The sequence below is a fragment of the Delphinapterus leucas genome, chromosome 2 (genome assembly GCF_059928025.1).
Source record: "Delphinapterus leucas isolate spDelLeu-1000000601 "Yukka" chromosome 2, BTC_Dleu_Yukka2, whole genome shotgun sequence".
Classification (NCBI taxonomy): domain Eukaryota; kingdom Metazoa; phylum Chordata; class Mammalia; order Artiodactyla; family Monodontidae; genus Delphinapterus; species Delphinapterus leucas.
The window spans coordinates 155,617,555-155,680,849 of record NC_143130.1 but is presented as its reverse complement, the minus strand read 5'-3'; the positions used below and the strand labels follow the sequence as shown (position 1 = coordinate 155,680,849).

The window sequence follows — 63,295 nt, the reverse complement described above, 5'->3', positions numbered from 1 at the left end:
TCATTGTGATCCACGTGGGCGGACCTGGCAACAGCAAGCCTCCCACCCTCCTGGTGGCTCTGGTAGTCATCTTTTCTCTTATATCCGCTGGGGCCAAGCCCAGGCTTGGCTGTGAGTGTGCAGGTGCTGCGCGGGGGCCTCTAGGTGGAGTTGTATTTCCCTCTGAGTCAGGACCAAACCCAAGCCCCTTAAGCAGGTGACTGCTTTGAGCTGCCACCATGTTCTTCCCTCAAGGTGCTTCAGGTACAAAATATTTCAGTGATGGGTGAGGTCAGTTTTCTTCTTCCCAGTTCATCTTGCTTTTTTCTTTACCCCTTGGGAGAGTATCCTCAACCTTGGAGCAGAAGATCAAAAGCAAAGCACGACAAACATATGTTCTATCACTATAATTTGTTGCAGCCAAAGCATTGTTCAAACTACCAGGCTGCCTAACTTGAAACCACTCAACCATCATTCCCACCCTTGGCTGTTTTCACGTGTCTTGGAGTTGAAGTTCACTTGCAGTTTACTGTCAAGAGAGGCTGGAGGCCTGTTTGTTCCTTCTTGATAAACTACCAGCACATCAACGGGCAGGTCAGTGACTGGAGGGCTTGGGGACATGAAAATCCCTCTTTGCCACTCAGAAGAATGACGAAGATCTGGGAATTTGTGTAGGAAAAACATAGTTAGAACCTTGGACCAAAAGAAATATGTAAATCTGAGATATTACTCATTCCTCCAGGCATTCATTCTGAAAAATATTTATGGAGCATCTATTACATACAAGGCACTAAGATAGGCACCATCGTGGGGAGGGGAATGCAGATATGGTTAAGACTTGGACCTTTCAACACATGTATAAAACAAGATAGAAACTGACAGGGCCACTCCTAGGTTGTGAGGGTCCTGGGCAAATAAATACTTTTGGCAGAGCTCCTGTTCAAATAAACAATTTGAGCCATCCTAAATCAGCATGACAGCATCATTCTAGTGGTCCAATCTCATGTGGTTCTGTGAAAGAAATACCGAACAAGCCAGAGAGAGTGATCAACTCCTAGGATAACTTGGTAGGCACAAGTCCTGGAGACCCTTGGGATATCTGGTCAACCCCATGCTGGTGCAGAGGATAAGAAAGTGTACTTAAAGGAGAAAAATGGTGACTGGAGAGTATGTAGATCCTGGTCTAAGTTTGGGGTGCTCTGCCTGGTGCTCTGTGGTCTCAGGTACCAAGGGCAAATTAGAAAATTTGGAGGAAGGCACTCCAAATAGCCACTGGGCAGTGACACTGCTTGCCTGGGTCTAAGGGCAGTACTGGAAATTGATAAGGGTCATGCTGGGGAGCATTCATGGGCTCACAAAGAGTGATGCTGGATTGGAGTCAGAGCTTTCCGTGTAGATTCATGGGTTTGGGTTTTGCTTAATATACATACACAGATAGATGGGTATAGAAATAAATATATACGGGTTATGGGTTATATATGGGTTATGCATGGGTTGTTATACATACATATATTTCCTAGCTTTATCCACTGAAAGGGACCAGAAGCAGTGACAACCCAGTGGTGATGAGCATGCCAGTGCCCAGGTCTAGGTTTCCATTTTCCTTGGAAAGGTGGTTAATTCCTGTGGTGCCAGAAAAGAAGGAAGGGATCAAGAACAAAAATAAAAAAGAGGGGGCATGTTGAAAAGGCCCAGGAGCCAACCTGAATGAGCTCCCATAGCCAGGGTTGGAACTTGAACAGCAAAATAAACAGTGGTATCTTACTGTAACCCAAAGAATAAAATAGATATCTAGGAGTCCCTATTATTCGTGGGCTCTGGACAAGTAAGGTGTGGGGAAAAGGCATTTCTGGGAATGTGCCAAGTTGTTATTCAAAGCAGCTGTACCATTCTGAATTCCCACTAGGAATAAATGAGAGCATCAGTGCTTCACATTCTCACCAATCCTTGATATTGACAGTTTCGTTCTGGTTTTGCCAGTCTAATAAGTGTGTAGTGGTATTTCATGGTGGTTTTAATTTGAATTTCCCTAATGACTAATGATGTTGAGCATCCTTTCATATGTTTATTGGCCATTCCTATATCTTCTTTGTTGTTTGTTCAGATCTTCTGCCCATTTAAAAATTGGATTGTTTATTTTCCTGCTGAGCTTTGAGAGTTCTTAATGTGTTCTGGATATAAGTCCTTTGTTAGAAATGTGATTTGCAAATATGTTCTCTCAGTCTATGGTTTAGCTTCTTACTCTTAACAATGTCTTTCACAGAGTACAACTTTTAATTTTGATGAAGTCAAATTTTATCAATTTTTTTCTTTTATGGATCATGTTTTTGTGTCGTATCTAAACTGTCTGCCTAACCCAAGGTCATGTAGATTTTCTCCTGTTTTATGCTAGAAGTTTTACCATTTTAGCTTTTATATTTAGGTCTATGATCTTTTTTGTCATAATAAAATATGCTAACATAAAATTGATCATTTTAACCCTTTTAAGTGTGCAATCCAATGGCATTAATTATATTCACAATGTTGCACAGCCATCACCACTATCCATTTCCAGAACTTTTTCTACGATCCATTTGGAGTTAATTTTTGGATAAGGTGTGAAGTATACAATATACCTATATATGCACGTGGATGTTCACATGACCCAGCACCATTTGTTGAAAAGACTGTCCTTTCTCCATGTATTATCTTTTCACCACTGTCAAAAATATGCATCTTTTTGCAGGGTTAGTATTTCCAAAACCACATAACCAGCATGCGATGGACCACCTAATCAAAATGTACTTTAAACCACTAGTTTGTGAGATAAGCCCCTGTGGTGCTGGGAGGTGGGCCTAAGGCATTTAGAGGTGGGAGGTGGACTGACTACAGGCTATCCACAGAGCAGGGCAAAAGAGACAGTCTCAGGGGAGGAGGGAGCTGTGATTTTGACTGGAAATGAGTCCAAGGGAATGTCACCCAGAGCAAGGTATGGCCAAATACTAAGAGAATGACCGTGTTCTTCTTTATTGCCAATATTCTTGTTACAATCTATCTTTTAGTGGGGATCATGGCAGAGGGACCCTTTACTATCCTATAACCTTTTATAGAGCGCTTATAAGTGCAGGCATTGTTCGATGGTCATTACATGTATTAACACATTTAAATTGTCTAACAACTATTATGAGACGCTATTTTTATTCCCATTTTATAGAGGAGAAAACTGAGCACAGAGAGGTTAAGTTACTGGCCCAAGGTCAAACAGTGAGAAAGTGGTAGATCTGCGATATAAGTGAAGTCGGTCTGGCTGCAGCTTTTCTACATTGACCCCCTTGCTATTCCTTGAACATGACAAGGTTGTTACCCACTCAGGGCAACTGTTGTTCATGGTTCAAAAGGGTCTGTGCTCAGGTTATGTATTTCGGGAGTTGGCAAACTACAGCCTGAGGACCAAGTCGGGTCCATTGCTTGTTTCTGTAATAAAGTTTTGTTGAAACACAGCCAGGATCACTCATTTAGGTATTTCTGTGGCTGCTTTCATGCTACAATGGCAAAGTCAAGCAGCTGCTCCAGAGACCCATGGCCTGCAAAGCCAAAAACATTTTCTATCTGGTCCTTTGGGAGAAAATTTGCTGTTGTATTTGACGGCCATTAGCATGGGATAATTACGCAAGGCTCTAGTACTCCAAGGGAAGGAATGGAGAGAAAAGAATCAAAGACAGAAGGCTGGCAGGAGCCACGTGAGGAGGCAGGGTGAGGGAGCACAGCCACAGAAGGAAACAGATGCCTCATTATTAGGTGTAATAATATCCAGTTTTATGCAAGGGCTGTTTTTCTTTAAATGATAACTGTAAATCAAGTCAGATTTCAAATATGCGGGGGACTTTGAAAGAAAAGCACTTTCAGAATTATTCTGTAAAGCAAAAAAATCTTTGGAAAATACAGAGAAGTTCCCATTGTGTGTCTGCCTTTGCAAGTCTGGATGTTATTATGCTTGGTTTCCTTATGAAACCAAAGCTCTTCAGAAAGAAGGATTTTTCATTAATTAATTACTAATGAATGAATGAATGTGTTGAATGCCCTGGCACCGGGCTGGGTGATGGCGTTAGAGTGGAACCTCACGAAGTATACAACTTACTGAGATACTGATGAGCAAACAGACAGTGACAGTGTTGAGCCCAAAGTAGCGAAGATGTTTCAGAAGCAAATAGGAGGAGGCTTCTGGCCCAGACCGGGGGTGTGGGCGGTGGTGTGTCTGTGGGTGGGTGGGTGTAGGAGATCTGGGAAAGCTTCCTTGAGGAAGGAATGTCTAGGCTGAGACTTGAAAGCCTGTTAGGCAGTAATTGGGTGAAGGCAGAGGGATGGGGTAGACCTGGTGGGGAAGGAGAGGTATTTGAGGCTGAGAAAAAAGCATATAAAAGTCCTGACAGCATGTTAGAGTCTCAGGCAGTTTAGCAGTGTGATTCTCGCCTCCAGGGAGAGCTGTGATAGGAAGGAAGAGCTAACAGATGAGATGGGAGGTGAGCAGAGGGCAATAATGAAGGGCCTTCAATGCTATGCTATGGAGTTTGACTGAATTTTGAAGATAGTGAGGGTTTGCAGAGAGGTTTTTAACCAGCAGTATGACCTGACGTGATTTGCATGGTAGAAAGATTGTTCCAGCCGCGGTGTGGAAAGTGGATGGACGGTAGGAGGACGATCAACACCAGTTAGGAGTGGCTGCGGGGAGGAAGTGGACTGACTAAATAAATATAAAGAAGGCCAAACCACCTGGGCTTGGGGATAGATCAGATATGAAAGTAAAAGATGGGGAAAAAGCAGGAAGCCAGGATAACTTGATAGATGATTGTGCCACTCACAAAGAAGAGGACTGAGAAGCTGGGGTAGTGGATTTTTAGAGGATGGTGGGGGAAGGAAATGAGCGCAACTTTGTGTGTTGGGTCTTTGAGGTGCTTCTGAGACATCTACTGGAGAAATCTATAGGCAGAAGGATTTATGAGTCTATGGCGCAAGAAAAGGGTTAAAAATGTAGATGTGTGAGTTATCTGTATATGGGTGCTATTTGAAGCCATTGGAGAGGTGAAAGTTTCACAAAGAGGCACTTTAAAGAAGAGGAGACAGGCCAAGGATGAAATCCTAGAAATACCATCATTGAAAGGATGGAACAGAAATAAAAGGTACTAGGACAAAATGTCCACAGAGTTGGAAGGAAAACGAGAATGTCACAGAACTTGAGGGAAGAGAATCTTCTAAGAAGGGAGAGTTATGCAAATTTACAGAATATTCAAGAAATAATAAAGCTTGGAGAGTGTCTATTGAATTTATCCACAAGGAAGGCATTGGGAACTTTGGTGGGGAGTCAGTGGAGTGATGAGGGTGGAAGCTGTACCTCAGTGGAATGAAGATGAATGAGGGGTGAGGAAGGAGACAGAGGAGCAGACAAGTCTTTCAAGAAGCTTGGCTCTGAAGATGTGGGGAGATGGAGGAAGGGCTGGAGGGGGATGTCGCCTGACTCTCATAGTATAGGAGTGATTTGAGCATGATTAAATGTTGATGGGAAGGAGTCAGGGAAGAAAAGGAGAGGGGTGAGCAGAAGGGGCACAGTTCCTGAGGAAGAAAGAGTGGGAGATCCCAAGCTTGGCGGAGTGGTCAGCCACTGTGTTGGGAGGGAAAGAGGAAAAGGTGGTTACTGATGCTGGCCATCGTGTTGGTGTGGCAACGGGGAGCAGAGAGTTTGCACTGGGTGGTTCTATTTTTTCTCTAAAGTTGATCTTCAGAGCAGGAAGGGAGGCAACAGAGCAGCAAGTTTGAAAAGAATGGTCATTGTGGAAATAGGAGAGAGAGCTAAGAACACAGGATGGCTGGGGAAGGTTGAGGGCTAAAGTGAGGTTGCAGACCAGCAAACTAATAGCTCCAATCTGTGCGGCTAGTAATTGTTTCACTGGTGCTCGGCAGCCCAGATGTAAGAGCCAAGAAGAAGAATGGCTTTTACTAACCTAGGCAGGTGTCATCAAAGAACAGTGGGCAAGAGAGTCGATATTAGGAAGAGAGTGATTTAAAAAATGGCTCATGGGTTCAATGGAGTTAAAGAACAGATGATGCAGGAGTGAAAGTGAGAGAGGCAGAAAGCCATGAGGGGATCCATTAGAGTGGGGGTGTGACTTTATGATTCTAGAGGTGGAGCAGTACCCTGTAATGACACATCAAGGGTGTCTGAAGTACTGTGGGAATTAGGTCATGAGGAGGTGGTGACAATGAGCTTCTAGGATTTGGGATGTCTTATCCACAATAATGATGCGAGGACTTGAGGTAGGGAAGACTGGGAGTCCAGGGTTAGAGTCTTCAGTGAAAGGGGAGGAGCGGACCTGAGGTCAAGATAAGACCAGGGTGAAGCTGGGGTAAATACTGATGAGTGGTTGATAAATCTCTAATGAATACATGAATGCATGAATCGGAAAGAGTGAAAGAATAAATGCATCAACTCATACCAATCTGTCACATTCTTCCCAGAAGAATGTTACTAGGAGTGTATGGTTACTAGGAGTTCCTAGTAACCAATTACTAGGAGTGTATAGGTCTCAGATTATCATAATAGTTGAGCATAGGCAATTCTTTTCAGCCTGTCCTATCTGACAGGCTGTTTGAGGCCTTTACACCTGCATGGATTCAGTACAGTAGCCACTACCATCTTATAGCTACTGAGCCCTTGAAATGTGGCTAGTATGAATTGAGATGGGCTGTCCACATGAAACACACACTGGACTTCAAAGACTTAGTAGAAAAAAAAGGAAAAAACCCACAAAATATCTCATTTTAAAATATTGATGATGTGAAAATGCTAAATGTTTTAAGTGTGATTAAATAAAACGTTATTAAAATTAATTTCACCTGCTTTTTTTCCAACCTTTTATATGAGGTTATTGGAAAATGTTAAAGCACATATGTGGTTGACATGATAATTGTCTTGGGCAGCACTGCTCTAGGCTTTGGTCAGTAGCCTCTGCAATCCTGAAGGAAGCGTTATGCCATCCTGTATATTGCACAGTTCAACCAATAAATTAATAAAAGCAGCCACCATGTTGAACTTCCATACATGTCTGTTAGCATAAGCAAAATATGAATAGTTGAGGGCTTATCCTATATACAGGAAATTTCCCTCTAAAAGAACATTTTAAACCCCTGAAAGTATTGAAAAACCTCCCACCTGCCCCATTAGGTAGGTTCTGGCTCCTTGAAAACACTCAGTGGTGGAGGCAGATGTTTATCATTGCCTGCGCTGTGGTCACAGTTGGGATGAATTGAGGGGCTCATGTGGTCCCTCTTCTCAGAATATTTCTGACATGATGAGGCTGCAGATGGTGCAGGTTACACTTGTAATTTTCCTTTGACTGGGGATTCATGAGGCTGCACTTCTCCTGAACAAGTTTCCTTGGCTCTGCTGTTATGGCTTGCTTAGCAGTGCCACATTACAGTTTGGAAGGCCCTTATTTCTGCCCAGAATTGTGGAAGATGACCCTACATTAGCAGTAGCCAGAGTTGTTTTGGGCCTAAATTTAAAAAATGTCATAGTAAACACTGAGAGCTTACCCTGTGTTGGGCAAGGTGAGGAAGCTCCAAGAGGTTAGGTAATTCCTAAGCTAGGAAGTGGCAGCGTCAGGATCTGAACCCAGGTGGTCTAACTCCAAAGCTTGTGATCCTTTCCAGCATAGCTGATAATGAATCAGGAAACAAAAAGAAGCCAGCCTTGCTTAATTGGCCTCAGGAAAAGGCTCTGAAAGAACATGGCATCAGTTGGCCTGACACATTTTGCCCATATGTTCATTGAACAGCCCAGCTGAGGGTAGGTCCTTTAGTAGAGGACTGTATATCAGGATAACTTGGTGAGTGTTTAAGGGCCCCATCCCTGACCTGTTAAATCAGAACCCTGGGACAATGCCTAGGAAGTTGTATTTTAAAAACATTGGCAGCAGAGGGCAGACAGCAGAAGCAAGAAGAACTACAGTCCTGCAGCCTGTGGAACAAAATCCACATTCACAGAAAGATAGACAAGATGAAAAGGCAGAGGGCTATGAACCAGATGAAGGAACAAGGTAAAACCCCAGAAAAATGGGCTTCCGTGGTGGCACAGTGGTTAAGAATCCACCTGCCAATGCAGGGAACATGGGTCCGGGCCCTGGTCCGGGAAGATCCCACATGCCGCGGAGCAACTAAGCCCGTGTGCCCCAACTACTGAGCCTGCGCTCTAGAGCTCAAGAGCCACAACTCCTGAACCTGCATGTTACAGCTACTGAAACCCACGCTCCTAGAGCCCATGCTCTGCAACAAGAGAAGCCCCCGCAGTGAGAAGCCCTCACACTGCAATGAAGAGTAGCCCCTGCTCGCCACAACTAGAGAAAGCCCACACACAGCAACGAAGACCTAATATAGCCAAACAAACAAACACACAAAAACAAAAGAGAAAAACAACTAAATGAAGTGGAGATAGGCAAACTTCCAGAAAAAGAATTCAGAATAATGATAGTGAAGATGATCCAGGACCTCAGAAAAAGAATGGAGGCAAAGATTGAGAAGATGCAAGAAATGTTTAACAAAGACCTAGAAGAATTAAAGAACAAACAAACAGAGATGAACAATACAATAACTGAAATGAAAAATACACTAGGAGGAATCAATAGCAGAATAACTGAGGCAGAAGAACAGATAAGTGACCTGGAAGACAGAATGGTGGAATTCACTGCTGCAGAACAGAATAAAGAAAAAAGAATGAAAAGAAATGAAGACGGCCTAAGAGACCTCTGGGACAACATTAAATGCAACAACATTTGCATTATAGGGGTGCCAGAAGGAGAAGAGAGAGAGAAAGGACCCGAGAAAATATTTGAAGAGATTATAGTCAAAAACTTCCCTAACATGGGAAGGGAAATAGCCACCCAAGTCCAGGAAGCACAGAGAGTCCCATACAGAATAAACCCAAGGAGAAACATGCTGAGACACATAGTAATCAAATTGGCAAAAATTAAAGACAAATTATTGAAAGCAGCAAGGGAAAAATGACAAATAACATACAAGGAAACTCCCATAAGGTTAACAGCTGATTTCTCAGCAGAAACTCTACAAACCAGAAGAGAGTGGCATGATATACTTAAAGTGATGAAAGGGAAGAACATACAACCAAGATTACTCTACCCAGCAAGGATCTCATTCAGATTCGATGGAGAAATCAAAAGCTTTACAGACAAGCAAAAGCTAAGAGAATTCAGCACCACCAAACCAGCTCTACAACAAATGCTAAAGGAACTTCTCTAAGTGGGAAACACAAGAGAAGAAAAGGACCTACAAAAACAAACCCAGAACAATTAACAAAATGGTAATAGGAACATACATATCGATAATTACCTTAAATGTAAATGGATTAAATGCTCCAACCAAAAGACATAGATTGGCTGAATGGATACAAAAACAAGACCCATCTATATGCTGTCTACAAGAGACCCACTTCAGACCTAGGGACGCATAAGAACTGAAAGTGAGGGGATGGAAAAAGATGTTCCATGCAAATGCAAATCAAAAGAAAGCTGGAGTAGCAATTCTCATATCAGACAAAATAAACTTTAAAACAAAGACTATTACAAGAGACAAAGAAGGACACTACATAATGATCAAGGGATCAATCCAAGAAGAAGATATAAAAATTATAAATATATATGCACCCAACACAGGACCACCTCAATACATAAGGCAACTGCTAACAGCTATAAAAGAGGAAATCGACAGTAACACAATAATAGTGGGGGAATTTAACACCTCACTTACACCAATGGACAGATCATCCAAACAGAAAATTAATAAGGAAACACAAGCTTTAAATGACACAATAGACCAGATAGATTTAATTGATATTTATAGGACATTCCATCCAAAAACAACAGATTACACTTCCTTCTCAAGTGTGCACGGAACATTCTCCAGGATAGATCACATCTTGGGTCATAAATCAAGCCTCGGTAAATTTAAGAAAATTGAAATCATATCAAGCATCTTTTCTGACCACAACACTATGAGATTAGAAATCAATTACAGGGAAAAAACACAAACACATGGTGGCTAAACAATATGATACTAAATAACCAAGAGATCACTGAAGAAATCAAAGGGGAAATCAAAAATTACCTAGAGACAAATGACAAAGAAAACACGACGATCCAAAACCTATGGGATGCAGCAAAAGCAGTTCTAAGAGGGAAGTTTATAGCTATACAAGCCTACCTCAAGAAACAAGAAAAATCTCAAATAAACAATCTAAACTTACACCTAAAGAAACTAGACAAAGAAGAACAAACAAAACCCAAAGTTAGCAGAAGGAAAGAAATCATAAAGATCAGAGCAGAAATAAATGAAATAGAAACAAAGAAAACAATAGCAAAGATCAATAAAACTAAAAGCTGGTTCTTTGAGAAGATAAACAAAATTGATAAACCATTAGCCAGACTCATCAAGAAAAAGAGGGAGAGGATTCAAATCAATAAAATTAGAAATGAAAAGTTACAACAGACACCACAGAAATACATAGCATCCTAAGAGACTACTACAAGCAACTCTATGCAAATAAAATGGACAATCTGGAAGAAATGGACAAATTCTTAGAAAGGTATAACCTTCCAAGACTGAACCAGGAAGAAATAGAAAATATGAAAGGACCAGTCACAAGTAATGAAATTGAAACTGTGATTAAAAATCTTCCAACAGGGCTTCCCTGGTGGCGCAGTGGTTGAGAATCTGCCTGCTAATGCAGGGGACACAGGTTTGGGCCCTGGTCTGGGAGGATCCCACATGCCGTGGAGCAACTAGGCCCGTGAGCCACAACTACTGAGCCTGTGCGTCTGGAGCCTGTGCTACACAACAAGAGAGGCCGCGATAGTGAGAGGGCCGTGCACCGCGATGAAGAGTGGCCCCCACTTGCCACAACTAGAGAAAGCCCTCACACAGAAACGAAGACCCAACACAGCAAAAATAAATAAATTAATGAATTAACTCCTACCCCCAACATCTTCTTTAAAAAAAAAAAAAATCTTCCAACAAACAAAAGCCCAGGGCAGATGGCTTCACAGGTGAATTCTATCAAACATTTAGAGCAGAGCTAACACCCATCCTCCTCAAACTCTTTCAAAAAATTGCAGATGAAGGAATGCTCCCAAACTCATTCTATGAGGCAACCATCACCTTGATACCAAAACCAGACAAAGATACTACAAAAAAAAAGAAAATTGCAGACCAGTATCACCAATGAATATAGATGCAAAAATCCTCAACAAAATACTAGCAGACAGAATCCAACAACACATTAAAAGGATCACACACCATGATCAAGTGGGATTTATGCCAGGGATGCAAGTATTCTTCAATATATGCAAATCAATATGATACACCATATTAACAAATTGAAGAATAAAAACCATAGGATCATCTCAATAGATGCAGAAAAAGCTTTTGCCAAAATTCAACACCCATTTATGAGAAAAACTCTCCAGAAAGTGGGCACAGAAGGAACCTATCTCAACATAATAAGGGCCATATATGACAAACCCACAGCAAACATCATTCTCAATGGTGAAAAACTGAAAGCATTTCCTCTAATATCGGGAACAAGACAAGGATGTCCACTCTCACCACTATTATTCAACACAGTTTTGGAAGTCCTAGCCATGGCAATCAGAGAAGAAAAAGAAATAAAAGGAATACAAATTGGAAAAGAAGAAGTAGAACTGTCACTGTTTGCAGATGACATGATACTATACATAGAGAATCCTAAAGATGCCACCAGAAAACTACTAGAGCTAATCAATGAATTTGGTAAAGTTGCAGGATACAAAATTAATGCACAGTAATCTCTTGCATTCCTATACCCTAATGATGAAAAATCTGAAAGAGAAATTAAAGAAACACTCCCATTTACCACTGCAAAAGAATAAAATACCTAGGAATAAACCTACCTAGGGAGACAAAAGACCTGTATGCAGAAAACTATAAGACACTGATGAAAGAAATTAAAGATGATACCAACAGATGGAGAGATATACCATGTTCTTGGATTGGAAGAATCAATATTGTGAAAATGACTATATTACACAAAGCAATTTACAGATCCAATGCAATCCTTATCAAATTACCAATGGCATTTTTTACAGAACTAGAACAAAAAAATCTTAAAATTTGTATGGAGACACAAAAGACCCCGAATAGCCAAAGCAGCCTTGAGGGAAAAATACGGAGGTGGAGGAATCAGGCTCCCTGACTTCAGACTATACTACAAAGCTACAGTAATCAAGACAATATGGTACTGGCACAAAAACAGAAATATAGATCAATGGAACAAGATAGAAAGCCCAGAGATAAACCCATGCACCTATGGTCAACTAACCTATGACAAAGGAGGCAAGGATATACAATGGAGAAAAGACAGTCTCTTCAATAGGTGGTGCTGGGAAAACTGGACAGCTACATGTAAAAGAATGAAATTAGAACAGTCCCTAACACCATACACAAAAATAAACTCAAAATGGATTAGAGACCTAAATGTAAGACCGGACACTATAAAACTGTTAGGGGAAAACATAGGAAGAACACTCTTTGACATAAATCACAGCAAGATCTTTTTTGATCCATCTCCTAGAATAATGGAAATAAAAACAAAAATAAACAAATGGGACCTAATGAAACTTCAAAGCTTTTGCACAGCAAAGGAAACCATAAACAAGATGAAAAGACAACCCTCAGAATGGGAGAAAATATTTGCAAATGAATCAACGGACAAAGGATTAATCTCCAAAATATATAAACAGTTCATGCAGCTCAATATCAAAAAAACAAACAACCCAATCCAAATATGGGCAGAAGACCTAAATAGACATTTCTCCGAAGAAGACATACAGATGGCCAAGAGGCACATGAAAAGCTGCTCAACATCACTAATTATTAGAGAAAAGCAAATCAAAACTACAATGAGGTATCACCTCACAGCAGTTAGAATGGGCATCATCAGAAAATCTACAAACAACAAATGCTGGAGAGGGTGTAGAGAAAAGGGAACCCTCTTGCACTGTTGGTGCGAATGTAAATTGATACAGCCACTATGGAGAACAGTATGGAGGTTCCTTAAAAAACTAAAAATAGAATTACCATATGATCCAGCAATCCCACTACTGGACATATACCCAGAGAAAACCATAATTCAAAAAGACACATGTACCCCAATGTTCATTGCAGCACTATTTACAATAGCCAGGTTACGGTAGCAACCTAAATGCCCATCGACAGATGAATAGATAAAGAAGATGTGGTACATATATACAATGGAATATTACTCAGCCACAAGAAGGAACAAAATTGGGTCATTTGTGGAGACGTGGATGGATCTATAGACTGTCGTACAGAGTGAAGTAAGTCAGAAAGAGAAAAATATCGTATATTAACACATATATATGGAACATAGAAAAATGGTACAGATGAACCGGTTTGCAGGGCAGAAAGTGAGACACAGATGTAGAGAATAAACGTATGGACACCAAGTTGGGAAAGCGGCGGTGGGTGGTGGTGGTGGTGTGATGAATTGGGCAATTGGGATTGACATGTATACACTGATGTGTATAAAATGTATGACTAATAAGAACCTGCTGTATAAAAAAATAAATTAAAAAAATAAGTAAAAACATTTGCAAGTGTTAAGGGAACCATCATTTTACAAAACCTAGTCTCTAGATAAGTGCCTTGATTTAGGATCTGATTTGGAACTTGGACTTCTGGGTACTTATTGGGACAACATGGAAGGGCATACAAGGAAGGTTTATTTAAGCCATATCAAGGAAGTGATCTGACTTTGGAGCCTCCTTAGGTAGAGTTAACATTTGTGTGCTAGTTTCTAAGAGGCTTCCCAACCTTCAGATTGCCCCTGGAGCCTCTGCCTCATCTCTGGCAAGGGCAAGAGCGCTGTTGCCTGAAGGCATACACTGCCTCTAGAGCTAAGGGGACAGAGTGGGAAGGCCACAATACTGACTCTCTCCTTCTTCCTCCTTTCCGCCTTTCAGTGTTATGATGTATCCAGATGGTCCCAGATCTGGTGACTCCGCAGAGGGCTTCCCCGAACAACCGAGGCTCCAGCCACAAGTTGGAAATCACACAGCTCATACACTGGGTACTGAAACTGGGAGTATTAAGTGGTCCCTCCTTCTTTACAGCGGCAGAAGATTGAGAGTGGGAAAGGGGAGGAGAGAATTAAAGAGGTCTGGGTAGCACAGAGTTGATGAAGAACTGGCCTTCTTTTAGTGACATATATTTTGTTCAGTCAACAAAGGTTTATTTGGTCCCTACTATGTGCCTGACACTGTCATAGACACTGGAGAGAAGAGATACCTCAAGGAAAACCAACCAACCAACCAGACTTGGTCCCGTTGCCCTTGTGGAGGGTTCACCCCCTCCCCTTTTTGGCCCCCTTATCAATGGGACACCCCTTTTTTCCAGATTAGGGGAAAAAGGGCCCATTTGGAACAGGATGAGGAGATAAAATCTTATGTGCTGAAGCAAGGTGTGGACTCAATGTTTGACCTAAATCTGAGCTGCGGAAGAGAGTTAGGAAAAGGAGAAAAATGAAAAAGAGCTGGCTCTCTCCAGTCTGGGCTAAGCCGGTCAAGATCATAGAAGTCAGAGCTGGGTGAGGCCTTAGACAAGGTCCAGCACCTCATTTTACAGATGAGGGAACTGAGGGGCGGAGAGGTTACGTGGTGGACCCAAGGTGGAGCCGTAGTGAGGCGGTAGAAGCGGGAATAAAACTGTGGACTTTAAATAATACTGTGGTGCCTCCAGGTAGGGGTTTAATTTCAAATCCCGGCGCTTCTGCCGCAGCTGAGAGCCAGGCCCGGCCCGCTATGCTCCGTTGCCTTGGGAACTGGCTTCCCCGCCCAGCGGGCTCCCGCTTGGCCCTGAGCTCCCAATAAAGTTGTTGTTGAAGCGCAGTGGTACCATGTGAGCCGTCCCGGGGGCGGAGCCGGGGGTGGGGCGAGCCGGGGGCGGGGCCGGGGCCGAACGGAGGGAGACCTGGCGGGCGGCGGCGAGGAAGGGAGGCGGGCACTGGAGCGGGCGCGGGAGCGGGCGCAGGCGGCTGGCCATGATCGCGTCGTGCCTGTGTTACCTGCTGCTGCCGGCCGCGCGCCTTTTCCGCGCCCTCTCAGGTACCGGCCCTGTGTCCTGACGGGCGGGTGCCAGGCCCGGGCCTGCCTCGGCGGGGCCCCGCGGGGCCTGGGGCGGCGTGCGTCGCGGACGGCCTCACGACCACTTTCCCCCGGCAGTGCCAAGGTGTGGGGAGGCGGCCGTCGGCCCCGCCGTGCCTGTCCTGGACTAAACGAGGCCCGGGCCTGGCCGGCGAGCGTCGTGGGCGGGCCCCTCCTCACCCCTGTGACCTGGAGGTGTCGGGCCACAGTTAACGTGAGGCGGCTTGGGGAGGGGCCAGAGCTGCCCTTCTCTGGCCCCGGGGTTGCGGAGAGGTTCCGGTCCCGCTGAGTCACTGCCCTGGGGGTCGGGGAGGGTTGGCCGCTCGGGGCCTAGGCTAATGTCCGAATTCTCTGTGGACAGGGGCCAGTCGGCCCTGGGGGCGGATCTGTGGACTGAAGACATAGACGTACCTGTTTTTCCCCTGGGTCAACTCCACACTCACCTTTCCCAGCCGCCTCTCAGCGGAGTCTGGTTGAAAAAACGGATGCTCAGAATCCAGAGACACATTGAAACTTCGGCTTTGAAGCAATGTCCCGTGCGTTTAGAGATGTAATGGGGTGGAGGCAATGCCCAGCGGGTACTTAGAGAAGAGTTATTGTTTAACTTTGCCATGATCTGCCTGCGCTCCCCACTCCTGGTCTTTGACGTTCCCGAGGCTCTTATGAGACCATCAGTTCCTCTGGGAGATCCCACAGAACCCCCAGACTTTTCTCTGGCATTTTAGGGGGCAGGACAGACCAAGAAGGACTTTTAGAAATAAGATGTCCAACTGTGTGCATTCTGTGCTTTTCCTTTCTGGAACTTTACACAATATGTGTGTGTGTGTAATTTCTGTTCCTATATATTTCATATAAAACATTTAATGTATGTATGTGTATGTTTGTATCTGCCACTAGAATGCGGGCTCCAGGAGGGCAGGGCCATGTCTGTTTTGCTCACTGTATCTAGTGCTAGCATACTGCCCAGAATGCAGTAGGCACTCAATTCGGGAATGTCTTGTGTGTACATACTTCTCAGAAATGAGGAACTCCACAGAAGTCATTGTTTTCAGAGAACTAATGCATATTCTTCTAACCATGTTGCTGTCATTTCTGGAGCTCTGCCAGTGTCCATAATGGCAGCCGTAGTGACATATACTAGTCCAGAGGTTTCTAGACCAGTAGTCAGAGTTTTAGGTATGTCAGAGGAAGGGCCGCCTCCCCCCACCCACTTGCACACACCTATTAAAGTAGTCCCGTTTGTATCTGTACATTTGGTTCCTACAGATTTTCTTTTAATAAAAGAATTCTGCTGCTGAAAAACAAACCACCACCACCAACCAAAACCTGCTGAGTTTGAAAACTAATAACCTCACACGTATAAATCAAAGAACTTCTGCCATGCGATACACATAGAGGATGTTTCAAAGGGCAGGGAATTAATAAGTTCCTGAGACTAAGGCCAGCAACCCAGCCCATGGGTTTAGAGCAGGGTTTCCCAGTCTCAGTACTGTTGACGTCTGGGCCTGGACAGTTCATTGTGGAGGTGTCTCTTGCACTGTAGGATATTCAGCGGTATCTTCATCCTATAACCACTAGATGCCAGTGTAGCATCCCCACAGTTGTGACGACCACTGTCTCCAGACAATGCAGAAATGTTCCCTGAGGGCAAAATCACCCCTGGTTGAAAAACCACGGGTTTGAGGGACGTAAATCCACATAGACCCTAAATAAGATAGTGTCTTTCAACGTTTGAACCATTTTGAAGTTTTTCTTGCCTTTTAAAAAAAAGAGCTGATAAAATAAATCTCTGGTGATTGAGGGTCATCATCCTACATGTCACTTGTCCTATGCTAAAAATAAGTGACTTAGTGTGTGTTGGTGGGGGGAGGTTTTGTTTGCACCAAAATACTGTGCTTGGATTTTGGGGGCTCCAATTTTATAGTTTTTCCCACCTGCTTTTTGCCTGTTGGCTGTCACTGTGGCTGCCGTAGCAGAGAGGTGGCAGCTGTCTCTTGCTGTCAGTTGTTGGCACCTTCTGATTTACAGCCGCTAGAGTACTATGGAATGGGAAAGATGATAATGAAGTCTGTGAAGATTTATGAGTAGAATAAATAGATTTGAGAAGAGGACCCAGGGCCTTTGCTAAGAGAGAGATTGTACAGATTTTGAGACACCCTTTTTGTCTACTTTAGGCCTTTTTCTTTTAGAATGCATTCATAGATTAGTGGATTTATAGAACTAGAAAAGCTCTTGGGGATTATCTAGTTCAAACTTCCCTTGTCCTCATTTTACAGTCAAGAGTGAGTCCATCTCACTAGGGCCATTGTCCGAGGTCACATAGCTTTGTTAATTTCAGTGCTAGGCCATAACCCACAGTTCTGACTCATGGTCAAGTGCTGGTTCCAGTGTGATACGGCTCTTAGAACCAGAGAGTTGATGTTAATAGGAATCTTAACCTCCAGATAAAAGGAGTGTGGTTGTGTGTGACCATCTCTGTCCTAGATTATGTCGGATGGCCATTCTTTCATTCACACACTGAATATTTATCAGATCCCTACCATATGAATTAGTTAATACTTGTAGAGCATTTAGAACAGTGCCTGGCACATAGTAAGCACTCTGATCTGATGGTGATGATGTTCCAGGCACTAAAATAGGCTCAGTGATGGTACAGTGATGAGCAAGGTGGACATGATTCTTGCTTGTATGAGACTTATTAGAAGTTGGGAGAAGAGCATGGGTTGGGTGATGCTGTCATCTTATAACATGGTATCTTGGCTTTCTTCTTAGATGCTTTCTTCACATGTCGAAAAAATGCCTTCCTGGCGAAGAGCTCGTCCCCCCGGGTAGACGGCGACTTTGCCATGGCCCCTCGGGGCCCCGACCAGGAGGAGTGTGAGGGCCTGCTGCAGCAGTGGCAAGAAGAAGGGTCAAGCCAGGCACTGTCAACTGTGAGCGAGGGTCTGCTTGTAGATAAGGGAGTAGCCGAGAGCAGCCTGGCGCACCTGATGGATAATCCTGGAGAACAGGATGCTGCTTCAGAAGACAAGTGGTCTAGCAGGCAGCTGAGTGACCTGTGGGCAGCTGAGAACCTGGAGGAGCCTTTCCCTGAGGTGCTAGGAGAGGAGCCACTGCCAGAGGTCGAGGGCCCAATGTGGGCAGAAGTCCCGGTGCAGACTGGCCCCCAGTATGCAGACTGTGCTGTCCTCCCAGTGGGTGCCCTGGCTGCAGAGCAGTGGGAAGAGGACCCCGCAGTGGTGGCCTGGAGCATAGCACCGGAGCCTGTGCCCCAGGAAGAGGCTCCCATCTGGCCCTTTGAGGGCCTGGGGCAGTTGCAGCCTCCCCCAGTGGAAATCCCATATCATGGTGAGTCTGACAACCGGCTGGGTGAGCCGGGGCAGCAGGTTGTCTCGGATGTGCACACAGTCACTGCTAAAGTTCTCTTGTGTGGAGCTCTGCTGCTGCATTCTGTTTTTCTGAGACTCCTGCAGTGGCAGATCCAGAGGGGCCTTAGAGAGCATTTCATCCAGCCCCGTGGCCTTTCAGATGAAGTGATCACGGCACAGAGAGGTAGCAAGACATGCCTAAAGTCACATAGCTAGGTAGTGGCAGAACTGAAAGCAGACCATAGCTCTGATTCTCTACATTATTGGTTCTCTGGAGGTGACCTGGGGTAGCGGTGGAGAGCTCTCAGGGCTCCACTCTCTGCCTCAACCAGGATAACTCCATTTTTATCTGTGTTATATATCGGGCTTCCATTAAACTTTGGAGAATGAGTGCTGTGGCTCACATAGGTTTGAAATCCACTCTGCAGCTCCCTGCTCGAGGGCACATGGGAGACACATTATGGTTTCTGGCTCTGTAGGCATTTTCAGGTTTAGAGGTCAGAAAACACCCAAGGCTGAGATTACTCTAGAAATGTCTTTAATCTCAGATGACTATTAAGCACATACATCTGAGTGGTTCCCCAGAGACCCATGGATTTATGAGAAGTGAGAAATTGTTGGCCATATTTAGTGAACTTGTACTAGGTGCCAGGTAGTATGCTAGGTACTAGGGATACAGTGATGAACAGGCCAAGATTATCTTAGGCTTTGTGGAGTTTATTGTCTCGTCTGAGAATGTCCTTAGAGTGTTGTTCAAATCACCACAGAAAGGGATGAATGACAGGGAAAATGAAAAAAGGAACTCGTCACAGTATCATGGAGTCAGGAGTGGAGATGGTGGGCCCTGTGAATCACATGGACTTACCATGGACCTCTTCTTCCCGCCACCTTTGCAGAAATCTTGTGGCGAGAATGGGAGGATTTCTCCACTCAGCCAGATGCTCAGGGCCTGGAGGCGGGGGATGGCCCTCAGTTCCAGTTCACTCTGATGTCCTATAACATCCTGGCTCAGGACCTGATGCAGCAGAGCTCAGAGCTCTATCTGCATTGCCATCCAGACATCCTCAGTTGGAACTACCGCTTTGCGAATCTCATGCAGGAATTCCAGCACTGGGATCCCGATGTGAGTGAAGATGGGGAGATATGCCATCCTGCATTTGCTCTGGACCCTGGCTGTTTCCCAATGCTCTTAGAAAATGAATTGAACCCCACAGTTGTTCATATGATTGGCCTCCTGCCTAGGACTGGTGCTTGCCTGCCTGGTGTAATGAGTTTGGGGCAGATGCTAAGAAGACTGTCCGTGGGTGCACACTTTCTAGCACCTTTGTGCAGGCAGGGAGACGTGAGGGATTCAAGGAGCAGGAAGATCCAGCGCATGTATCTGATCTCAGCTTAACTCTGGGCCTGTTCTTGCTGGTAGTGGCTATCAGGGAAGAGTCAGCACCAGGGGAAGTTTCAGTGTGACCCAGCCTGAGACCCACAGCAGCTTCCCATGTGGCTTCAGTGCCTGCTCCTGGGGTGGGAGTCGTACTCCAGGGCCCTCCATTACTCTGGAGTGATTGGATTCCTTGTCATTTCCCAGATCTTGTGTCTCCAGGAAGTCCAGGAAGACCATTACTGGCAGCAGCTGGAGCCCTCTCTGAGAATGATGGGTAATGCCGCTCCCTGGCACGTTTGCCAGTCTTTCTTCCTACAGCCCTGTCTGCTCTCTCCTGAATGCACTGTATCTTTCTTTCATCTCAGTAAACCCTCAGTCTCATCTGTGAGCTAGCTTCTTTGTGTGGGTGAGGAGAGTCCTGAAGTTTTAAAGCAATTCTGACATATATTTCCATTTAATCCTTGAAGTAACCAACCCTGTGAGGCTGAATATTATTATCCCCATTTTACAGTGCAGAAACTGAGGTTCAGAAAATTTGTGTGACTAGCTCAAGGTCACAAAGCTATAAATATGAAACTCATAGGTTGTGGAGCCTGGACTCCAGCTTGTCTGACCCTAGAGTCCATGCTTTTCCTGTCAGGTTATTGCTTCATACCCTTCTGTCCCTCCTTCCCCTTCTAGCCACTCAGTCATCTGGTTACAACTGTAAGGGAGCCTCTGCAGAACCAAGGAATTGGCAAGGGCAAGGACTCCCCTTATTGAACTGCAGGAGCAATGCATTAGGCACACATGCCTGGGCTACTGCCACTGGGTAGAGGGACCCTAACCCATCTTCAAGGACTCTTACCCATCTCCTTGGTGGGGTGTTCCTTGCAGGCTTTACCTGTTTCTACAAGAGGAGGACCGGGTGTAAGACAGATGGCTGTGCTGTCTGCTACAAGCCCACGCGATTCCGTCTGCTCTGCGCCAGCCCTGTGGAGTACTTTCGGCCTGGCTTGGAGCTCCTCAATCGGGACAATGTGGGCTTAGTGTTGCTGCTGCAGCCACTAGTCCCAGAAGGCCTGGGGCAAGTCTCAGTGGCCCCCTTATGTGTGGCAAATACTCACGTCCTGTACAACCCACGTCGGGGTGATGTCAAGCTAGCCCAGATGGCCATTTTCTTGGCTGAAGTGGACAAGGTGGCCAGGTTGTCAGATGGCAGCCACTGCCCCATCATCTTGTGTGGGGACCTGAATTCTGTCCCTGATTCACCTCTTTACAACTTCATCAGGGATGGAGAACTCCAGTACCATGGGATGCCGGCCTGGAAGGTGAAATGGGAGAGGCCACTGTGGGGTTGGCTTAGGGAGAGATTTTGGTGTTGGCATCTGGTGTTGCTTCTGTGGCAGGGACCTCAGTTACACCTGTTCTGGCTTCCTCTGGCTTTTTCTTGTTCTGTTGATATCTGGTACCCAAGCCTGGAAGTTAGGAGTGCCTTTGGTATATTGGAATCCTTTCAGTTTTTATCATTAACTTATGTTTAATTTACAAGTACATAAGTATATATGTAAGTGCATGTAAGTACACAAGTGCATCCCTTTAAGGATTCAGACATTTTAAAATAAGACCAAAGCCCCCTTTATTACCTACATTTCCCACGTCTCCACTTAGAGTCAAGTAATAACTGTTCAAAGTTTGGTGGTGTTCTTCCAGGTCATTTTCTATGCATTTGCAGTAGTATCTAAGCTGTTGTGATGATGTAATTATAATCTACATTTATTAAGCACTTACTGTGTGCCAGGTGCTATTTTAAGCACTATACATGTATTAACTCATTAATTTTCATAATTTCCATCATTCCTTCCATTTTATAAATGAAAAAGCTAAGGTGTAGAGAAGTTAGGCAATTTGCTTACTCTAGTTTTTGCAGGTAGTGAGTGGTGGAGCCAGGATTTGTAACCAGGTAGTCTGGCCCCAGAGCTCTTGCCCTCCAATACTATGCTGTGATTGCTTCTAACAGCTGGTATATAATGTACTGTGTGTGTTTATAAATGTGATATATTATGTATATTTCATTTTGTAGCTTGTTTTTTTTCACTCAACAATGTACATATGTATCTGTCTCATTCCTTTTAACTGCTGAATGTTTATAACCTAGGTATCTTATAGTTTTATTGTAGTTTATTTAGCTCTACTGAGGAGCATTCAGCTTGTGCTGATTTCTTTACATGTCACTTAATCTCCTTGTTCCTCTCTTTTGCCCCTGCTGATCCAATTTGTTGCTTAACTTTTGGCAAGGCACAGGAGAGAAAAGACATAAAATGACTGAATTATTGTTGAGCACTTTGGGCTTTTATTTTAATGAGGTTACTCAAGTGCCAGCGATGTCCTGGTTGCTACATGCGCAGAGAAAGGCATTATCCTGCCAGGAAGCTGCTGTTATCAAGGGGCTCAGGGAATGGGAAGAAGAATTTACTAAGTGCCTACCACGTGACAGCTGCCGTTAAGCATAGTGATTAAGAGCACCATTTTGAAGCCAGATAGTCCTGCGTTCAGATGCCTGCTCTGCCACCTTGGGCAAGTTACTTCACTTCCGTAAGCCCCATTTGCCTCATCATACACTGGGGATATAATGGGACCTACTTCAGAGGGTTTTCTTTGGTGGATTACATAAAATAATGCACACAGTGTTTTCCAGTTTCTGCTTCAAAGGAAGCAGTCAGTAATTGGTAATAGTTATGGTTACCAGGATTCTTAATTGTATGTGGTATTATTATCCCATTCAATAGTAGAGCATGTCGAACCCAAGAGAGTTAACTAACTTGCCCAAAGTCACACAGTTAGTAAATGGCCGTTAAATGAAGGTGTGTTTTACTTCTGATGGCATACTGAAAATGTATGTCCTTGAGGGGTAGAGAGATTGTGTCTGTCACTGCTCTCTCCCCAGCACTTAGCTGGTGTTTTGCACATAGTTGGCATTCAAATATTTGTTGTTGTTAAATGAAATAAAGGGGGTTTTGCTACACACGTTGGAGATATGCAGATGACTGATGTTGCCGAATGTTTCCCCTACTACGTTCTGTCCGTTCCCAGGCTGCTCATTGGCTTTGACCGAGGATGGTGACGTAGATACGGTAAAGTGCTTTGGTGAATTTCCCATTTGGTTTGACCCCGTGGTTTCCCAGTAATAGGCTTAAGATGCTAGACTTTGATCCAGAAGATCCAAAGATCAGGATAAACCTTTTCCCGCTGCAAATTAAAGCCCCTGGAAGTTGACATTCCCTGGGCAGAGTAGTGTAGATGTTTCTGAGCTGAAATTTAGGGACCATATGTTCATATAGTTCTGTTCTCTTTGATTCGCATACCTCACTCTCTTAACCCCTTATTCCCGTCTCATGGATATTTCAGTGTTTCTAGTAAAAAAAATAAAATAATGGTTTTAAATAGCTCCTTATTTTTAACTTTCCCCTGAGACTTATGTGTTTTGCTTGTGTTACGTACATAGTATGTGACTATGTGTGTGTGTGTGTGTGTGTGTGTGTATGTTTGTCTGCATGTCCCAAAACATGGGCTATTTCCTTTTTCCATCTCAGATTCCTTATTCCCATCTGCTCTTTCCTTGTAGGTATCTGGACAGGAAGACTTCTCCCATCAGCTTTATCAGAGGAAGCTGCAGGCCCCACTATGGCCCAGCTCCCTGGGCATCACTGATTGCTGTCAGTATGTCACCTCCTGTCACCCCAAGAGATCAGGTGAGCACATGCCACATTCTTGGTTGGTTGTCCCTCCATGCCCATTTTGGGAGAAAGCTGGCACCTCAGTGACAAGAGAAAGTGTAATTCCCTCAATTCTCTTAGCACGTTCCTTTGTTTTTTTCATTGTCCTCCTCATGGTCACCCAATGAAATGGACAACTTTAAATCATAGCCATTGGAAAATCTCCTTGTCTTCAGAGCCAGACTTCCTCTGTGTCCCTACTTGTAAGCTTCTTGGTATTAAGGAAGTCTCAGCATGTGGCTTCTCTTCCTGTCTTTCACTCTATGGCTTTTCCTGGTTTACAGAGAAACGTAAGTATAGCCGAGACTTCCTGCTACGTTTCCGCTTCTGCAGCATCGCCTGTCAGCGACCTGTAGGACTGGTTCTTATGGAAGGAGTGACAGATACTAAGCCAGGTAATGGGAACTAAGCTTGTTCCCTGACTTGTTCCAACTAAGCTTGGTCCTCTTTCCTCTGCACCTCTGATATTTGTCAGTTATGTGGTTTCTTAGTCTTTTCTAGGTATAATTCTTAGAGATCAGCTTCTGGTAATAAGTATGCTTAGGAGGAAGGTCAGTGGAGTTCACCGGCCATGTGCAATGTGTTCAGAACATGGACCAGGAATCAAGAGACCTGGGTTCTAACTAGCTCTGAGACCTTGAGTAAGCCGCAAGCTTTTTAGTATTAAGTTGCTAATAACTAGCATGTATACAGCATGTTTAAGAGAGAAAATACACTTGATGGGGCTTTGAAAATCATAAGGTGACAGTACTCCTGGATGTAATAACAAGTTACTCCTACTGAGAACTTCCAGATTGTAAGTATCAGAGTATGCTTGATGTTCTCACCTTCTTGTCTCTGAAAACACTCCAAAGCAACAAGGAGAATGAAAAAGAGAAATGCAAACTCCATCTTTGAGAAAGCTAGGACACCTGAAGATATTTGAAATCATGAACCACAGCACAGGTGGAATGGTTGCAAGAAGCACTGGAGGTCATGCAGGGGTGCTGGAGCAGGTATGGAGAGACTGGTCTGTGGGGCCATATGGATCTCCAAAAGAACCAGCAGGGTGCCTTTCTCCAAGGTGAGGAGCGTACCCCGAGGCACGAAGTCAAAATCCCTTGTTTCATCAACAAGAATAAGATGCACAGGTTGTGAAAGGATATTGTCTGAACCTCTTTTGGTCCAAAGAGGCAGTAGAGGAAAGACTGATCAAGGAATCAAGCCAAATTTGCACGAAGCAGTCTGTTTAAGTGGTGGGGGGAGGTGTAATACTTAAACTGCATATTTCTTTTGGCTAGGGGGAAGTAAAGATGAACAGGACTCACACACAACCCTGCGTCATAAGGAAAAATGCCTGTTACTTGGAATGCGTACCCAGGTCTTCGCTTGTATAAGCTTTGTACCAATAGCTTGTACATAAAAACCTCAACTAATTCCAAGCTGGGCTGCCCAAAAGGAGCCAGCGTGAGATCTGTACTAAAATACTATAAGAAAAAGAGGTGGAAGAGCAGGAAAAGTAAAAGGCAGATAAAGAATACTTCGAAGATGAAAATTGTTGCCATGGAGCATATGAACGTTATGATTATTTTCCCATGAATAAAAAAAATTAAGCAATTGTCTTTATAACATAAGAGTGCAAAAATAAAATAATTGCTTTTATAAAATAAGTTCAAGCACATGGCAAGACATCAGTAGATGAAATGTAAACTGCAGAGCTCAGGAAAAAAGTGGAATAAAAAATTTAAGAATCACATAATACAAAATTAGAAGCAGTCCAAGAGAGAATAGGCACTGCTGAAAACAAGGCAAGAAGCAGAGGCCAGGAAGGATAAAAAGCACTAGAAAGAAAATAACAGTAGTGGAAGTTAAAGAGATTCAACATACACATAGTTCGAGTTCACAAAGAAGAAATCCAGTATAATAGCACAAAGGGAATATTTAAAGGTATGATTCAGGGAAGATTTTCCCAAAATCAAGAGATCTGACTCTCCACATTGAGAAGGATATACCATGTCTCAGTAAAAAATGACATAGGAGAGTCAACAGTAAGACATCTTAGTGAAGTTAACAGAAGTCAAAGATAAAAGAATCGTTTGGGCAGAACCAAAATAATTGGGCTATTTTTAAAGGTAAAAATAATCAGGTAGGCTTCAGATTTCTTAACATTAACATTCGACTCTGGAACACAGGAGAGCAAGGTTTCAAAGAAAGGCGGTATGGTCAAAAATTTTATACTCAACCCAAAGCCTTTCATGAAGAAACTGCTAGACAACCAAGAAACTTAAGAAACTTAAGACAACCAAGCAATGACTGAAAAAACTATAGTAAAAGGACTGGTGGTAAGCAATGAATTCATTTTTTTCTTGAAGGAATTTAACTTGAATTGGCATTTTGCAAAGAGCAGTGAACATTTCAATGGCTTGTTTTTTTTGTTTGTTTGTTCTTTTTAATTGCAAAGCTAGTGTATTATTACAACTGTGGTGATAGCAATAATAATAGTGGTGGCCACCATGCATAGAGCGACTGGCGTGTGCTAGGAACTGGGATAAGTGCTTGGATCAGTTGGGCTCAGGCAGGGAAGCAGTGGCTCAATGTTTTAAGAATACAAAATCCTGGGCTTCCCTGGTGGCACAGTGGTTGAGAGTCCGCCTGCTGATGCAGGGGACATGGGTTCGTGCCCTGGTCTGGGAAGATCTCACATGCTGCGGAGCGGCTGGGCCCGTGAGCCATGGCCGCTGAGCCTGCGCGTCCCGCAACAGGAGAGGCCACAACAGTGACAGGCCCACGTACCGCCAAAAAAAAAAAAAGAATACAAAATCCTAAAGTTAAACAGTAGTAGGATCCCACATAGGTAATTCCATGTTAAGAATAGGTTATTTTAAAAAAATCAGTACTGTACTCGAAGCATAAAATAAGCATTTCAATTTAATAACAAAATAAGAACCTTTAAAATACACTGACAATCACTTTGTAAGTAGAATCATTATATGGGGGAAAATATCCAGTTCACTAACAGTACCCAATAATAGCAGTATTTTCAAAATTGAGATTAAATTTGGGTAAACACACCCATCCTCCACATACTGTGAACGTACCCTTCCGTTTGTTTAGTATCCCCACCCAGGGCCGAATAGGGTCCTGATGAATCTCTTTTAAGGACTCCAAATCTAAAAACCTACTACCAGTTTTAGACCATGAGTAGAAAGACTTCAGGTGCAGTACAAGGAGATCATAGTGTGTGATCTTTTTTTCTAGAGGATTTGTTTAGATGTGCTAACAAATAATATTTCCAGTCCAATACCAGAGTCATCCACCTCAACTGTAGACATTCAAACTTGCCAAGTTGACTGTGACACTGACTTTAATGGGAAGCATCTGAATTGCCAAAGTAGCTACAGTGCTGGGGAGTGATGGTCTAACTTTCCAACAAGTTGACGTTGCATTGTGCTGGAGTGTTCTACATCACACAAGTTGTATAATAAAAAAAAAATGTGATTCTCACTCTCCCCAACTCCCTTTGTGAAGGAATAATTCATAAGATGGGAATCTAAATTTTAAGTCCCCCTCTTGTAAATATTTTTAATTATTAGTGGTTTATTCTTTCCAGTATGGTTCTTAAAGACACTGAAAGGGGTTACTCTGTTTTCTTTTTTATGAGCACTTGCACATTTCCATTTATCTCCAGAGCTTCAGGTCTTTTAACATGTAAAAATAAACCATGTGCCCAATTAAGTGCATTCTAGGAAAAAACAGTCGCTAATAAATGACTTCCGTAAACTATTATTAACAAACTGACCAGATGGCCACAGAGGAAAGGCTATCTGATCAGTTTTTGAACCAGGAAAGTTCTGAATCCAGCTCCTCCACTGGCCCATCCCTGCACAACTTATTATCCTCTTCCCAAGTACACTTGCAGAAGAACTTACTTGCTTGGCTGCTGCCAGTGCTGAATGGTCCAGGAAGATGTTGCAGCTCGGGTAGAGGCAGTGTGGCCCATGTGCTCATGTGGCCTGGTGGGACAGGCAGAGGCCTTGAGTCCCATGTAACTGCTGGAGCAGTGCCGTTTGTACATAGTGCTGCATGGGTAGAACCTGGTGTTGAGAGAAGCAGTTTTCTTTCTTTCTTTTTTGTTTTTCTTTTCATGTACTAAAAAAAGACTTGATTTTTTTTTTTTTTTTTGCGGTAAGCGGGCCTCTCACTGTCGTGGCCTCTCCCGTTGCAGAGCACAGGCTCCGGACGTGCAGGCTCAGCGGCCATGGCTCACGGGCCCAGCCGCTCCGCGGCATGTGGGATCTTCCCGGACCGGGGCACGAACCCACGTCCCCTGCATCGGCAGGCGGACTCTCAACCACTGCGCCACCAGGGAAGCCCAAGACTTGATTTTTTTTATCCTCACACTAATATGAAAATTTGCCAAGTGTAAATGTCTAGTTTGGAAATCAGTCCATTGTCTTGCAGGTTCCGGCATTGCTAATGAGAAGTCTGCTGCCATTTTGATTCTTGATCCTTTCTTTGTATATCACCTATTTTGCCTCTCTGAGACTTTCTGGTTCTTATCTCTAATCCCTTGATTTCTGAAATCTCATGATGGTTTACCCTACTCAGGGTGTTGGTTTAATTCATTATTTTGGATACTCCACGGCCCTTTCAAATGGAAACTAATTTATTTCAAGTCACATAATTTTGCTGGTAATATTTCTTCAATAATTTCCTATCTTCTGCTTTCTCTTTTTGGAATTACTGTTAATTGGATATTAGAATCTACCATCTGTGAGATGCTCTCAGCTTGTTCATTCCTTCTAGTGATTTTAAATTTCTGCCATTTTATATATATATATATATATATATATATATATATATATATATTTATTTATTTATTTATTTTTGGCTGTGTTGGGTCTTTATTTCTGTGCGAGGGCTTTCTCTAGTTGCGGCGAGCGGGGGCCACTCTTCATCGGGGTGCGCGGGCCTCTCACTGTCGCGGCTTCTCTTGTTGCGGAGCACAGGCTCCAGACGCGCAGGCTCAGTAGTGTGGCTCAGGGGCCTAGTTGCTCCGTGGCATGTGGGACCTTCCCAGACCAGGGCTCGAACCCGTGTCCCCTGCATTGGCAGGCAGATTCTCAACCACTGTGCCACCAGGGAAGCCCTGCCATTATATTTTGAATTTCCAAATCTCCTTTTAAAAGTTCCTTCTTTTTTTATACCATTTTTTTTTTTAATGAATGCAAATTGCCTTTCTACTACTGAGGATGATAATTTTTAAAATTCCATCTGTTCCTTCCAAGGTTCTTTTAATTAAGAGTTAGTTTCTTCCTACCCCACTGTTTGTTCCCAAAGATTCCATCAGGTGTCCATTCACATTTAGGAATGAGACATGAAAACGTAATGGCTCTGTGTGAGGGATGGTTCTAATTGACTGGTGAGTTCATTGTGCCAGTTTTGATTTTCACCTCCCACCTCTTTTCTGGAGTAATGGTACCTCTGATTCCTGACCTCTTACATGATTCAGAAGCCTAAATTAGCTTGCCTCTTGCTGAAGAGAAAACCATTTTCAATATCCTGCTGGTCACTGTGATTTTTCTGATTCAAAATGAAGATATTAGTGTTAGGAACATTTATGTTCCAAATAACATCACATCAGTCATCACAAAGTGAAACTGCAGTATTTAACAGGAATAATAGTCAGAACATAACTAATGGTTGAAGGTTTTAATTCATCTTTCTCAGTTCACAATAGTTCAAGTAGATAAAAAATAACGGAGAATATAGAAGACTTAAATAACATGTTGTATGGTAAATCTGATGGATACATATCAAACTCTGAGCACTGAAAGCAGAGCAAAGACATCTTTTAAAATATCCACAGGAAATTCCTGAGAATTGGCCATATATTAGACTACCACAAAAAAAATCAGTAAATTTCAAACAGTAGAAATAGAATAGCCAACTTTCTGTGATCACACATGCATTAAAAATAGAAGTTAAAAGAATGCTATCATCTGGACGTTTAAAAAATTTCAAACAACTTTTGGGTCAAAGATGAAATTTAAACAAACTGCAGAGTGTGTAGAAAATAACAATAATGAAAATACCATATATATGTGGTATATAGCTAAAATAGCGTTCAGTGGAAAATTCATAGAATTATATAGAATATCTTGAATCAGAGAATTATATTGATAAGAAAAGATTAAAGTAAGTAAATTAAGTATCCCCCAAGTTAGAAAAGAGAACAAGCTGAAAGAAAGCAGAAGATGAAAATGAAAATAATTTAGAGAACAGAAAAACAGTAGGACTAATAAGCTCTAAAAATCGGTTTTTTGGGTGAAAAACAGCTGTCAGATTAGCTAACCTATTTAAGGGGGCTGGGGAGGAGCAAGTAAAAGTATTCAGATGCAGAAGAATTAAGAGGATTATAAGGGGGTTCTTTTCTCAACTGAGTGCAAAAGAAATTGAAAACTTAGATGGCCTATGTTAATTTTAGAAAATGTAATTTACTAAAACTGATTGTGAAAGAGAGACGTAACATAAATAGATTACCACAGGGTGAAAAAATAGTGAAAGTTCTCAGAGATACAGTCCCACAAAAACACCATGTTCATGTTGATAGAACATCATCAAACCTTTAAAGAACTTGTAATTCCATTACTGTTTAAATTGTTAAAGAGCACAGCAGAAGGGGGCCAAGTTGTTTTTACAAAAGAAGTATTTGAAACCAACACCTGACAACAGTTACACAGGAAAAGAAAATTACAGACCTTAATATTCTCCACTTATGAATATTGATGCTTAAAAAATGTACATAGAAGATCAGGAAACAGAATCTAACATCACATTTCAAGAGCAATATACTATGCCCAAATAGAGTTTATCAGAAATATGAAGGTAGTTCAGTATTGGGAAATCTATTAATGTATTTATCATGCTAATAAATATATGAAATCTATTAAAAAATAGAAATGCATGTCATCCTGTAGATGTCAGAGACATTTGTTAAAATTCAACATCTATTCCAGATTCTTTTAAAAAGAACCTTCTTAAGGAAAAAATAGATAATTCCTTATACCCTTAAAATACATTTATCTTGGTCAGTCAGCGCTTTGGTGCACCATGGAGGAAGGGGCGTGGAGCCGCCAGATGCCTGAAAAAGAAAAAAAACAAAAGCATTCATCTCAATCCAAAAATGAGCATCTTGCTTAAAGAAGACAATCTAGTAGCATTCCTGTCAAAGTTGGGAACAAGATAGGGATGACTACTGTCATTCAACTGTGAGAGACACCAGCCACAGAATTAGAAATAGAACATAGAAATATAGACAAGAAAATAGAAGTAAACAATGGAAAGGAGGGGGTAAACTATTACTTGCTGTTAATATGGTTATATAACTGGTTATCCAAGAGAATCACCTAACAACTATTATTAGCATTAATTCTGGAAAGTATCTGGGCAGAATATTAATATACAGAAATCAGTAGTATTCATATAATAAAATAATGATATATTTGTTATAAGATGTAATTTTAAGAAGACCCTATTTATAATAGCAACAAAAAGAAAACAATTTAACAGGGAAAATGTAGGAATATTTCATTTCATATAAATTAACAAATTTATTGGCATGAAGTTGTCCGTAACATTCTCTTACCTTTTTTTAAAAATAACTTTATTGAGGTGGAATTCACATACCATAAAATTCACCCATTTAAAGTGTACAAATCAGTGGCTTTTAGTATATTCAGAGTTGTGGAACCATCATCACAATATAATTTTACAACATTTTCATCACCCCCAAAAGGAATCCCATATTCATTAGCAGTTATTTTCCCTTTACCCCTCCCCTTGTAAAAAATCAACAGTGGTCGTATGGGTTTCTGGACTCTCAGTTCTATTCCGTTCATCTATATGCCTAGCCTTATGCCGGTACCACTCTGCCTTGATTATTTTAGCTTTGTATAAGTTTGAAATAGAGAAGTGTAAATCTTGTAACTTCATTGTTGTTTTTCAAGATTATTTTGGCTATTCTGGGTCTCTTATACATTTCTATGTGGATTTTAGGATCACCACGTCAATTTGTGCAAAAAAGTTAGTTGGGATTTTGGTAGGGATTTACAGATCTGTAGATCAGTTTGGGAAGTGTCGCCATTTTAACAGTATTATCTTACGATCAGTGAACATGGAAGTTTTCCCATTTATTTAGATCTTTAATTTCTTTCCATGTTTTATAGCTTTCAGTGTGTCTTATACTTCTTTTGTAAAATTTATTTGTAACTACTTAAAATTCCTTTTGTTACTTTTATAAATGGAAATATTTTCTGAATTTCATTTTTGGATTGTTCATTGCTAGTGTATAGAGATGCAATTTTTGTATATCAGTCTTGTATCTTGCAATCTTTCAAACTCAATTTTTTTAAATGAATAAATTTATTTATTTATTTATTTTTGGCTGTGTTGGGTCTCCACTGCTGCACGTGGGCTTTCTCTAGTGGAGATGAGCAGGGATTACTCTTCGTTGTGGTGCACAGGCTTCTCATTGCGGTGGCTTCTCTTGTTGTGGAGCAGGGGCTCTAGGCACACGGGCTTCAGTAGTTGTGGCTCGTGGGCTCAGTACTTGTGGCACGTGGGCTCAGTAGTTGCGGCACGTGGGCTCCGTAGTTGCAGCTCTCGGGCTGTAGAGCGCAGGCTCAGTAGTTGTGGCACATGGGCTTAGTTGCTTCGCAGCATGTGGGATCTTCCCCGACCAGGGCTCGAACCTGTGTCCCCTGCATTGGCAGGCAGATTCTTAACCACTGCACCACCAGGGAAGTCCCTCAAACTCATTTATTAGTTCTAATAGTTTCTTAGTGCATTTCTTAGGATTTTCTATATATAAGATCATGTCACCTTGCAAATAGAAATAGTATTACTCTTTTCCATTCCAATTTGGATGCATTTTATTTGGTCCATAATTGTCCTGGCTAGAACTCTCATTACAGTGTTGAGTGGTGACAGCGAATATTCTTGTCTTATTCCTGATCTTGGGGGTAAAGTTTTCAGTCTTTCAGCATTGAGTATGATGTTAGCCATGAGGTTTTTTTGTTTGCTTTTTATTTGTTTGTGTTTTGTGGATTCCCTTCACCAGATTGAGGAAGTTTTCTTTTATTCCTAGTTTTTTAAGTGTTGTGGGTTTGTTTTTTGGTCATAAAGGAGTGGATTTTGTCAGATATTTTTTCTGTGACTATTCAGATAATCATGTGGTTTTTGTTCTTCAGTATTCTGTTAATATGATGTATTATATTAATTGATTTTCAGATGTTAACCTTACATTTTTAGGATAAATCGTATTTGGTCATAGTATATAGTCATTTTTCTATTTTGCTGGATTTAGTTTGCCAGTATATTGTTCTGAGACTCGTTTTCCAACATGGGGGAGGAGGAGTTTCCCCCAACACCAACAAATAATTCAACTCAATTCTGACACTGTCTCCCCAGCGATAGCATCAGATTCCACAGGTTAAGGGCTCAGTTCTACAAGACCCACCCCTCCAACACTTCAGGCGCCTGTCAAAAGACCAGGTTGTTCCCTGTGCTTCTTCTGACCGACTGGCTATAAATCAGAGGTTCCCACTATCCCCTCCTTCCTTGGGTTAGATTAATTTGCTAGAGTGGTTCACAGAACTTAGAGAAACATTTGACTTGCTAGATCATTGGTTTATTATAAAAGGATATAACTCAGGAACAGCTGTACAGAAGAGATGCATAGGGCAGGTATGTAGGAAGGGATGTGGAGCTTCCATGCCCTCTCTGGGTGCACCATTCTCCCTCGAATCTCCATAAGTTCACCAACGTGGAAGCTTTCCAAACCCTGTCCTTTTGGGGTTTTATGAAGGCTTCATTACATGGGCGTGATTTATTAAATCCTTAGTCATTGGTGATTGATTCCACCTCCAACCTCTCTCCGCTCCCTAGAGGTCATAGGGTGGGACTGAAAGTTCCTCTAATCACATGGTTGGTTCCATTGGCAACCAGCCCCCAACCTTAGCTATTTTCCAAAACTGCCTCATGAACATAACAAAAGGCACCTTGCTCACTCTCAACACTCAGGAAATTCTAAGGGTTTGGGGAGCTTTGAACCAGCAACTGTGGACTAAGACTGTATATGAAGACTGACTATATATGAGAAATATATATTTGGTCATCTGAATGACCAAATATACATTTCTTATAAATCACAGAACTGTAATTGTTGAGGCATTTTGCATCTACATTCATAGGCGATATTAGTCTGTAGTTTTCATTCTTTGTGACGTTTTTGTCTAGTTTTGATATCAGAATAATACCTCATAGCATGAGTTGGGAAGTGTCCCCTCTTTTATATTTTGGAAGTATTTGTGAAGGATTCATATTACTTTTTTAATGTTTAGCAGAATTCACTAGTAAAGCTATCTGAGCCTGGGCTTTTCTTTGTGAGAATTTTTAAATTGCTAATTCAGTCTCTTTGTTATAGAACTATTCAGATTTTCTTCTTTTTCTTGAGTCAGTTTGTGTAGTTTTTGTCTTTTTAGGAATTTGTCCATTTTACCTAAGTCATCTAATTTGTTGGTATACAATTGTTTATTGTATCCCTATAATTTTTTTATTTCTTAAGGTTGGTTGTGATGGCCCCCTCTTTCATTCCTGGTTTTAGTAATTTGAGTTTTCTCTTTTTTTCTTGGTCAGTCTAGCTAAGGGTTTGTCAATTTTGTTGATCCTTGTTATCCTTTTTCTTAGTTTGGGTTGTTATAACAAAACACTACAGCCTGAGTAGTTTATAAACAACAGAAATTTATTTCTCACAGTTCTGGAGGCTGGAAGTTCAAGGTCAGGGTGCCAGCATGGTCCAATTTCGGTGAGAACCCTCCTCTGGGTTGCTGATTGCCAACTTACTGTTGCATCCATACATGGCAGAAAGGACAGCTCTCTGGGATCCCTTTTATAAGGGCATTAATCCTGTTCATGAGGGCTTCACCCTCAAGGCCAAATTACCTCCTAAAGGCCCCACCTCCTAATGCCATCACACTGGGGGTTAAGATTTCAACATATTTTGGGGAGAGACAAACATTCAGTTCATAATACCTATTAATGTCAGTAAGATCTGTAATAATATTCCCTCTTTCTCTCCTGATATTGGTAATGTGTGTCTTTTTTCTTTGTGTATGGGTGTGTACATATATAGGTGTGTATAAGTACGGATACGTATGTGTGCATACATATGTATACGCATACATACACCGATACATATATGCACACAATGGATGGTGGGTGATAGAAAATCTCTGGAGGAATACACCAGGAATTTGTTAACATTTGTTGCCTCTGGAGAGAGGAATTGAGTGGCAAGGTCCCAGAGTGGGAGGGAACCTCTTCACTGATATTTTTCTCTACATTTTGATTTTTGTACCATGTGACTGTATTACCTAAAGAATGAATTTAAATTTTTTAAGAAGTTGCTGAGCCAGGGAAGAGATGTCTGTGTTAGAGACCTCTGTCTGTCTGCTTCCTGAGGTTCTTGACTTTGGTCCATTGTTTTCTTCCTCTCCTCACCTTTTCTCTTTCCCTTTTCCCTTCTGGAACAATCCAGTCAAGGATCTGAGTGGGATTTCAGGGTGCAAGGTTCTAACCCTGCTTCACTGTCTGTGATTGATAAAACCCTTTCTCTCCGGTCTTCTACAGAGCGACCTGCTGGCTGGGCTGAGCCTGTCGTTGAGGAAGACATATCTGAGCCTGAGCCTGACTTCCCCAGGTAATCTTCTTCCAGTTCCCTTCTGCTTGCATTCCAACCCCATCGAGGTGTATTAGAGAGATTCCTGTTGGCTTTCCTGGGGCTGATTTGGGCGAACACATTTTGCTGAGCTCTCTCTTCCCCTTGTGTGTGCTAAGTTTATGGAGGGACATACTAGTGTGCAGAGGCCAGAGGTGACCCACATAGGTTCTTGCAGATGAAAAGCCCCTGCCCTTTTCCTTTGGGAGTAAGGCCTCACAGAAGAGCTGGCTGACCCATGGACAAGGGTACATTACGTATACTTCACCAGGTAGCAAGAGGAGAGTGGGGGGTGAGAAATGCCAGCAGGACTGTATATAAATGTGTCTGTTTCTAGGCTAATTTTAGCTAAGACTCTCAGCCTCTTAATTAGCATGGGAAGGCATTTGCTGAGGTTGAGTTATTTGGGATCATCCCTTAAAAAACTTGATAAAACCCACAGAGAAGTGACCTTGCGAAAAGTTCAGTAATGTTTGTTGACTGACATCTTCCCTTCCATCCCCGAAGGACTGTAGGCACCATCCAGCACTGCCTCCACCTGACCTCGGTATATACTCATTTCCTGCCCCGGCATGGCCGCCCAGAGGTCACCACAATGCCCTTGGGTCTTGGAATGACAGTAGATTACATCTTCTTCTCAGCTGAGTCCTGCGAGAATGGGAACAGAGCTGGTAAGCTTGGTGGATCCTGGATTCCTAGAAGCCACCCCCAAGAGTCCCTGGGAACTGATGGTAGGTCAGGCATTTGATCACACGGCTTGGGCTGCTGGGACCTGGCCAGCAAAGGAGCAGATCTCATACCTCCCTGACACTGCTCATCCTCATCATACTTCCCCTAGGCCATTCGCCGCCTTCTCTTTTCATCCTTTAGCGTTAGAGACATGTGGGCAGAACAAGCTGTCCCTCCATTTTTTTTTTTTTTTTTGCTTTTTGCGGCACGCGGGCCTCTCACTGTTGTGGCCTCTCCCGTTGCGGAGCACAGGCTCCGGACGCGCAGGCTCAGCGGCCATGGCTCCCGGGCCCAGCCGCTCTGCGGCATGTGGGATCTTCCCGGACCGGAGCACGAACCCGTGTCCCCTGCGTTGGCAGGCGGACTCTCAACCACTGCGCCACCAGGGAAGCCCCGTCCCTCCATTTTAAAGATGAAAATAGAGCACCAGGAGGTGCTCTATTGGATTTGTTCAGTGGCAGCTGGTTAGTAAGGGACTTGGTTAGGTTAGAAACCCTACTTCCTGTTTTCTCACCCCTCACAATAGTCACACTATAGCAGTCTATCAGCTCCATGCCTGTTTTGTTTAAAGCATGTCTTTTAAAATGTTTGGATTTTCTGTTGAGAAATCTAATTTTACATAGCAAATCTGGACTTCGGCTTCTCTCGGAAAATCGGAAGATCTTGTAATGCTGGGCTTGGACGTGCACTCTAGTTTGCCGCAGTCCCACCGAAGCCACCCGGCTTCTTTCATTGACATATCATGGCATATCTGAGAAAATGAGGCCTCCGCCAGAGGCGGCAGGAGGTGAGGGAGGATAGGGCCGCCGAGGAGACGCAGCCTCCTAAGGTGTGGCTCCCACGGGGCCCCCCCACCCCGTGCAGTTTGGCTGTGGCTGCCTTACCCACCGGCCTCCGCTTTGTGCTCCAGATCGCAGGCTTTGTCACGATGGAACTCTCAAGCTCCTGGGCCGGCTCTCCCTCCTCTCTGAAGAGATCCTCTGGGCTGCCAATGGCTTACCCAACCCCTTCTGCTCTTCAGACCACCTCTGCCTACTGGCCAGCTTCGAGATGGAAGTCACCGCCCTATGACGGTCTCCCAGGGGAAGAGAGCTTCTCTTCCAGAAGAGCCACCTGGATCAGAGACTGTGGAAATATCCCATGCTTCTGGAAACTTAGCTCCAAGAAACTTACGTCCCCTCCCCTCCCCTCTCCTCCTTGTTCCCTTTCTCCCATGGCTAGATTTCCTCCAGGCCTGTCCACATTCTCTGCCTGTGGTCCCTGCCCCGCCCCAGCCTCTTCCTAAACCTGTGCCACATACTGGGTGGCCCTGGGAGAGGCGGAAGGGGGGGTTCCCCCTTCCTTCCATGTATCCAGCGCTCCCCCTTGATTTTTAATTACCAGGGTTGCGGGAGCTATTGATCTCATTGCTTATTTGTATTCAGGCCGTTTCTTGGTGGGGTGCCTTCTGACCTGACCTTCTCCCTGCCTGAGACCCCTGGGCCCAGCCCTCTTGCCAGACACACACGCATGAGATGTGTGTTGTGTGTACATCCTCTCAGGGTGGGACTGCTCTGCGTAGTCATGCCTGTCTCTGACTAGCCCACTTTCCACATTGGGGCTGTCAGCCTAGGGGCAGGTGGAGGGCATGACCGGGTAGCTGTGTGCTGCCAGGCACATGGGCACCTGGCTGCCAGCGGCAGGAGCGTGGGCCCGTCTCTCCTTTTATCGTCTGTGTTTCGTTAGGTGTCCATCCTGCCAACCAGGGCATCCTCATTGTCCGGGCTCTGGTAACAAGTGGGCCCCACGAGCTGGAGCAGCGGATTCAGGGATGCCCTTGACCCAGAGCTCCCCACAGGCCTGGCATGCTTCCTCCAGGGCTCATCCCTTTCCCCAGGCTGCCCTGTGGGAGGCCAAAGTTTGAACCCTTGTGTGGGGTCAGTGGGCAGGGGTAGTGGACTGAGGTGCCAAACTCTTTAAGCATGAGGAGGAAGAACTGTCAGGGAGCTCCTATCTCACTGGAGGACTGCGGCGAGGGTGGGAGTCCCAGCGGGGAGAGAGCCGGCAGGTTCTGCAGCTGCCTCAGCTGGGACACAAGACCTCAGGGACTTGTTCCCTCCCCTCTGCACAGCTAAGCTGCAGCTCTCTGATCCTCTCCTCCCACTGCTTTTTACTCTTTGCTGCCTCCCCCATCCCCTTCCTTTTTTCCCCTAGAAAAGCCTGGTATTTAGCTCAGGCCAGACCTTCTCAGCAGAAAGGTGGCCCTGGGCAAAACTGGAGGTGGCGGTGCCCTACCTCCGGCAAGGCCTCGGTGGCTCATGGCCTCTGCTTTCCCTCTCCTGGTGCAGGAGCACCCTGGGGCCTTGCCCACATGAGTCACCTGCATGCCTGAATTCTGCATCGCTGGATGTAGCTGCTGGCCCTGCAGACTTGACTTGTTGTTGGCCCACTTGGCCTCCAGAATGGGACTGGAGGATATAGCTGAGAGGCTGGAGTTCGGGACAGTTAGCTAGAGGTTAATGTTTTCTCCTTTTTTTTTTGAGAGCCGAAGACCCAGCTTGAATAATTCTGCTGCTGCGTTCATGGTTATAAGCTTTCCATGCCTGGGTTCTGGGGAATTTATCTATTCATGTATATTTTTAAACATTGTTTCCTGGGTACTGGGCATGTGCCTGTCTGAGCCCCAGGCCTATCTGTCCACACTCCACCATCCACTCTGTTTGTCTCTCCCTGGGCATCTCCTGAGATGGTCTCAAGACAGTGCCCTATTGGTTTGTAGGACTAGGGCCCATCACTGTTTTTTTCTGCCAGGAAACGTAGTTTAAAAATGGCTAAAGATGGCAGAGGGCAGGAGCTTGATAGATGATCTTTTCCTTGTTATTTTCTGTTTTGGAAATGAAAGGGGGTTTTAAATGGTCATTTGAACTCTTTTCCAAATAAAGGTTTACCTTTCCCCCCTACTGTTGGTTATTTTATGAGGATCCTGAAAGGCATGGGGGAGGGAAGGCCTGGGGAATGAGGTGGGCAGAGAAGAAGAGACTGATCCTGGGGTGGGGCCTCAAACCTGAGATCTAGACCAGAGAAAAGGGTTATCATCTCCCTCTGGTAACTGAGCAGATGCTCACTACTCTGAGGCCTGGGAGGAACGGCTTGAGCGCAGCCTCCTGCCCAGACTTTCGTGGGGTGCAGCTCTCTTCTCCATCCTCGCCAAGCTAGAGGAGAATACTGCTTTCAGCTGCTCTCATTCTTATTCCATCTGCTGCCCCTGTACCTCCCGTACCTCTGCCTAGTCCAAGCAGAGGAGGATCTGTGGCGAAAGCAGGATGAGAAGTGTTTTCCTGGTCAAAGCTGTGGCGGCTGCGTGAGGCATGATGCACGTGGCAGATGCCTCTTGCCGCGCTTCTACTTTTCATCATCTCTTCTGTGTTCAGGAGCCAGGGCTGAGCTGTGAGCCACCTGTTGCTGGCAAGGTTTCTCATCTTTCCTGGGCCTCACTCTGCTGGGACTTCGTCTTCCTCCGGCCTTCCTGTGCAGCAGGTCCACCAGCCCCTGTGCCCGTGGGAAGAAGCCCTGAGACAGGTGTGGTTTTCTGCCTTACCTGAACAGAATCCCAGACCCCACACCTCTGAATCAGTACCTGAGAATCTGGGTTATTTAAAGCTACCTGGGTACCAGTTGAACCACCTGGGCTGGGATTTAGCCAGGGATTAGGAACACCACTTGTCATCTTGGCCTGGTCACTTGGTGATTGTGGGTAACTTAACCCCTCCCTATGTTGCACATATCTTGGTGAAAGAGAAATTAAAAGTAATATTCTTTTCCATGTGTGAGGAATTTTCAGATCTGAAATTACGTTATTTGAAGGGATGCTAAAAATCCCAGAGTATTACTGGTAATTACAATAATTGGTAATTACTGGTTACAATAGGAATTGAGGGTGGGTAGTTCTCCCTAGTCAGCCTGGACAATTGGCCCTGGGGGCTTGGAATTATTTTATAGCTCCTAAGCTTTGAGGTATGTTCCCAGAGACCCCTTTCCTGGCCTGGAGGGCTTCCCCCTGGTTGAGGTGAGTCATGGAGCATCTGCACGGCACTTTGATTCAGTTTCCAGAGTGCTTCCACTTCCATGACCAGTAGACAGTTGCACTACAAGGTGGCAGTTCAGGTGTGCATATCTTACCTTTATATCCAAGGAAACAGAGATCCCAAAGAGGTAAACTGAGAATCTCCTTTATTTCTTGCCACCCAACTCCTCAGAACACAGCCTTTCCTGGGAGTAGAAGAGACAGGTTGTCTTCTAAGGCAGATACATGGGGCTGGGGCTGGGAGAAGGGAAATGACCAACCAGTCCTCTGCTGGCTTGTTTTTAAACCCTGGTTTTTCTCCCCAGTTCTTGCCCTGGTGTAGCTGCTGGACTAGAGGATTGTTTTCTGATTGGCTACATAAGGCAAAGCATGGCTTCCCGTCTTCTGGGAGCAGCAGGGGCCCACCTCCTCTAGTTTCCACCCGGGGAGAGAGAGCAAAACAAAACTATCCCAGGCAAGGGCCAGCCAGCCAGATGAGAACCTGGTAGGGTGATCTCTCCCAGGTTAGGAGAACGTGACCTTAATTGGGAACTCTGCCTTCTGCCCCATCCCTAGTCAGTTCCTGTGCCCATAAGGCCAGAGGCCTCACACAGCTGCGGAGAGAAGAGTGGAGTCTCCACACTTGGAGGTTTTGTCTTTCCCGTGACCAGGTCCTTTCTGGCTGGGGGTTGGAGGGAGTGCACATTCCCATGTGGGCTGCTCAGAGCGCTGTCCCTCAGCCCACCTGAGGTGGCCCATCTCCAACCACCTGCCAGGCCTCAGCGGGCCCCTCACCCCCTTGGCGAACACTATAAGGGTTACCAGGCAGCCTGCATGTGGCCCAGTCGGCTTGGTCTTTGGTATGACCAGCACTTGCTGTCACCACTGCCCTCCACAGTCGTGGTCAAGATGTCAGATCCTGGCAGATATGGGTGCAGAGCTTCAATTTCTTCACGTCCAGGGCTCTGAGAAGTGCCACCTGCATTTAAAGGTCCGACCCACTTTAGTCATGTGCCTAAACTAGGCAGGCACATGCTGTGAGCTTGAAAGAAAGGGAGCAGAAGGAAATGCGGTAATCCCCCCAGCAAGTTGGGTTCTGGTCCTCTTGGGAGTCCACAATTGGTACTTACCTCTGCGTCAGTTCTAAGAAAGTGGCCAGGCAGTGTCCATGGTGAGCCTGGTTGACTCATACAGACTCACCGCACTTAACCCAGCCCTCCTTTCACGAGAGCACTCCAGGGGCCTACTGTGTATGGGCCCATCTCATTGCAGTCCACCCACAAGGCCCTTTACTTGGTACTTTAGCTGGACTTGAATGTGTAAATTTCAAGACTGCCTTTGTGTGAAGGTGTATAATCCAAGTTATTCATAAACTCTGGTTTATTGAAAGGCTCTTTTTCGTTATCGTTTAAGCTGGATTTAAATGAACCTGTAATTAACATAACTGCCTCTTTTTAATGGCGTACAGTCTAAGATGTTCATGGATTCCACCGGACCACCCCTCCTCTTCCCAGTGGCCATGCCTCACCACCATGCTACCGAAAGTGAGGGACTCTTGCTGTGCTAAACAACACTTCTAGTGTTGTTTGGGATAAGGATTGGCTGGGATAAGAAGTAGGAAATATACTCCCTCCTCTTATAAGTCTAGGTTTTACTCCCAAGCTGAATGAAAGGAGACCAGAGAAACAGGGAGGAAGGGTTAAAGGTGAAAAATGCTGTGGGGTCTAAAAGATATTTCTGTGCAGGTCTGGTTGTAATTGTTTGGACTTGCCTTAAAGCATTGGGAAGAGGTCCAGAGCTGGAGGGACAGTGTAGAGGAAGAAGGGTGGAACCAGCGGTGTTTTCCAAAGCTGTGGCTTTAACCACCATAGATTCTGCACTGGCAACTGTGATAAGAAGGGACTGCAGATCCCTGTTGCTATGGTTCCCTGAAATAGCCTCATCTCCCAGGAGAACACCCAGCCTTCCTCTTCTGTTCCTGATGGACTGCTGGGGACTAGGACAGGAAGAGCAGGGCTCTGGAATGCATCCTGCGCCTCTGGGGGCTGAACTGGCTGTGTGAGGGAGAATGCATTCGTTTACAGCCAGCAGGAAAGATCTCCCAGATTAGGATTAGCAAGAGCTGAGTGGCTTCAGCAGGCTGAGGGTGACAGTCTGGGACCCCAGAAGTTTTATCATGACTGCAGGGGCTGTGAGGTGTCCTGTTGGCTTGTTTGGGGCTCTCCTCACCTCCGGGCAGGTTCTCTCCGGAGCTGCCGAGGCTGACATTGGTGGGTGGGGCAGCTCCAGCCTCAGCTCCCAGAGAGAAGAAGACAAGGTTTACAAACTGGGGCTTCCTCCCAGCCCACACAGCTGAGCTGGGGAGACTTTATTCATTTCAAGGAAAAAGTGAGAACAGGAATGAGACGAAGTGTAAAAGTCAAAGGGGGAGGGCCAACACTGATATGAGAAGAAGGGGAACAAAGTCCAGTACAACATGGCAGCCAACACAGAGCTCGAGGGAGGGGCCGTGCACCATCACTAGGCCCCAGGCCAAGCGCACCCGATTTCTTCTCTCATCAGACTTGAAGAAAAAGGGGAACTTGGGACTCTGGAGCACCAAGATGGGGCGAGCGGGTCAATACTGATGGACTTGGAGCTAGCACCGCAGCAGCCCTGCCTGGCCGGGGGCAGACCTCACCTCCCACCCCACGCTCCCCCAGAGGATCTCCCTGCCCTTCCCACTGGTTTCTCAGTGGAGCAAGGGAAGTGGGGATTTCAACACAGCCCACTTCTGGCACACAGAACGTGGTCGATATGCTGGGCCCAGCTCACACCTCCCTATACTCAGAGGCCGGGGGGCGGTGCCTGGGGAAGCCGCTGTAGCTAAGCTGGAGACCACCCAGGCAGGAGACCGAGGCATGCACAGGCACACAGGCCTCTGGGTGCCACCAGCCAGAATTAGACCCCGTCCCTGGGCCGGGAAGTCCGGTCCGAGCTGGAAGCGTTGGCATAAGATGGGGGCATAAGCGGGGGGCATAAGATGACAGAGTGGGCCAGAAACCAGATATGGCCAACCTCCAGGCTCTTTCTGCTGCTCAGAACCTTGGCCCTAGGCTTCATCATGGCACCTGGGGGCCGGGGGAGCCGCTCTCCCCACTTGGCCAGGCCCAGGAAGGATGGGTTGGCTGGCGAGATGGGCGAGGGGACCATGACCGTACTGAGGCCGTGGGAGGGAGAGGACTGGCAGGTAGGTGGGTGGGAAGGCTTGAAACCCAGTTTCCCAGTGTTCTGACCCGGCACCCAGCACAGAGCACAAGCAGCCAGGCCTTGGGGAGCAATCACTGCCCGCCCTTGCCGACCCCCCTTCATCAAGCAGCTTTCTCTGCCCTTCCCTTGACCCCTCCCCAGCCAGCAGCCCCTACCCCTGAGGAACCCACGCTGAGAGCTGGAAGGCAGTCCTGAGTCGGGAGGAGCGAGGCCCGGTCCCTCACAGGAATTGAGATGAGGTGATACTGAGGATGGTGACTAAGGCCCTGAAGTCCCTGCCTCTGCCTCCCCAGAAACTCTGCAGCCAGGCCAGCCCTGGGGAGCAGAGCCTGTGTAAACACACCCAGGAGGGGAGGAGGGGTTGCTACATCTGTGAAACAGTTAAATTAAAAAGCACCGCTGTATCCTGTGGGTGTCCACAGGCCCGAGGTCTGAGCGAGGAAGGGGGAGTGCTAGGGGGTTATCAGCTGTGGGTGGTCGGCTCCCTCCCTGGAAGACAGCAGTAGGGGTTGGGGCTTCGACCTGCTTCCTTCTCCCCAAAGGGCTCAGGAAGGAGCCAGAGGGTCAGAGCACCCTGCTGGGCTCCCATACCAGGAGCGGTTCCCTCACGTCTCACCCTCAAGCCCTGTGGTCCACAGGGGCATCTGGGGTGTCTGTCGATGAGCAGCCTGCACAAGGCACCCACATCCAGACCCACAAAAGTCCTCACTTTCAGCCTCACGCCTCCCAAACGGATCCATCTCTGCCTCAGGCGAATGTGTGAACGTGGGGACCCACCACCCCTCTCCCTGAAAACTGGGATGGGATGGGATGGTGAGTTAGAGCTCACAGTGGCCCTCGGATTGGTCTGGCTGGGGTGTAGTCCGGGGGACAGGTTAGGCGCCTCCCCAGGGCCCAGTGACCCATGAGAAACCCAGGGGACTGAGCAGCCGGCTTCCCTGTTGGGCCTGGCTCTGGGCCAAGAGCTGCTGGTGTTAAGAGCTGCCAGCCTGGTGCCTTCCCTGGCGGGCACTTGCGTCAGCAAACACATCCTGTCTCCCTCTCTCCCTTTCTTTGCTTCTCAGGCACAATCCATCTCCCTGGCAGGCTGAGAATTGCACTATTTCTATTCCACTCCACACCCTCTGGTGTCTCAGCAACCGCAGGGAGTTCCTGGTATGTCTCTGGTCTGCAGGGAGAGCAAACATGAACGTGGGGTAGCTGCCCACTCTGAGCAGCGTCAGCAGCGAGGACGCTGCCCTGGCCCGGCCTGCTCTGGGAGGCCTACAACTTTTCACGCTTTCCACCTCAAAGTACCTTGGTGGACCTCTCCCCAGCCCAAGCCCTCTCTACTTCAGAGATTACAAACCAGCATTCTTTTTCACGTTGGGCTTTACAACTTTCTGAACTGACTGCCAACATTTAAAAATCAGCATATTTCACATAAAAATTCAGAGTTCTGGCCTCTCAACAACAAAAAAAATCAGGCAATCTGATACTGCAGGGCCTGCGCTCAGAATGGCTGAGCAACAGCGGCTGCTTTAATGGGGTATGTCTTCATTAATTTGCCACAATCCCCACCCAGCCCTGCAGTCCTCCTTTTAGTCATCTGCCAGGCCCCGCAGGCATTTGAGTTTACAACTCTGGCTCTGGTCCTCCCTCTTCCAGGCCCCCAGCCCCGCTGCAGCCTTACTGCCAGCTGCCCCTGGCTGAATCCTAGCCTCTCAGTATTAAGAAACCTTAATGGTCATCTCATCCAGTTATCCTTCCATAACCTAAATCCTTTCTATAGCTTTCAAGATGACAAGCAGCCATCTAGTCTTTGCTTGAATACCTCCAGCAATAGGGAACTCACTACTCCCCAAGGCCGCCTGATTCTAAACTCTCCCCCACATTCTTTTCTCACTTACATTCCCCAGTTCTCGGGCCCTGCCTCTCCTTAGTGGCCGCACTGCCCCCTTGACCTACACCTCTTTGTTACTTGGGCCTCCAGAACCTTCCCGCAGGCCCTCCAACCTCTCTCCACAACCTCTCACCTGCCCGCCAGGTATCTCACACCTGCCAGGCAGGCTGTGCAGACGCCAGCAGCTCAGCTTCTTCCCTGATGAGCTGCCTCACACAACAGGCCTGATCATCACTGGGCCCTCCACACCTACCCAGGCTGCTGAATGAGGGAAGGTAGGGCTGGGACACAGGCAGCCTGATCTGGTCTTCATTTCCCCAGCAAGGGCTAAGGTAATAGGAAGGGGGAGCAGTCCCTGGGGACTACCTACCAGGGGGACAGACCTGGGCCTGAGTGGCCCACCCCATCCCCAGCCATGGTTCCTGGACCCACCAGGTCTATTCAGTCCCCACAGTCATGCTGAGCCCAGTGCATATCTGGGCCCTTGGCAGAGCCCAGCCCCTCTGCAGGGAGGCCCCGGCTTCAGCAACAGGCAGAGCTGGGCTGAGCAAGGAGGCCAGGTAGGGGTCCGGGAACCCTTCCCCCAGTGGTTCTCTCCTGGGCTCTCGTCCATCCCATCCCAGCATGGGCCCTGCCACGAGGCAATGTCAGCCCACAAAGCACTGTTCATGGGGCTGCAAGGGCCCGAGGACCCTCCTGAGCCACAGGCTCTGGCTCTTGGGGCAGATGTGGCCTGTGCTAAGCTCCTGATATGGGCCATACAGCCCTTTCTCAGGGTGGTTCCTACCCTGCTTTCCTTTCCCTGGGTGAAGATTCTGCCAGGGCAGACAGGACTGGAGAAACATCCCTCCCTCCATCCTGCCACAGGCCTAGCAGAGCTGGGAGGTTTCCCATAGATGGAATGGACCCAAATCCCAGAGAGACCTTGGGGCAGGGGTACCAGCAGAGCCAGCAACCCCTCCTCACCCAGCACTGTGGCGCTTAGATCCTCTAAACACTGGCCTTCCAGCCACTGGCAGATCCATTAGTTTTAAGTTTTTTCCCCAAATACCTTAAATTTCAGTTGTTGAGTTAAAAACTCAAAATTAAACTCTTCACTGCCTCGTGGTCCAAAGTTAGGGGGATTGGCCCAGCAGGAGGGGCAGCATCTTGGGTGGCTGAGCTGGGACACGCTCTTCCCGCTGCCTCTCACCCTGCCCCACCATCAGCCCCAACTTCCCCAGGAGCGAGGCCGGTTCTGGCAGGCAGATGCCGGCCCCCAGAAGTGGGTGCAGCTGGGGCACTGCCGCCTGCCTCACACCCGGATCTGGTACCCATTGAGGTCTGGCATGGCTTTGGGCTCCGAAGGCTTCTTCTCACCAGAAGGCCTGCAGGGAGGAGAGAGCAGAGGAGGGGGAAGGGGTGAGTGGCCCGTCAGGGAGGTGCGGGAGCAGGGAGCAAGGGGTGGCTGCCCCTGCTGGCTCCCCACCTCCCCAGTCTCCAAGGTGTCCCAAAGGAATCGGTAGAGCCCCGGCGGAAGTGTGCTTCTGGAGCGCCCACACGCCTTGCTGTCCTGAGTGTGGTCCCTGCACGCTCTTGCAGGTACTGCTTTTCACGGAGGTCAGCAATTCCGGCTGCAGTTAAGTAAGTGTAATAGTGTAATGCTTCGGTCTCTGTGAGGGGGATCTGTTCTCTCTGAAAACCTCCTAGGTCAAAGTGAAGGATGCTGGATATTGGAGGCCAGCTTGGCGGCCCTTACACCAGAGAGGTGCTTCCAGAATGACAACGACATTTAAAGCACGAGCCAGGCCGATGTGTAGGAGGCAAGTCTGATGAGGCAGGCTGGTGTCTTAACGGGATGTTTCTGCAGAAACCACAGACTCACAGGGGCAAAAGTTTCGTTCAAAGCCAGCCACCAGCTGCCATCTGACGTCAAACCTTTTCCAGTGATATTCCTGGAAGGATTCACTGTAGGCAGGGCCCCGCCCCTTCTACCCTCCCTCCCACAGAGCCCATTCTGCAGCTGGCCTCCAGCCTTCCCTGTGGGTCTCCGGCTTGGCATCTGGGCCCCGCATAGGATGACCAGTGGGCCAGCAATGTCTTCTCTTGAGAAATGGGATCGCATTGCCTCCATATCAACGCACAAACAAACACACCATCCTAAGTTCCCTCCAGCAGAGACAAAAAAGAGAAAGGTGAGAAAGAGAAGAGGTGGGGGGAAGAACAGAGGGATCTGGAAGATGAGAGGGAAGGAAAACGCCTTTTGCTGTCTCCCCAGCCCCCCCACCCAAGGCGAAACCCTTTTCTCACCGCCTTTCACTGCGGCTGTTCCTGCGGTGGGGGCTAGACTGGCCCCGCTGTGGGGAGGACACATCCTTCTTGCGGTCCTTGGTGGGGGAGGGAGGGCCGGTCCCTTTGCCAATCTTGGTGGGGAGGAAGAAACAAACACTCATTCCAGGACTGCCCCAGAGCCCGTCCTGCCCGGCAGGAGCCACAAGCCCCAAAGCTGCCCTGGGCAGGGCCCGGGAAGCCTCGAGCCATGCTCTGCCGTCCCAGGGTCTTCCCAAACCTGTTTCCCAGGCACTACAACTGCCAGGGCAGTGGTTCCACAGCAGGGCTGCCTAATCTCTGTTGGCCCCTGAAACAGCAAGAATATGGGTGGAAGTTACTGAGGGTTCATGTTGGCCCTTGAGAAAAGGGCCATTTACCCATGCCAGGTAGATGTGCCGGCTGGGGAAACAGCCCATGTCTGAGCTATGGGCTGGGATCCTACCAGACCCAAGGGTGACACTGGTTATCTTGAGTCAATCAGAAGTTCAGACTAGCAGCTACATCTCTGATTAAGGAAAAAAATGAGAAAAGCAAGTGAATTTATGCAGCACTGTCCGTTTGACCTGAATCTTCAAAACTTGGGGTATACGGGAGTGGTACTGGAAGGGGGCAAATAACATGGGAAATGCACAGCACCAAACAGATTGGGAAACACAGCACGAAAAACTAGGTAATAGTGCCTCCAACTCTAGCTCCAACCTGCTCCCCTGAAGATGCAGTAACACTCCAGCAGCTGGGCACCCAGAGCTCTGCAGGGGAAGAGGGCAGCCCCTGAAAGCGGCAGGGTCAACTACAGCCCGCTTCTGCCCTGGGGAAGGCACTGTTGCCCCACGGTCTTGGCCTAGGGGCTGGCTGGCGGGGCAGGGCTGCCTTAGCTCTAGCCGCATCCCCGCTGGGACACCTGAAAGCACCTGTGATGTGCCTGGGTTCGCCATCCGGACACTGAGCCCCAGTCCCATCTGCCCCCCACAGCCCGCGAGCAAGTCTCTGGGCTGCCCGCACCTCACTTCCTTACCCTGAAAAGGGAGCACCCACCGCTGCCCGCTGCCCTCCCGGCGTTTTGGGGAGCAGCAGTGGATGCAAAGGTGCCACAGTCATGGCTGTGGCCCCAGGCTACCCGGAGGGGCAGCGCACAGGGCTGCATGACTGGGCAATGGGGAGGGGCTGGCAGGCCCCAGAGGAGGCACCCCCATCCACGGGAAGCCAGGGAGAGGCCAAGATTTTGCTCACCTGTAAGGCTCTGGGGGCCAACTCCTCAGCAGCTCAGCCCGACTACTTCTGGGTCCAGCAGCCCCTCCCCCTCCTCCAAGACCCCTGCTCAGTGGGTGTGGGAAAGCAGGGGAAGGGACCACCCCTCCTTGTGTCCCCACAGTCTGAACCTCCTCCTTTTTCTGACTTCCTCCTAGCCCTTCACTGGGGCTAGGGGTCAAGAGTCAGGATACACGGGGGTGATGGCAGCTGCTGCCCACCCCACACGACCATTCCCTCCAGACAGTCTATGATTTCCCTCCAGTCCTTACGCACAGCCCCCTCCACCTGGCCTGTGGCACCCCTGCCCTCCTCCACGTGCTCAGACCCGGCTCATCTGCTGCCCCCTCCAGAGCCTCCCCTGGCCTGCTCACCGGAGGGGGCTGTCTCATGGATAACGACCTTTGAGTAAAGCCCGGAAACTTCTCCCCCTCATCTCCCTTAATCCTGGCACCACCTCTGCTGGGGCGGGGGCGGGGGGGACAGGGGAGGAGGGAGGGGGCATCCCTGGAAGAGCGACCCCCTAGGAAGCGGCAGCCCTTCCGTCTCCACCCCTGTCGGCCTCTGGATGCTCACACCCCTGGACGCTCGCGGGCAGGGCGGCCGCTCACACGGACCTTGAGCCGCATGTCGCGGGCGTGCCGCTCCAGCTCCTTGCGGAAGTCCTCGCGGCCCAGCCTCTCCACGTCCAGGACCGAGTGCTTCCACTCGATCTGCTCCACGCTGTGCGGGTCGTGGGACACGCACTGGCCCAGCTTCACCTTCTTCAACACGTGCCAGCAGCGGCTGTAGGCGGCCTCGTAGTCCAGCACGAGCTCGCTGAGGGTGCGGAAGGCCGGCGGCTTGTACATCAGGTCCTCGCGCCGGCTCATGCCCAGCGCCCCGTAGCGGCCGCCGAAGTTCACCCCCAGCACGATGTGGCGGAAGTAGTTCCCTGAGAAGTAGGTCTTGAAGCTGATGGGGAAGCGTTCCAGGGTAGGCATGCTGTTGGTGAGGTAACTGACGGCGCCGCCCCAGCTAAGGAAACAGCCAGGGAGAGGCCCGAGGGCCAGCGCGCAGGGGCGGGACGGGGACGGCCTCCACCCCAACCTGGGAGAGGCTAAGTGAGCGGCCCTGCACCCCAGCTCCTGAGTGCTGGCAACAGGTCTTGCTCACCTCCACTTCCTGTCGTCAGGGTTGGGCCTGGCATAAGTAGGTGCTCAATAAACTCAATCTCTATGGGTCAGGGCACTCAGTGATTACCGGCTGCTGCTATGACCTCAAGCAGGGCTCACCAAATAACACCTTAAGAGTGAGGCCGGCATTCCAAACCGCAGGGCCCTCCAGAGTCCTGGGCTGAAGGAAGGGTAAGAGGGCCCTCTGCACACCACCCCGTCTCCCTCTCTCCTCCTGTCAGTCACACAGCCCTCCTCACCTCTACCTTGCCTCTCACACCGTCTTTCTCTCACACACACTTCCTCACAGATGCACTGACAATCCTGTTCTCTCTCTCTCCACCCCCTACGCACAGACGTACTGCCTGTTGCTCTTCAAATAAAAGCAAGCTTGCCCCCGTGGCCTGGGAGGCCGAGAGCCTGGTCCAGCGGCCCACTGCAACCTCCACGGGGGACCTTCTGCACCAGCTCTTTCCTCTAGCTGCCCTCTCCACCCCCCACTGCAGCGGCCAGTTCGTCCTCAGGCCTCAGGCTTGGCCAGCACCGCTGACCTCCCTTTCTAAAGCAAGTCTGCTCTACGTATTTTCCCCACAGCACATCACCACAATCTGTAATTATTTTTCTTACTTCTTGGTTTACTTGCTTATTTTCTGTCTCCCCGACTAGAATGTAATCTTCTGAGAATGGGGACCTTGTCTGTCACGTTCTTTGCTGTTATCTCTGGGGCCCAGCACAGAGGTGGGCACATAACAGTCACTCAAAACTCTTCTTGAACAAACGGGTAGAATGAGATCAACAGGATAAAAGCTTGGAGGAGAGACCACGGAGACACTGCATCCAGCGTCCTACATTCACCCGCTCATTCAACTGTCCTAACAAACTTGCCGGATGGGACTGCCATCGTCCCCTTCCGCAGAGGAGGACTCCGAGGCTCAGAGATGTTAAGGAACTTGTTCGGCGTCACACAGTGAGGATGCGGCAGAGCCAGGATTCAGGTCCAGGTTGGCCTGACCCCGAAGTCTGTTCTCTCAGTCACCACGATGCTTACGGAGCCCGACTCCTTGCAAGCGAGTGACTGGGGACACAGATGAGCAAGGCGCAGGCTCAGTGTGCAGCGAGGATGAGGCCCAGGGACAAACCCAATACAGTGCTCACCACGTGTGTAGGAGGGACCCGTGGTGGTCCTGTGGGGACAGCGGGGAGGGGTCCCCCCAGATGGGGGCTGCTCCTGTTTTCTTCCCGCCTACATACGAGCCAGCAGGTAACCCCTGAAAAGCCTGCAGGACCACGTGATCCCGTCTGGACCAGCTTCTCTGTGTGCTCAGGGGAAGGGGAACTGAGTCTCCGTCTTACGATGGGGTGGGAACCTCCACTTTGGTGTGTGGCTCTGAAGGGGTTGCTGGCAGCAGCCCGGAGTTCTTGGGCTGGCCTCACACTCGTCCCAGCAAAGAACCCTTTGGACAGGGCCATGCTCGTGGGGCTCTTTGGTCCATAGAGGACTGCCACAGTAGGCTTAGCTCTGAGGACCCCTCAGGGAGGGGAACCGGGGGGCACCCCTTCAGTGTCTTCACATAGTTTAAGGCAGGTATGCCTACGGGGGTGGGGAGTGTCCCCCTCAGATCACAGTCCTCCTCAAAGAAGCTGTGCTCCTGGCCTTTGACTGTTGTCTTCTCCTCCGGGACCTGCCCTAGCGAGTGGAGTCCTCCGTCCCATTAGGCACCTGCCACCTTGCCCTGCTCAGCACAGAGCCAGGTGCCTGCACCAGGGGCGGCAAACAGAATATTTAAAAGCCTTGGTAGGTGCAGGAAAGAGGGTGATGTGAGGGGTGGTGGGCAGAGAGGGATCGAGATTGGCCTTCAATTGGTACAACTGAGTGATGGGCACATGGGTTCCATTATATTAATCTATGCTTATACAAGGTTAAGATTTTCTGCAAAAAAACAAAACAGGGTAGGGCTCAGGCAGGGTCCACTTATGACAGAGGACTGGCCATAAACACCTGTCTCCTTACTTTGCTCTAACTGGGGATATTGGGGGGCTTATATGTCCCACTTAGCTACTCTTGTAACCCAGCCATAGGTCCCAGTTCTACCCTTTGGGTGGGGAAGACTGAGAAACCCTGTTTGCTTTTTTTTTAATAGGCAGTTTTATATCAAAGATCCCATCCATTATCTCCACAAATTAACATGCCCTGGAAATGCCAACATCTGGGCATCCAACCTGCTTCTTCCAGACTCTGGTTCTGGGAAATAGCACAACAGCCTCATGAAACAATGTGCCCTGATCTGTGGTTCTGAGAACAGGGTCACCACGTCCACGACTCAAAAAAAGCTGCCCAGTAAGCCTCGGAAGTTAGCAACTGAGATGCAAGGGACTGAGTCCCCCTCAAGCTCGTTCACATTGGGCCAAGTTCATGACTGCTGGGAGAGGGAGCCGGGAGGGCCCTGGAGCTCACTCAGCCCTCCCCTTCCAGAGGACGAAGCTGGCCCAGAGCTGCTGAGCACGTGCCTACCCCCACCCAGGCCTCTCAGAGGAAGGATACATTCCCAGGATCACGGCTTCCAGGCATTTGATTGGCAGAGCCTCTTTGGTCATTTCCTTGGCCAGGTCCATCAGCCTGGGGGGAAGGGAGGCAAGAGTCATAAGGACAGAGGCTCCTTCCGGTGAAGGAGTATCACGAGGTGGACTAGAGATGCTAGATGGACAGAGACTCCCCTCCCTTTCAAGCTGCCTCAGCTCAGGCCCAGCACCTCCCTCTCCTTCCCCTCACATCCTTCCTGAGCCTAAGGGGGTGGGAGAAGAGGCAACCACTGAAGTTAAGGAAAGAGGCCTCTTCCCCCTCCCCTCAGGCTCTGCTCCAAGACCTCTGGCGGGGAGGGTGAATGGGGGGCATGCAGTGGTAGGCAGATCTTTGACAGCCACTGGGCTAGGGGCCCTCTGTGAAGGTGGTGTTTGGGGGGCCCATGGGAAAGCATGCCAAGGGTGCTAGAGACATTGGCCTTGATCTTGATCTTGTCTCTTCCACAGCACAGTGGACACCCCTGACCCAACTCCGACTTCTCGGAAGAGTTTGTAATTGATTGTAACAGCTGCCCCGCAGCTGGCCAGCTGCCTGGGGCCTGGACATGGGATCTCAGGAAGTTAGCTGCCCAGTGACTCCCCTGCCTGCTTCTTGAACTTGGAATTCAGGCCACTTTAACATAGACTATCCCTGAAGCCTGGTTCCTCCCTCCTCACCGAATGCTGCCCTCTGGGCCTCGGAATGCAGCCTGGCCACTGGCTTTGCTGGGGAGGGTGCTGGACTCCTCCATCCCATGAGGCTGGAGCTGGGCCCACACACACAGCGGCCACAGGACAACAAGAACAAAGCTTTGGGGTGAGCAAGGCTGCATTCCACCCGGGGGCTTGGAAAGAGGGTAATTAAGTAATTAGCTAATAAGCCATTTAAAGCATTTTTTACAAGGCAGTGAACATGGACAGATTATATGTGGAGCAAGACATAAAATTCACATTAATTTTAAAAGCACAGGGTTTTAGACGCCTGGACAGCTTTGGGCTGGGCCCCCAGACCCAGCTGTGGCATTCAGTCTCTATTCTGATCTGCCCTAAGGGTTTCTTCGGGGTGGATCCAGTCAGGGGTCAACACTTGGGGTGTAGAATGGGAAGTGAGAGATGCAGTGTTCTCTCCAGTGGGGTCCCTATTGCTCAGAAACTGGGCCTTGTATTAAATGACCAGAAGAGAGTCCAGTAAGGCCACTGGGGTGACATGCAGGTCCCTGCCGTGGGGAGTGCACAGGCAGCTCCAGGGAATGGAGAGAGGCGGAGGGCTCTCTCCTGCGAGGCCCACCTCTCTTAAAAAGAAGACGAGGCTCACACCCAGACATCTACCTGGGACTGCCCTCTGTCATCACCAAGCTGGGGGGCTGCCATCACCCTCCTGGCTCAGCGTGGATGTCAGGGTTCCTCATCCTCAAGGGAGCCCTGGCTGCCCGTCTTGGCCAGAGTCCCCTCTTTAGGATGTCCTAAGGAGGGCCCCACGGTGGTACTTGTCCTGCTGGCGGGCTCCCCTGGGAAGAGTCCCTGCCTGCCTCATAAGCTTCCACCCACAGGTGCCCGAGGGGCTCCAACTGGACCAGGCACCGTTACCTTGGTGCAGAGGGACGAGCCACTCCCCGCACTTACCCTGTCAGAGGTCTGCGCTTCTTAATTTCAAAGAACTGCGTCCCTGTGTGATTGTACCTGTGGGTGCCGGTTAAGGGCTTCCTGGCTTGACCTGGAAGAGGTGTGTCCCTCTGCCCTCATCCAGACCCTGGGGGTCCAGCACTCCCAGGGGTGCAGGCTGGGTAAGGACCCCACAAAATGCTTCTGTAAGGCACCTGGGAGGATGCTCAAGACCTGACTGTCTGAAGGGAGAAGGGGACGCAGCACGCTGCTTCTCCTTGCCCCACAGGGCCCCTCTGCATCCTTCTCTCTCGTTCTCTGCTACCACCCTTGCTCTCCTAGGGAGGGAGCCATGGGGCAGGCAGCCGGGGCTGGGAAAGAGGCTGAGCCCTGGACAGCTCTCTGCAGTACTTCATAGTCGAACCAGTGAGAAGCAGCGCGAACTGGGAGAAGGCTGGGCTGGGATTCCTGCACGACTGCGTTGCTGAGTGCCGCTCCCAAGCCAACTGCCTCCCTCTCTGGGCCCCAACGCCCCCACCCCCACCCCCCACGGCAAAGGAAGGGCTGGACCCAGTTTTCAGTCACCAGCCTGGCTTTTCTTCTGCTCAGGACCCGCGCCTGGTGCCTGGTCCTGCCATCCCTGACTGAATCTGCAGCTAGGAGAGGGGGGGAGAGCCTAGGTCGCATAGCTCCAGGCAGGGCACAGGGGTGGAGGGGCCCAACTCAGGGACACTGGTGAATCCTGGGCTCAGGGGAGGCTCTTCCCATGCTGGGCAACTGGCCTCCTGCCAGGGAAGAAAAAGGTGAAGAAATGGGAGAAACTTCCAAGATGGGGAAGTTACCTCCCGAAGCATAAAATCCTTTTTCTCCATCTACCTGCCGCCCTCCCACCACATACCCATTTTAGACCAGTTTTTAAACAGCCCCAAGGGAAACTCCCCTCTATCCCTCTGCTGGCGCTGGATGGTCAGCAGAGGAGGTCTGGCCTGGCCGACCTGGACTAGGCTTCCACCAGCAGGTCGCTCAGGAGACATTTACCCCATCACACAGAGGAGGAAGCAGGTGGCAGAGAGGCTGGAGTGCGTCTGGCATTCATCAAACTACCTCCAACACCCGGGCGGACACAGGCTGTGCTTACACGACTCCGGGGCACAGAGATGCCATGGGAACGGCGCCCCTGGAGTTGTGGAATGAGGCTGCCCTGCCGAGCCCTCTCTGGCCCTGTCCGAAAACAAGCCCCACTTGGCCTTTGGACCAGCCAGACGGTGGCCATGACCCTGACCAGGGAGGATACTGCAGCTCCCTGATGTAGCGCTGCACAGCTTCCAGGCGCTCAGGGACAGGAGTAGAGGGCTGGAACGTAGGCACACTCGGTATGGGAATCTGGGGACGGAGAAAGAGCTCTGGTCACAGAGGGACGCTCACCGTGGAGCTTCCAGCCCACCCAACACTCAGATTAGCCCCCAGAGAAGCCACATCCCATGGAGGGCCACCCCGGTTCTCTCCTCGGCCGAGCCTCTCTCCTCGGCAGCCCCTTCCAGAGGCTCCCGTCAGGCCCCCACCACAGCCCTTCCTCTCCCTCCTGGCACTGGACAGCATTTCTAATTTGGAGCTTACGTCCATGTGCCAATTTTATGCTTCTTTAGTGATTTCAGAAAAACACAGGTTGACTCACAGGTGTTTGAATTTTAAATTTCATTAACTTCAAGGCTTAACAGGAATGTCAGTATTGGGGTGGTGTTCACTCTGGTTCAAGGGCCGGATCAAAATCGGTTTATCAGGTGTCCCTGTCCTGGGCTGGGGGAGCGCTCCGTGAGAGGCGGACACACCCTCGGCAGGTGGTGTCACGCACCACCCCCCATATCACAGCACAGCGACCAGGCCTTCCAGCCCCAAGCTAAGCTGTCCAGGAGGAAGTGCAGGGGGCACGTGGTTTGGGACGGGTCTTGCCATGGAGTAGCCACTTTGAAGGGGTTCCACGGCAGCACACGAACTCCGGTTCCCCTTCAACAGCCCCCTGTCCTACCAGCTCCACACCTGTAACCAGCACAGGTAACCAGGGAACTGTACCGTCCTCCTCACCAGGAGAGACTTTCCAGAGCCAGACCCAGGAAGGGGAGAGGTGGGGTGTCGGGCAGGGGCCTCCTGAGGGCTGGGAACCGCCAGCCTGGGCTGCCCGGATGCTGGGAGTCAGGTTAGGAGCTGTGGACCCCTAGGGCTGTCCCTCAGCAACCAAGCCGTTGCCAGGAAAGAGGCCACCACCAGGTGTGCACCCCCAGGCCACCCTCTCCGGCCAGGGGAGCCCGAAGTCTGGCGGTTTGGCTGCCACAAGTCAGTGAGGCCTCAGAAGCCAAGGGGAGCATCAACCGGGTCCTCGGGGTTACAGAACGGCCTTCACTGGGTAGAAGAACCAGATTTCCAGGGCCAAGGCCCACCCCTCTGGGGTCCCCCTTGGCTACCAGCACTGCCAGCTGTGAGGTGGCCTCAGGCTCCTCACACGAAAAGGTCCCACGCTCTTGCCCCCAGGCCTCTGCCCCGCCCCCCAGCAGGCAGGGGCTGCTGGGAGTGTCGGTGTGCACAGGTAGCGAAGGGAAAGGGCAAAGCAGGAGCCCACAGGTAGGGCTGGGCTGGGGGAGGCGCTCCCTGTGGTGTGGTGAAGGCACAGCCTTTTAAATAACGTGGCTACAGCGGCTGGGGCTCTGACATGAAGGGAAGTAACACACCAGTGATCACAGATGGCAGGGGGACACAGCACAGCCTCTAACAGACACCTACTTGCCCCAAGGGGCCGAGGCACAGAGGGAAGGCCAGGTCCAGGAGGCAGCTCTGCGTGAACTTCCTCCCCCTCCCTGCCCGTCCCCTCCTTCCGGTCTGGGCAGTCCCAAGCCACTGACACCTCATCTGGAGGAAGCTACTTTCCCTTTCACACCACCCCCTGCTGCCCAGACTGTCGCCACCACTTACAATCAGCAGGGGGATAAAAGCCCCGGACGGTGGGCTCTCCCCCTGCCTGCCTGACCACCGTGTGCCAGACGGGCTCCAGAACTCTCTGAGGGCCTGGCTGGCCTCCCCGTGTCAAGGATATGGGGTGGGAGAGGAATTACTGCACAATTTACTATAAACAGCACGGCACGTGGCTTCTTCAGGTGGAAGATCGATCCCAGGCACGTCGTTCCCACTTCCCGTGAGGGCATCCAGTGACTTCGAGGAGCCTGGGTAGGGACTGTAAGTACACCCTCCCGGGAGACACTCCAAACAAGGAGGGCACTATGGTCCAAGAGTCCTTAGACTAAGCTCACAGGAGCCAGCCCTGGGCCAGGGCCGGGCGGTACCCACGAGGGCATCCCCTGCCACCCAGACAGAGGACCCAGGAACTGGCGGCTCTGCAAAAACTAAACGGCTCCAAAAAAGTTAAAAAAGACCTGGAATCCATGAGCAGGGGCTTAAAGGCCACCATCACTGAGGCTTAGCTGGAGGGAGCTGTCCAGCGGCTCAGTGACACATTAACTCACGTTAACCATTGCCAACAGGCCGGCACCTTTCTTCTGAATGTTCACACAAGCATACACTCATTCCCTCAAAACAAACAGGCAAGATTCTGTACATCCAAATGATCGGGCCTAGTGGAGGGCTGGCAGCCTGGGTTTGCCCGCAGCCCCCAACCCCAAACCAGAAGCCAGGAAATGCGCCCTCACTGTTGAGCAGTGGGGTTAAGTGGGGTCACAGTGGAGGTAAGTGATATTGGCCCAGATCAATTCAGGGATGACTCCTCCTCCACTACCAAGGCCAAGGGTTACCTTTGCTCCAGGAACCCCCTAAAGTCCTGAGTTCTATTAAGACATTCTCCCCCAGCGGAGTCCATCTCGGACTAGAACAGAAAGGAGGCTTGGGGGAGGGGGGGCAGCCCGCAGCTGAGTGTGTGGACAAGATGTACGATAGCCTAAAGGCTGATAGAGCTGGATCTGGAACCGGTCCATCTCTGTCTAAATCCCAAGCCCGCCGTTCACTGCCTGGCAGCAAGATCCTAGTGGGTGCCATAACAGAACCAACCTCAGAGTCTAGATGAGACACTGCATGTCCAGGCCTTACGACAGGGCCTAAGGCCCTGCACACAGTCCTCTGTACACAGCAGAGGCTCGGCTCCTGCCCACTGTCACTGTTATTCCTGTGCGTGCCAAAGACACTGGTCAGCCCATGAGGACCCTGGCAATGCTGGCTTTTTGGGGGGAGATGTCCAAATTCGCATTTTGCAGGAGCTCGGTGTCCAGAGCCCCACCAGTGGCCACTGAGCTTTCACAAAGGTGGTGGCAGGGGCTTCCCTGGTGGCTCAGTGGTTAAGAATCAGCCTGCCAATGCAGGGGACACGGGTTTGAGTCCTGGTCCGGGAAGATCCCACATGCCGCGGAGCAACTAAGCCCGTGCGCCACAACTACTGAGCCTGCGCTCTAGAGCCCGTGAGCCACGACTCCTGAAGCCCGTGTGCCTAGAGCCCGTGATCCGCAACAAGAGAAGCCACCGCAATGAGAAGCCCGCGCACCGCAACGAAGAGTAGCCCCTGCTCACCGCAACCACAGAAGGCCCACACGCGGCAATGAAGACCCAATGCAGCCAAAGATAAATAAATGAAATAAATAAATTTATTTTAAAAAAAAAGGCAGTGGCAGCTTGAAACATCAAGGAGACATTCATACAAAGGGGCACAAACTGCTCCTGGATCTGTGATGCTTTTAGAAACTGCTGCCCTTTAACACACTGGCATCATCCTTGTAAAGGACGTTTCCCCAAAGCGCCTGTGGGGTGGTCTGCTGCACCCTCACCTCCTTGCTCCGCTCACCCATTTCACATGCTTTACTTCATCAGTTCCTCCCAATAACCCCTCAAAAGTGGGTATTGCTATTATGCCCATTTTATATTTCACAGCTGAGGAAACTGAGGCACAAGGAGTTTGCATACCTTCCACCCACAAGTAGTTACGGAAGAACCGGGATTTGAACATGGTGGATGTGATGTTTTATCACACTACACTGCGGGGGCCCCAGGCTCAACCACCTGCAGGGGCCGCACAGGTAACCACAGGGAAGGCAGGCTGAGAGTGGGTGGAGGGGACCGTGGCCACCTGGGGGAGTGGGACCAGCCCTCACCTCCAGCTGCCTCCTGCCATGTGGGATCACAGATTCTCTGTTTCCAGATCTTCTCATTTTCTGAAAAGATGCCAAAAATCTGGACCTTGAATGTGAAATCTCCCTATTTTAAATTTTGGCTCAAGTGGCCTTTTAAAACATTATGCCAGGGCTTCCCTGGTGGCACAGTGGTTGAGAATCCGCCTGCCAATGCAGGGAACACGGGTTTGATCCCTGGTCCGGGAAGATCCCACATGCCGCGGAGCAACTAAGCCTGTGCACCACAACTACTGAGTCCGCGCTATAGAGCCTGCGAGCCACAACTACTGAGCCTGCGTGCCACAACTACTGAAGCCCGCGCTCCTAGAGCCCATGCTCTGCAACAAGAGAAGCCACTGCGATGAGAAGCCCGCACACCACAACAAAGAGTAGCTCCTGCTCGCCGCAACTAGAGAAAGCCAGTGCGCAGCAATGAAGACCCAACGCAGCCAAAAAAAAAAAACCAACAACACAAAAAAACCAAAAAAAAAAACCATTATGCCATCCCCAAACTCTTAGTCTCACCACAGTGTAATCTCTTCTGTGAATGCCTCTGTGTCAACTCCAAGGGCATGACCACTCAGGGAGGGGCCAGCCCAGCACTGGGTGCATACTGCTGGCACTCTGGGACCTGACCCTGCTGCCTCCCGGCCTCCTCCACCCTGCCCAGACTCTGGGGCTCCTTCCTACTCTGGGCCGAGGTGGAGGAGGAACCCTACACACACTTTCCCTGTGGTTTGAGGAGGAGAAGTTTCAATTTTCCCAATCTTCTCACAAAATTCCCTCAGGACCTGCACACTCCTGCCAGTCATGACACCCCCCGACAGACAACAGCTTCATTCCTTCATCAGTATCTTTCCTGTGCACGAAGCTTGAAGATGACAAGATGACATTACCAAACCAGTTGCTAATGAGGTTGTCAATTTTTTTTTTTCAGCCCCCAGGAGTTGTGACAGTTCTGCAGGGGTCCATTCACACTCTCTCGTAGCCTGATTTAGACATCAGCAGGATGGCTGGATAGCCATCTGCTAATCCCCAACTTGCTCACGTGGGAGAAGCATGTGGCTCTAGCTTCACTGGAACAAATGCTGAGTGAGATCTAGCCTCCTCTCCTGATGAAGGATGTGAACAGAGGTAATGAACATCCAGTAACCAGTACTGGTTTGAGGCTTTACAGTTTCTTAAATGTTTTAAAACATATTCTCTCATTTAAGCTTCACTACAATCAACCCCATTCTACAGATGAGAAAACTGTGGCTCAAACAGGTTGAAGGGGCCTGCTTGAGTTCATAGCTAGGTGGGTGATCAGAACAGATGTCCATATCCTTTGACGTCACACTTCCTTTTCCAGGCATTTATCCCAAGGAAATAATCAGAGATGGACACCCAAATTCATGTTTTAGAATGTGCAACACAGTGTTCTCTTTAAGAGTAAATTATCGGAAACAATGTCCAGACACAGGGAATTAGCTAAATTCTAAATTAGTACAGAAGGCGATTAGGTAGCCTTCAAAAGCAAACCACATTTGATTTCCCCTGGAAATATATGGCAGTTCCTCAACCTTCAACCTCTGAATTCAGCCTGTCCCAGAAGATAGTCTCTGATGGTTCTACCAATAACTTGGTAAAAAGAAAACAAAATAGGCCACCTGTCTCCATGTCTAATCCACATTAACTGCTGCTCTTCCTGGCCCCCTCCTACTCACCTGAGCAGGCAGGACCTGTGCCTGGGGCTCTGACCTCTGTCCAATTGGCTTTTCTTGGGGGATTTCAGGACTCTGCATTTGGGAGAGTGCTTTCTTAGTCTTAACCATAACGTTGGGGGAAAAAAAAAATCAGGCACGTTTTTCCACCTAGCACTATAGGGCACAGAAAGTCTCAAGAACCCTTTCATTCAGCAAACACTTACAAGTGCCTGTTCTGTACCAAGCACACAGGAGGTCTTGGAAAGACAAAGATGAATGAGACAGCCTCAGCCTCCACGGTGACACAACTGAAGGAGAGCTGTCATGGAGAAGTTCCAGGCGTACACAGATAAATGACTGAAATTTGCCCCTCTCCACAGGCCCTCTTCTAACTGCCCTTGAACCTCGTGTCCCCCCAAGCAAAGGCCCTGGAACCGGAAGACCTGGGGGTGAGACCCAAGCTCTGCCACTTACTGGCTGTGGGACCCCTAGTTCCTACTTGAGTTTTCAGCATTCTTGTCTGTAAAATGGGTCCCCAAACTGCACTTAATGCACAAGGCTGTTGGAGAATTCAGTAAAACAACACATGAAAATATTTTCTCAACATCTTAAGCCCTGGAGCCTCCTTAGTCATTCATTCTCTCTGCCCACAGTTCTCTGACTTAGCAAATAAGATGTCAGGCCACTTTAGTGTACTTGTTAGTTAATCTGCTGCTCTGCCCACAAAACATGGGCTTTTTAGAAGAGATAGAGGAGGGCCTCCTGGAAACAGGGCATGTGGACCTCACAGAACAACCTCAACTGCAACTGAGAGAAAGTTCTTCTGGACAGGTTCAACCTACCTATATTTTTAACATATTACCATGCCAGTAGTTCCCCACCCCAACACAGAAAGTGTCCCTTTGCTCTGGAAGCCCCAAGGTCACTAAGATCTTAGCTCTCCGCTCCCCTCCCACACACAAACCCCTCACCTTGGGCAGGTCCATGGCCCCACGGATCCGCTGAGCCACCTTCTCTCCATCGGGGTGGATCTTAGCCACGTGCTTCCACATCCTCTCCCAGGTGGCCTCGTCCACAGGCAGCCCACCCCGGTTGATAAAGAAGGGGATGCCTCCATCTCGCAGGTCTTCTTCCCCTTCTTCTTCTGGCTCATCATCTCTCTGGGCTGAGGCTCCTTCGCTGGTTTCCAAACGCCTGGCCCCAGAGGGGACAGCAGCGGCAGTGGGGGCAGCACCGCTGCTGCCGCCCCCGACCACCTTCTTCCCCCCTGGCATCCCCAAATCCTTGACGGGGGTGGGAGGATGTCTCAGCGGACAGGGGTAAGAAAGGTGGCTCACAGGAGGCCTCCCACACACCAGCTGCAGAGATAACACATGGCCAAACAGAGTGCAAGGCGCCTTTAAGAAACCAGGGCGTGGCTCCCGTACAATAAAATACTACTTGATGGGGGGGAAAAAATCAGTGCCTCAACATGAAGTGCGGGGCAGAGGGGGTTGGTTGTCCCGGATGAGCCTTAGAGGCCTTGTTCTTTATGAAAAACGGGATCTAGAGAATACTTCCCAACTTGGCAGCTTTCACAAAGCACCCCCATTTGACGGCGAGAACAATAACGGACAGCAGTCTGGGCTGGCAGAGGAAAGTCAGACGGAAACTGAGGCCAGGCAGCTCAGGTCTGCGGCCACGAAAGGGTCAAGGCACGAGTGCCCACGCCGACTGGGCGCCCCAGCTCCCAGTTTTGAAGGAAAGCAAATTCCACTACAAAATATCGCACTCTCACACCTGCGCGCGCTCCGGGGTGGGGGACTGACCCGACTCCAGGCCGCGTCAGCTCCAAGCCGGGACCCCCGGACCGGAGGGCGGTGAGGGGGCGCGATTTCTCCGACGAGACGAGTCTGGGAGCCAAGACTCGCAGCTGGCGGGGCGCGGGGAGGGGGCGCGCGCCGACGCGCACATTCCACGCCCGCAGCCAACTCCCCGCACAAAGTGGGCTTTGTCTCGGCCCCCTGTGCCCTCGCCCCCGGGAAGGAGCGGCGGAGCCCCCAGAAGGGGGAAGGGCGCGGCGGGGAAGAGAAGCGGGGAGCGCCAAGGCCCCGTCGGTACCCAGCCGGGCGCGTCTCAGCGGGCGGATGGCGGGCACCCGGCGCCAACCTGCGCCAGCCGAGCCATCACGGGGCGCGGGTCCCGCTCCCGGGCCCGGGG

The 63,295-nt window shown here is 48.4% G+C and overlaps 2 protein-coding genes across 5 annotated transcripts; one reads left to right on the top strand and one right to left on the bottom strand.

Moving 5' to 3' along the window:
* The first annotated feature begins 15,015 nt into the window (after positions 1-15,015).
* On the top strand, positions 15,016-44,655 carry ANGEL1 (angel homolog 1). 2 transcript variants are annotated; one of them, XM_022576479.3, is made up of 10 exons: positions 15,020-15,179; positions 17,991-18,566; positions 19,483-19,709; positions 20,169-20,238; positions 20,841-21,274; positions 23,569-23,695; positions 24,004-24,114; positions 35,390-35,459; positions 35,985-36,148; positions 37,117-44,654. In XM_022576479.3, exons 1-10 carry the CDS (start codon positions 15,116-15,118, stop codon positions 37,275-37,277), a joined length of 2,004 nt encoding a protein of 667 aa, XP_022432187.2. In that variant the 5' UTR covers positions 15,020-15,115; the 3' UTR covers positions 37,278-44,654. The 2 variants fall into 2 exon arrangements, with proteins under 2 accessions (XP_022432188.2, XP_022432187.2); XM_022576480.3 differs by lacking the exon at positions 24,004-24,114 and having other exon boundaries at positions 15,016-15,179; positions 37,117-44,655.
* VASH1 (vasohibin 1) lies at positions 36,545-62,737 on the bottom strand. Of its 3 annotated transcripts, none has more exons than XR_016392232.1 (8): positions 62,068-62,737; positions 55,547-55,635; positions 54,274-54,330; positions 52,634-52,708; positions 49,555-49,936; positions 47,669-47,781; positions 40,365-46,746; positions 36,546-39,734 (listed from the first exon to the last, which is right to left on the bottom strand). XR_016392232.1 is itself a non-coding variant. In XM_022576483.3 (7 exons), the coding sequence occupies exons 1-7, from the start codon at positions 62,368-62,370 to the stop codon at positions 46,674-46,676; spliced, it is 1,092 nt and encodes a 363-aa protein (XP_022432191.1). In that variant the 5' UTR covers positions 62,371-62,737; the 3' UTR covers positions 36,545-46,673. The 3 variants fall into 3 exon arrangements, 1 of the variants encoding a protein (XP_022432191.1); XR_016392233.1 differs by lacking the exon at positions 62,068-62,737 and adding an exon at positions 61,118-62,046; XM_022576483.3 differs by having other exon boundaries at positions 36,545-46,746.
* Between the last annotated feature and the right edge of the window lie 558 nt (positions 62,738-63,295).

Coding starts and splice junctions, on each gene's coding strand:
- ANGEL1 (XM_022576479.3), top strand. CDS start 15,116: ATGATCGCGTCGTGCCTGTGTTACCTGCTGCTGCCGGCCGCGCGCCTT. Junction 18,567..19,482: donor AGTGGAAATCCCATATCATG/GTGAGTCTGACA, acceptor CCACCTTTGCAG/AAATCTTGTGGCGAGAATGG. Junction 19,710..20,168: donor TCCAGCACTGGGATCCCGAT/GTGAGTGAAGAT, acceptor GTCATTTCCCAG/ATCTTGTGTCTCCAGGAAGT.
- VASH1 (XM_022576483.3), bottom strand. CDS start 62,370: ATGCCAGGGGGGAAGAAGGTGGTCGGGGGCGGCAGCAGCGGTGCTGCC. Junction 52,709..54,273: donor AAGCGCAGACCTCTGACAGG/GTAAGTGCGGGG, acceptor CCTTCCCCCCAG/GCTGATGGACCTGGCCAAGG. Junction 46,747..47,668: donor AACAGCCGCAGTGAAAGGCG/GTGAGAAAAGGG, acceptor TCCTCCCTGCAG/GCCTTCTGGTGAGAAGAAGC.